General features: G+C 44.0%; 1 protein-coding gene across 2 annotated transcripts; it reads left to right on the top strand.

Moving 5' to 3' along the window:
• Nucleotides 1-4,398: 4,398 nt before the first annotated feature.
• CRISPLD2 (cysteine rich secretory protein LCCL domain containing 2) lies at nucleotides 4,399-33,452 on the top strand. 2 transcript variants are annotated; one of them, XM_035336830.1, is made up of 16 exons: nucleotides 4,399-4,756; nucleotides 6,582-6,694; nucleotides 8,831-9,157; nucleotides 14,159-14,277; nucleotides 15,984-16,116; nucleotides 16,223-16,338; nucleotides 17,964-18,064; nucleotides 19,464-19,622; nucleotides 20,337-20,397; nucleotides 20,998-21,064; nucleotides 22,060-22,190; nucleotides 22,337-22,380; nucleotides 22,818-22,890; nucleotides 23,491-23,566; nucleotides 27,938-28,071; nucleotides 30,153-33,452. In XM_035336830.1, the coding sequence occupies exons 3-16, from the start codon at nucleotides 8,915-8,917 to the stop codon at nucleotides 30,205-30,207; spliced, it is 1,512 nt and encodes a 503-aa protein (XP_035192721.1). In that variant the 5' UTR covers nucleotides 4,399-4,756; nucleotides 6,582-6,694; nucleotides 8,831-8,914; the 3' UTR covers nucleotides 30,208-33,452. The 2 variants fall into 2 exon arrangements, with proteins under 2 accessions (XP_035192721.1, XP_035192720.1); XM_035336829.1 differs by lacking the exon at nucleotides 6,582-6,694 and having other exon boundaries at nucleotides 4,400-4,756.
• Nucleotides 33,453-54,349: the final 20,897 nt, after the last annotated feature.

Consider the following 54,349-nt stretch of genomic DNA (forward strand, 5'->3'; position numbering starts at 1 on the left):
CAAAAATCAAACCACATGTCTGAGAGCCTTGTCCAAATGCTTCTTGAACTCTGGCAAGCTCAGTGCTCCGACCACTGCCCTGGGGAGCCTGTCCCAGTGCCCGACCACCCTCTGGGTGCAGAACCTTTCCCTAACCCTCAGCCTGACCCTCCCCTGTCCCAGCTCCACGCCATTCCCTTGGATCCTGTCGCTGTCTCCAAAGAGCAGAGCTCAGCGCCTGCCCCTCCGCTCCCTGTGAGGGAGCTGCAGGCCGCCATGAGGCCTCCCCTCGGCCTGCTCTGCTCGGGGCTGAACAAACCAAAGCACCTCAGCCACTCCTCATATACCTTCCCCTCCAGACCCTTCACCATCTTTGTAGCCCTCCTTTGGAGGCTCCCTAATAGTTTTATGTCCTTTTTATGTCGTGGCACCCAAATCTGCACACAGTGCTCGGGGTGAGGCTGCACTTGACAGAGCAGAGGAGGGTCATGCCTCAGGCACCACAGGGCTCGGTGGTTCCACTGCTGGCTCACTTTCATCTCGTCATTAACCAGAGCCCCTAAATCCCTTTCCGCAGTGCTTCTCTCCAGCCTCCTGTCCCCCATCTGCATGTACAGCCAGGGTTGGCCTGTCTCAGGTGCAGAATCCAGCCTTGCTCATGTTAAACTTCATAGAGGATCTCAGGATCTCCGCAGTTTTACACCAGCTGCACTTCAGAAAACCTAGCAGGCTGTTCATGGCCGTGTTGCTGCCCTCAGGCACCATGAGGGGACATGGGTGGCGGGGGACCATGGCAGTGGCCCAAGAGGCTGGGCTGCAGCGGGGCTGCTGCAGTAGAGGGCAGTGGTGGCACACAGCGGCAGGGCTTTTCTGTCACAAACACACTATTCATCTAACCAGCGTGGCTGTGACACGCGATGGATGTTCCCGAGGTGTTAAGGGGTTCATCCAACTGTGTATTTTATTCCCCGTTATTGCTGAAGACCCAAGCAATTTGGGAAGAATTTCTGTAGCAGACAGAATTTGGCTTTGCCACTGCACGCGACTGTGATTCACCTTCTCCACGTGGGGGTAAAATCTCCCAAGCTGACAGAGCTGGGTTAATATTTCTGAGCTGTTTCAGCCTGCAGTTCTCTGCTGGTCACTTCTAAAAAAAAATAAAATAAGAAAAACAGAAAAATCCTTTACACTGTTTCAGTGTTGCTCATTGCAGATGAGACCGGGAAATGTGGCCAGCTGCGATAACAAGGTGTGAGCCTTTGTAGTTTTCAGTTGTTCTTGATTCATTTGTGCTCAGTGGGGTCAGCAGTGCCTCCCAAATTCAGCAGTTAATTTTCTGAAATTTCTGCTGCTTGTGTGCTCATTTCCTTGTCTTAGTGACCTAAATTTTTGCTTGGGCATTGATGAAACAGCCCAGGCTTTGTGAAGGTTTGTGTGAAGTTGTTGTCTTGCACATCACCATCAGATTAAAAGTTTTGGGAAATGTTTGTTATTACAAAAAGGAGGAAAAGCTGCTGCAGATGAACCCAGGAGATTTCAGCCCAGGCTGCCCCAAACCAGGAGAGAAGCAAGTGAGATCAAATTGGCCATGGTGCCAAATAGTAGTAGTGTTTGGGGGTAAATCCATACCTGCATGGCTTTCACTGCAGTGGCTCCCTCTGTGCTGGAGCAGCCTCCCTGTGCCCAGCAGCATCCTCAGCCTGCGGGAGGCAGGACGGGTGACCCACGAGGCAGGGGGAGCTCACAGCTCCTGCTTTTCTCATGGTACGTAGCTATGGCTGAGTTTTTCTCAGTTTTCTCTCATCACTGGTTTCCTTCATCCACATTATTCTACTTATGCTCCTCAGATCTGGAGAAGAATGATAAATGTGAGTTAGTACCACGGTTTTGGGTCTCTTGCCCAGATCTTCACTTTGCCCCTGCTCATCAATGGTGCCGTTATTACTGAGCTCATATTTGAATAAGAAATAAAGGGAAATTTAGTTTAGGTTGAAAATCAAGACATGCTGTCTGCATGTTCAATTAGGGATGACTAGTGAAATCTGTGTTTCTTCCTATGCATTGGCTATTACATTAAAAGCTTTCTCTCCTAATATGTACTTACATATGCAGCCTGCTTTATGTGGCTTTTACCACATATGAAATCGAGACATTATAATCAGGGCAGTAATAACGCTGAATGATTAAAAGTAACCTGATTGTTTTGGCTTCAGTCGCATTTATGACCTGAAACTGCTGACTTGAAACAAAACAAGATGAATAAGAAGCCTCATTCTAGGCTTTGCTCATCCCTGAACAAAACCGTGCACAGTGAAATGTGCTGGAATATATTAAAAATAAAATAAAATAAAAATCAAATCTTTGTAAGGCAGCGGAGTTGATGGAGGATTTAGACAGCTCTGACCAACCAACGAGGAATAATTTCCCATAGGAACGTTTGTGGAGATTACAAAATGCCAAGTTTCTCAGAGAGCTGGAAATAATTTGTATGCTGGTACGTGAGATGTTAAATGAGCTAATCCAAGTTTCTGGTAACTGGAGTGAAAATCACCTTTGGGGACCCATGAGTCAGTGCTGCAGAGCTGCCCTGGGGACAGCCTTCATCTTGGATGGAAGAGCGAGAGAAGAATCGGAAGGATGCAGTGATTTCAAGGTACAGCAGTGCAGAGCCTTGTTCAGCCCAGTTTCGTGCTGTCTTTAAATTGCCCACGTTTGTGGCAGCATCTCAGCCCTTTTGGAAGCGAGCTGCCCAAATTGCACCAAATCGCTGGAGGTGAAGTAGAAGGGCCTGTTATAAATGAAGCAGCACATACTGTCGGTTCACACACACGGTTTGCATTGAAGTAAATAGAAACTCTGTAAATAAATCTGTGCCCAGAAAGGGGATGGTACCAGTGCCAGTAGGGACTGGGACTGAGTGGGTGGACTGGGACTAACTGGGGGGGCTGCAGCCACCGTGTCCCAGCTACAACGCAGACCAGAAATGGTGCTGAACATCCCCCAGGTGATGAGAATCTGCTACATCTGCAAAAGTTATCTCAGGAAAAAGGTGCAAGACATTAAATTAGCAGAGATATCACGGGCCTGACTTCAGAGGGTTCATTGCCTTCACCCTCTGGAGTTGTTCTGTGAGCTGTCAATATTTCTGTTTTGCCTGTGAACAAGTCTGGTAAACATTGTCCTGCTTTTTGAGTGCTGCTGGAGTTGAAGCAAGCCACTTAGTGGCAGAATATCTTGCAAGCATCCTTCTTGTAAACAGTAAATAAAATAGTTTGCTGTTTGGCTTCAAGAAATAAATATTTACTGTTTAGAAGAATGGAAGAACTTTTCTTCCCAAGAACCTTGAAGAGAGGACAGGATGGGATATTAGGAAAAATTAAAGCTATTTTACTTGGGTGTGCTAAATCCAGGAGATGGGGGAAGCATTGGTTATTGGGTTTGCTGTGGTTTTGGGGGCTAAACTGTGAGCTTCCCAGGATCAGCCACCACCGGGTAGGAATTGTCTCCATTCTGGCCCATTGCTGGTGTCCCCTGATGTGCAGCCCCACGGGGATGCTGGTGCCCGTGGGTGGTGATGCCCAGACCTGCTCAGCTCACAGCAGCATCCTGCTGCTGCAGCAGAGGTGCTGTAAGACACTCATGTAGTTACTCATGGTACTGCTTTGTGTTTTCCTGTTTGTTTAATTTAAAAAAAAAAAGGGGGGGGGGGGGGGGGATCTTTCAGCTTGTCTTTTGCTCAATCATTTCCTTTTGCAGTGAATCAAACTGTGTTTCAACAGTGCATGTGGGATTGCAACCGCAGGCAAGGATCTTGCTGCGAAAGCTGGGCTGGGGCTCTTTGGGTGCCGGCCATCCTGCAGGAGAGGTGAGCCTTGCCCGGATGCTTCGCTCACTTTTTATTTTCCTCGTTCTCTGTGAGTGCCGGCAGCAGCGTGTGTGTGCAGGGAAGGTCGGTGCTGGGCGAGCTCTGGGAACGAACCGCAGAGGGAAATAAATCTCCCTTTCCCAGCAAACGCCCAGCTGTGGGACGGAGGGGTGCTGCTGCCAGCTCGGGGACCCTGCTCCTGGCATGGGACATCCCCGAGGCCACCCATGGGCTTTTCCCATGGAGGGCTGGGAAAGGCTGATCCGGGAGACAGCTGGCCCTTGTCCCTTGCAGAAAACCCCTTTTTTGGTTTTCTGCCCTAAAACACATCGTCGGTCCTCACCAAGCCATTGTGGTCTCCCCATCGCAGCAGGGGGGATGTGCCCACAGCTCAGCCTGAAAACTGCCTGCAGGGAGAGCAAAGAAAACCCTTTTTATATCCCGGTCTGCTCGCACTCCTTCTCCCGTCTCCTCCTCCTCCTTTACTCCCCCTCCCCGCGTGTTGTGTTACAGCCTTTGGGAGGATGGTCCTAATTTTCCTAGCCCCAATGACTCTTCAAACCGCTGAGAGATCTGAAGCGACACCCCCTCAGCTCCTTGCTCCTGCCTCCTTTTTTACCATTTTTTTTTCTTTTTCTTTTTTTTTTTTTTTTTTTTCTACCAGGCCGATTGCCAAACAGGATGATCCAGAGTTGTCCTCTTTGCCTGGAGAGCATAAATACCACTGGGGAGCTCTGCGAGACCGCAGTTGGTACTAGCTGCTGAGCTGAGACCTTGCATTCCCTGCACCTCCTCGGGCTTATTTCATCCTTTTCCCCCTCCTCATTTAAATAGTTCAGATCTATAATTTATTTTCCACAAGCAGGCTTGGAGGAGCTACAACTTCGTGGGGACTTGGAAGTGCTCGGCAAGGTGAGTGTAAGCTTTGGTCCCAGCTTCTGGAATGTGGTTTGGGCGTGTGTGTATGGGAGAAATGGCTCTGTCAAGTAGGCACAATTTTCGTAACTTCTCCAAATTGCTCCTTGCATGGTATAAAACAGCACAATGACCTCTGAGCTGCACTTAGGTGTGCTTTGCAGGGTAACGCAAGGTTAATATGCATTAATCTTGAATGAATGGGAAGAGGTTGCAAGTAGAGGAACGGATTGCCACAGATAATTAGGTAGATAATAGATAATTTATATTTGAAATAATATTTTAAAATTATCTAAGGGATGCTGTAGCAGCCTCTATGAGTTGGCAAGCCATAGGCATATCTAGTCTGCTCCAGGAAGCCTGTGTTTGTGCAACTCTGCTCCAAAGTCCTGTCTAGAAGGAATTTCACGGTGTTGTCACATGTTGTGTCTGTTACCAGTGGGTTTTCTGTGTGGTTTTGCATAGAAACTCACCCACTTGAGTTCTGTGGGAAGGACTGTAATGACAGATCCAGATGTTTTTGCCCGTGGCCTTGAAGATGCGGGATTTGTGGTGTGCTCTGTGCAGGCTGTGTTATGTCCTGTGTTAAGGAACTTGTCATCCCACTTCTCTTTTGAAGCCGGAGCAATATTTTAAAGCATGAAATGTGTGGATCTCCGTTAAGTGGATGGCCAGGGATGCAATGCATGGAGCACACTGTGGCTTTGTTGCTGGACTGCTTTGCACAGGTTAAAAGCCGATCCCAGGCGAACTCCCTGCTGCTTTGCTATTTCAGATGCTCTGCTGGCATCCCGTGTAAACTCTTGCATTTCCCTGCAGCGTCAGCTTGCCCCTAGCATAATTCCACAGGTGCTGGGGTGTTTTGGCTGCAGACATTACCCATAATGAGGAGTAGAGACCCACTTGTGCGCTTCCCTAGGGAGGCAGCTAAAGATCAACAGCCACACGGTGCTAAGGGAAGCGAGGACGTAAGGAAAGACAGAAGGCAGCGCTGCATGCCAGCCTCCCAGCACTGCCAGCCCTTCTGCTTTCTGTGACATGCAGGCACCGTCCCCAAGCTGGGGAAATAACTTTCTAAAAATAATCTTTTCCAAAGTCTGGTGCTGCTTTTTAACTTCCTCAGACCCCAGAAGAAGGCCTCCCCTTTGTCCCCAGCCCGGCCGTGCCTTGCAGCGTATTCGGGAGTCGCTTTCTGCCGACTCACTGGTTTCTGATTGCTCCCAGATGTTTACCTGGCACCAGCATCAGGGGCCTGATGCGTTTAAAGGGAGGACGTGCTAATGCTTCTCTCGAACCTTTGAAAACAACAACAGACTTGCTCAGCTGACTGTCAGCTGATAATTCTCCTCGAATAATGTCAAATCCCATCTCAAATATGCTTTCAATCTTCCCTAATGAGGAGTTTCGAGTGCAGCCCCCGAGGTTGTGCCCCAGCTCTGCAGGGCACTTGAGCTGGCTGAGCTCTAACACATGGCCCAGTGTTTTGCTGCACCTGGGCATGAGGATATTAGGGGAGGCAAGCAGATGGACATCTGAAATCAATGAGAGCTTTTTGAAATGTGAGCATCTATCTGCTGCTTCCAATTAATCTCTGGGAGGGGAGCTCTTTGCTCCCTGTCCCGCTCCCATCACATCACCCTTCCTTTGGATGCTCGCTGCTGAGCGCTCTCCACCTGGACCCAAAGCAGGGGAAGGGGCTTGAACACCTAAAGTGGAAGAAACGCTAAAACTACCTAATTTTAGAGAGGTGCAAAACACCCCTGCGCTCTCAAGGGAGATAGAGGGAGGACCATCCCAGGGCATAATGCACCATCTGTTGCAGGGCTCTGGCTGGCGGTCGAAGCCAGACGCGTTGGCTTGGTCGCGGAGCCGTGAGTGGGGCAGATCCTCCGGGCTTTCCCGATGGCCCAGCTGATTTTTCAAGCTGCACTTTCTGTAAGTTCAGTGTTTGCCTTAGATGGGTGGTGGATACGGGCTCCTATTTAGCGGAGGGCACCCGGCCAAATGAAAGGGTACAACTGCAGCCTATGTTGGCCGTCTGTTTCTGCCCGCTCTACCTACAGGGCAGGCTGCAGTTAAAATTGCTCACGCTAAATGGCCGCATTGTGAAGGGCTGTGGCAGCGCATCTATTTTTAAACTCTTAGGGAAGTGCCTCAAAGTAGGAATTGTTGCCTGAATTTGGGTCAGACAGTCTACAAAAGCAACAGCTCGTTTTGCCTCCCCTGCCTCTCTTTAGCCGGGTTAGAAAGTTGGGCTCCTGCTCTGGGGGAGGCAAATGCCAGCAAACAGGGCTGGGAAGAGGATGAGGTTACAGCAGTGTTTGTCCCCAGGCCACCAAGAGCCCTGTCTTTCAGGTGTGCCCAGGGCTGGGGACAAGGCACATGTCTCTTGCGCTGCAGAGCAGGGAATAATGAGAAGCTGTTACCTAAACTTAACAAATTATATCCCCGCATTGTTCTGCCGAGGCAAGGCTTAATGCTCTGCCTGGAGGGAGACAGACAGCAGCTGGTTTTCATTCTGCCTTATTACAGTAAGAAGCCCTGAACGGGGACTTTTGCTTTTTTGTGTAGACACCCTACACTTTTTTTCCGGGTTTCCTGGTGGGAATTCTGGGGGCTCCCCACCTCTGCAAAGCACTGCTGTGCTTGCTGCTCCCCTCTGCAGATGCTGTTGGTTCTGGGGAACGGGGATTTGGGACTTTATATTCGAGAAGCTTTTCCAGCTGGGAGCTGGAAGGCTCTTCCCTGCCTTGGCCAGCTTCCGACTCGTCCTGTCTTGCTGTGTCTAGCCCCCGTGTCGCGGGGCTGAATCTTCTCGATTAGCTTGTGCTGATCTGCGGCTTGTTTCCTGTGTAGGTACGCTTTCGGCATCATTTTTTTTAACAGCATTGTCAAAACTAAATCCTAACCTCATGTTGATGGCAGAGATGGGGAAGCTTTATTCCAAACTATAGCCTTAAGGAGAGAGGTTTTGTGCTCGCACTGTCTGCATGGATGTTTATTGCCTCTTATGGGTTGACTCTGTTCTGGTGGCTCTTGGATCCCGCCTAAAGAGGACTAGATGCTGCAGAGCCCTGCAGCAGCCCGTATTCCCTTCCCTGAACAGCTCACGATCCAAATAAAGCCAGCCGAGACACACAAGGCTCGTTGGACCGAGAGGTCGGGTTGGGGGGGGGGGGGGGGGAGGAAGGGAGGAATTGCTAGGAAATAGCAGGTGGAGCAGGAGCAGCACGGAGCAAATGCCTCGCAGGGAGGGGACGGGGATTAAGTGAAGCCATGCAAATGACCAAAACGAGATGATCTCTGAGCGGGTCAGCCCTTGGAGCTGGTGCCCAGCGAGCATGCCTGGGAACACCTAATCTTCTGGCTGGGGGAGGCCGGGTGCTCCGGCTCCTCTCCTCGCCTGCCATAATTCATCTGCCTGGCCGCGCTCCCGCCCGCCGTAAGGCGGTGGGACAGCGTCAGCGAGAACACCCCAGTGCGTCATTCGCCTGCAGGAATTTTGATTGTTCGACGTTACGATGACATTTCACATAAACCTTCACCGAGTCTGGCAGCTGCTCGGCTGGATGTCTATTGGCAGAGCGGGGCCTCCGAAATAGCTCCCGCTCATGCCTGACCTCGGAGATCTGGCTTGCTGGGAATTTTACTTTCCCTTTTATTCATATCCGTTCTCTACTTTAACAACCCTCTGGGGGAAAGTAGCTTCAAATGGCTCCCTCTCCCATTTTTAAGGGACACGGGTGGGATTATTCGGAGCTGCTGGGCATTGCTGGGTGACACCTGCACCCCAGGCACCCTCGGTGCAGAAGGCACCCATCACCATGCCCAGCTAATTCTCACTCCCAGCCCAGTGCCAGTGGAGCTCCCTGGTGTAATAAGCTGAGTCCCCATCATCTGAGGTTGATGCTCAGGTCTTCCCATCCTTGCAGGGAACAATAACAGCTTAGGCTTTAAGAAACATTCATTTTCAAGCAAAAATCTGGGTTGTGTGACTTCCTTGGTGGGGATCGTACTTGCCAAGAGCTTCTCTGGCACTGCTCTCACTGCCTGTTTCTTCCCCAAACCCAGATCTGTGCTGAGCCATAGGAGCCCCCGAAAGGAAACCCTACTGTTGTCTTCATCGTTCCTTCTGCCAGCTGTAGAGGAGGAGCCATGAATCCTGCCCTGCCCTGGATCCTGCCTCTTGGATGTGTACTGCTCATGGCCACCGCTGCCCAATGCTTCGTCTTGACCAACTCGAGTCACCTGGAGAGAATCTTGAGTAAATATCAGGATGGGGAGGCTCACTCCAGATCCAAGAGAGCCATTTTATTTTCGGACAGACAGGAGATATTGATGCTCCACAATAAATTAAGAGGTCAAGTGTATCCATCAGCCTCTAATATGGAATATATGGTGAGTACAGCTTCTGATACCTAGCTTAATTTTTACTTAAAAAAAATATAAATTTTTCCTTATGGAGCAAGAGGTGGAGCAAATTTCCTCTAAAGTAAGTTTTTCTCAAGAGGTTTCCTGGAGCAGTTTAATACCAGAGTGAACGATGCTTCAGATCATTGGACTGTTTTGGTTGGAAAGGGCCACTAATGGGTCATCTAGTCCATCCGCTGCATAGCTTCAGGACTGGTTCCATTATTCATAAACGAGAGTCTGGCCCAGCCCTGGACACATCTCCAGTGATGGCAATTCCACAGCCTGCCTCAGCAGGTTCTTCCATTACTTTAATGTCATAAAAGCATCAAATTTTCCCTAGTGTTTAACCCATGTTTTCCCTGTCACAGCTTTCATACCCTTCTGGTAGTGTTCTGGGATGGCACAGTCTGCTCAGAGAAACCTCTGATGGTTGCCATCAGCTACCACCCAGCGCAGCAGAGAGCACCTGCCCTTTTGTTATATGCTGATCGCCAGAGATTATCGGTGTGATGTCCGTGACAGTGCTGGGAACCTGCTCAGCTCCTTAGACGAGCTGGGCTCAAGGAATGTGGCTCTGTCTGCAGAGAAGTTCAGTCCCTGGAAATTGCTGGAAAGGCTCTGGGGAGTTCAGAGGTGGATGGGTCAGTGCTATTGGCTTTCTGCAGCTCAGGAAACCAAAATAAAAGTTTGGTCAATGTATTCCCCCACTTCAGAGGGAGAACTTAAAAGTATTGGTATGAAATATACCTTTACCATCAACAATTCAGATGAATAGCTTTTCTTCACCTGATGCCAGAGACCCTACTTGGAGCTATTTTTGACAAGCCTTCAAAATATTGTGGGGCCAGAAAATGATGTAGGCAAATAATTTTTTTGTGTCTTTTCCCAGTGTGCAAATATAGTTATGACTGAAACTAGCCTGACTTCAACTGTGTGCTCTTGCTGACAGATTCGATGACTAATGATTTGTTAAGACCACGTTTAAAAGGGTGGAAGGAATAGTACACTGAATGTAATAGAAAATTGTTTGCCAGCTGTGCTGAAATGAATACTGCAAATGGAAAATTCTGCCTTTTGTGATTGCAGGGGAAAGGAAAAGGGAAGGGAGAGCATAGGACAGTAAGGAAGGACAATTGTTCTTCAGTTGCATCCTCCTAGCACTCACACTGCTGGTGCTGCATCGCATTTCTGTCAGAAAGCACATGCCTTTCTAAGAACCAGTGCTTTGTATCTCTCTTTCTCAGCAGGCTCTCATTCTCCTGCGGGCAGCCTGTAGGATGCTGCCAGGGAAGAGATGATTTGATTAATTTCCAGAGAGTAAACACAAAGCATGAGAAAGCCAAATGTGTTTTGGTTGGCTCTGAGGATCTGAGAGGGCTGCAGTTGTGGACTGTCCACTGGCCGACTGCTATTTACGCTTGCAGCGTGGTTGCGCTTTTATGTTTGTCTTTGCTCAGTGTGCTTTTCTAGTGGTTTTATGGGCGATTGAGGGCAAATGAAAGGGCCTTATATGCTGCGAAGAAAGAAGCTGAGTATAAGATGGTGCTACTTGGAAAGGCTATAATCAGTCTTTCATGTATTCGTGTTTACCCAATATTACTTGGAAATGCAGTGTGTATTCTGAACGTGAATTTCACTTTAATCCTTTGTTCTGCATAGGACATTTCTCATTTGGACTTGCTTAAGAGGATGGTCTGTCTTCAGTACTGTACATAAACTTTTCTCTTTTCCTTTGGTGCCAAGTGGGGAGCGTCACAGGCGACGTGTGGCACTAATTTGCGGATAAGGAGGTAGAACATGTGTTCTTGGCCACCAGCCTCCAAACCCTGCCTTGTGAATGTCCTCTCTCCCAGCTCCATATCTGATGCACTTAAGTGATCTAGAGCAGAAAAGGCAGCTAATATATACCAGGAAAAAGAGACATTTATCTACTACAGCATGAACTTTAGTCAGTAAAGGCTATTAATAAGAAAGCAATAGCACAGTGAGTACCATGACTTATCTGGAGATCAAAAGAATTGCTGAGTATGCATGTAGGATAAAGGTAAAGTGGAGTGAAGAAGTGAAGAAAGAAACAGTTTTGCTGCTGGGTTTGTATAATTAATTGAAAGTTTGCACATATATTGACTATTAATGGAAAATGAATTACAGACTCTGACACAGACCAGGCATGAGCAGTGTTTATCTTCCTGATGAAGTTGCTCATATACAGAATCTCCTTAACCCTATAGCAGCTTTATGACTGGCACTTTCATTGTGCATGTAGAGTATATAACAGCAGTCATGGCAGTGGGCAAGAGCCAAGACCAAAACAAACTCCTCCTTAATGAGCACAGAGTAAAAAAGAACATAAAAGTTTCTAAGGCATCTTGACCTTTTTAAGATGGCTTAGTCAGATGGCTTTCAGCAGTGACGAAAGGCAGAAATCCTTCCTCTTGCGGAGGCTCAAAGACAGATGGATGAAACAAAGTTGTTCTCAGTAAGGACTGCGGGAAGGAAAATAGTTTATTTTCATGTATAATGTATCCATCCTTCCTCTGAACCGTAGGGCGGTAACTTTTCTTGTTGGGATGGGATACTATTTCTGTGTGGATTAGCCAAGCACTTCCAAGCTTCTGCCAGCTCTTGCCAGTCCTGGACTCTCATGCCACTTGTAAGAGTAAACTGCCAGTGCTGCAAGAAGTCTAAGCTGGGGAGAAAAATGAGAGAGGTGAATTAAGATAGCATACCTGTAGTGTGTACACCTACAAGCTAGTTAGGCTGAGTATATAACTCCTTGTGGGATATAGTCTTATTAAATCTGAACCTACAATTTACATTGTACGATACATATGCGATGCGTATATTTTTCATGTACGGAGTGTACTGTATTTTGAAATCCTCCAGATTTGCAGGAATAAAAAAGGACAGTCCATGTACTAAATTACTTGGAATCCTATATACCCAAAGGCTTTTAAAAACCTCTGCTTGAGAATTCCCTCCTATGGGCTAGATGGGTGTTTTCAAAACAAGGTAGCTGCCTGTCCTTACAGCACTATGATAACAGAAAACATCAATGTGAAGGGGGGAAATTAGCCTGGTGCGTGGAATACTTTCATGCCATGTGCTTTTCGTCCTCCAAACAGTGAGAAGCAACTTTGCCAGATTGTTAGAGTGGATTTAAGAAACTGAGCATAGGCACACAATGCCCCTCTGGCTTCAGTAGTCTTCCTAGGTACTGCTTTGAATATTGGCATAAAGAATTCTTGCAAGCGTAGCTGGGAAAGTCTGATTTTTTTGTTTGTTTGTTTGTTTTATATATATGTTTATTGCTCTGAAATTGTTCCAGGCTCCCGACCACATTCATGTCTGAGGAGAAATAGGCAAATAACTGCTCTAATTTAAATGGGACGGCTTTGTAATCCGATGCCTGCAGAAATGAGCTTCTCTACTCATCAAGCACAAAGCCATGCAAAGATGTAGCTCATTCCCAATTGCCCGTTGAGTGTCTTTTGTCCGAGTTCATTTATTTTATCCATAGGCATCAAAGGAAGATGTAACACACATGTTCACATCAATTTCCATTTAATGGCTCGTAATGTCTCTGCATTAAATTAGGAGATTTGGAACGTCTCTGCCTTCTGGGCTGCGAGGAATAATGCTCTGCTAGAAAGTCAGAAGTACGAGCAGTGCGCGGCGTCTTGGGAGAGTTTCTGTGGCTTATGTGTTGGATGGGTATGAGCGCTTAATAGTTTTCAAATGTCTGGGAGCCTAAATGCCTCCCAGGTGGGCTCTGACAGGCCCTTTGGTGTGTCTGAGATCAGAAGTCGCTTTTCTTATGGAGAAGTTAGGACTGAGGAAGATCAGCTGGTTATGATGTCCAAAGACATTTCTCTCTGGAATGTGAATGGGCTGGAAACACATTGCAAGGCCTCACTTCTCTTTTGGTTTTATTTGAAGAGATGTGCAATAATATTTTAATCCCAGTGAATTCTGCTTAGGACCGTTCTGAATAGACCAGCTATTAGCAATCACACAATGAATTCAGGGCATTATCTACTGGATCCAGCAAGTCTGGCCTTTAAAACAAATACACTCCTGGGCAGTGAAGCCAATGAAGGCTGTTTTCCTATTTGCCATTGTATCGTATCTGAGCTCTCTTTTGGCTTGTAACTGAGTGATATCTCAGTGAGGTCTGATGTCTTCCCCTCAATGGCAGTGCTAATTTGTCACTTCTAGCCTGATGCCTGTTTTAACGAGAGTGTTATTGGCTTAACAGCTCTGGGACTTGGCCACCTCTGGGAGTTTGACCGCATCCATTGGTGGACGCAGCAGTTACTCAGGAAGGAGAAGGGAAGGAAGGAGGAAGAGCCTCAGACCCACACTGGCACAGCAGCTACATAATCATCCCTTGCTCGGGGGATTGGTTCAAAAAACTTCGTCTGTGTCCACAGTGGAGGGCAGGTGTACATCCACAGCTGGGTCCCAGCTGATCGGAAAGTCAGGAAATGTCCTGATATTAAGGACAATGGATGGAAAATCATATGTTGGGGCACTTACTGCATATTATGTCTTGCAGATCTCAAATACAGCTGTCGTGAATAAGCACTGGGATCTCGATTTTTTTTATTTTATTTTTTGTTGACTGGATTAGAAAAACACCTGTCAAGAATGTCTTACTGTATTTTAGGGTGGAGAGTCCAGCTGGGTTCTTGAGGTCTTGCCAGGTCTGTTTTCTCTTGACCTATCCAGACCTTCTCTTAAGAAACATGGCATCAAGGACGAAAAGTGCCTTGCATTTCCATGGCAGGGGGACATCTTGAGAAGCTTGCTCTTAGGTCACAGCACATCATTAAAATGTGCCAACCTCAGAAGGACAGGCCAGACCCCAGGAGTGAGCTGTAACGTAGTCTCTTTCTTTACTAATTGCTGTTGATTGGCTCTCTTGATCTAACAAACTTAAGAGGAGAAACTGACCTGTTGTTTTTCTTTCCCCGCCTGCTGCAGACCTGGGATGAAGAGCTGGAAAGATCAGCCCACTCTTGGGCTCAGAAGTGCGAGTGGGAGCATGGGCCGAGTGACCTCATCCGATCAATTGGACAGAACCTGGCAGTTCACTGGGGCAGGTAGGAGCTGGGAAGCTTCTTACTAATTGCAAAGAACAATTTATGGGCCCTCCCAGCCAGTGTGAAAGGTCTGCCTTGCTACTGATGTAATTCTTTTGGTTTTCTCTTACTGTATTTCCATAAATATTTACTCAACTCCTAATTTCTCTTTACTGAAACCACTCTGCAGATTAAAAAAAAAAAAATCATCTTCCTGTGGAAGATTTTTAACTGAGACTTGTTAATCCAGCTAGGAGAGATGAAGTTAATGCTTCCAAATGGATTTGCCTCTCCATCTGATGGTGAAATTTGTTTATTGTTATGCCCCTGTAATCAAGTCTGTTGTAGGCTAAGACTGCTTTATAAAGCAAATGTTTTGTATGTGCTCAGCTTCCTTAATGGGTCAAAATGTTATGCTTGTAAATCAGGTAGAACCTGGTTGAAAGCAATGGAAATTTGCTTGTGTGAAATTGGCCTGATATAGAAATTGGGCCCGTTTTTGTTGGCAGAATTAAATAATGATTGGAAAGTCGAGTGGTTAATCCATTGGAAACAAAGTCAAAAGATCAGGCTGTTCTTGGCTCTCCTACAAGTGCTCAAGATGGCTATGGGTTACTGATGGAGGTAGATCCAATCTTGCTCCCATTGCAATCACTGAGAGGAAAAAGAAATCAGATTAATCTCAGTTTTTTCAGGAACGGGCCATAACTTGATTGCCTCAATTTCCTCTTCTCTGAAATAGGACTCGGAAAGTATTCACTTAATGACATCAGGAGATTAGTGTTTTTAAAATACTTCTAATGAATGATTTTTAATGAAGAGTTGGCTGAAAGAACAAACTACAGTTGGTAATGATGTCATTTGTATTTCTGGCTGCCTGCTTCATGTGAGCTGTTGAAAGCAATAAAAAGTAGTGGGTTTGAAGCGCTCTTCTGCTTTTATACAGAGTTTGCAGAGCTCTGTTTGCTCACTGTGTATGTAACGTGCAAAATGCAAATGAATTCCTCCAGATAATTTTAACACCATTCACGTTCCCTCAAACAGCACAAGTAGCTCAGTGCTGCAAGGTCTCGTGCACAGTTTGCACAAAGTACGTGCAGCGTGTGCCCGGGGAATTGCTGCAGTGACAGCGGGGTAGGCGTGCAGCGCTCCAAGTGCTCTGCACTAACCCTTGGTGTGATGTGAGTGTGAAAAGCTCACTCGCTTTCAAAGGTCTTACAGTAGGATCTCCTAATGGACTTCCAGATTTAGCAAATTGCCTGGTGGTAAAATAGGTACACGATGGCTTTTGGTTTAAGTTGGTTGGCAAACCTTAGCCTCTGTTTACTTTCAAAATACAACTTGCTGCCAAACTAGACGTTTTTTGCAGTTGGGTGGAAAAGCCAGGAGGACATTTCAGGTCAGCAACATTTGAAGAATATGTTAAACCTATAAATAATACATAAAGTCAGACTGGGATGTGAATTTTGGGGAAGAAATCATCTTTAACATTTTCAGTGAGATTTTTTTCCCCTGATTTTCAGGTCACGATACTGTTGGTTTTGTTTTTTAAGCAACACCTTCTCAATGAGTGCAATTTGCCTTAATACATTTTTTATATAAAATTAGCAACCGTGTTAAAAAAAATCTGACTTTGCAATGCAATATGCTGGGGGGCTACAGGTGCTGTTTGAAAACTTGTAACAGAGGTTGGTGATCTGAGCTGTGCCTGGCCTTTGTTCCTTCAGGTATCGCTCGCCAGCTTTCCATGTCCAGTCTTGGTACGACGAAGTCAAGGACTACACGTACCCGTATCCTCACGAGTGCAACCCGTGGTGCCCAGATAAATGCACTGGCTCCATGTGCACACATTACACCCAGGTAAGAGATGGATTTGTATTTATCCTCTCTGCAGCCCCTCCATGTCCCATTGTCACTGTAATGTGCCCACAGCTTGCATGTTTTCAATTTGTGTATTGCCTTGCAGATCGTCTGGGCCACAACAAACAGGATCGGCTGTGCCGTGAACGTCTGCAAGAGGATGAATGTCTGGGGAGAGATCTGGGAGAACGCTGTCTACCTGGTCTGCAACTACTCGCCCAAGTAAGACGGATGGGCTGGGCTCCCTCCAGCTTTCCTAAAACCCTGCTCTGGCAGGTTGCTTAACTAGCCCAGGATCTGGGGAAGAGATTTCAGGCAGTCTAGACTGGTGGTTGTGGCTTTAAATTTTCTCTTTAGACTGCAGCACAGGGCTGGTTCAAGCCTTCTGAGCATTGCCTGGAAAACTGAATGAGGGGCTGGGGCCAGGACGGAGCTTTGATGTTGCTGCCATGGGAAGGAGGAGCAGGAGATGGCAAGGACGGAGCTGGAGAAAGCTGCCAAGCGAGGCTTGCTCTCTCTGCAGCTGGGAGAGGACAGGGCTGGTGATTAACGCTGCTGGCCTCCTTTCCAGCAGTAGCCTCTGTACCCCAGCCCTACTGCTGGCACAGGAGTAGGAGGCTTGCTTACGATTAAAACAGCAAAAGAATGAAATAGGGTAATCACTACACGCAAATGGAATGGCTTAGAGAGCATCTGTTTGTAGGGCAGAACAGCACCAAGAAAAAAGGTGTGTGGGTACAAAGCTGGCAGCCAAACCCAGAGCTTTGCAAGGAGCCTGTAGCACGATCTGGGCAGCAGCATCCTGTGGGTGGGTTGTCTAAGCCCCTCTCCCTGTAGAAGTTACTGAGCATGTGATGCTCCTAGGAATCTTGGTGGGATTTAATAACCTGCTCCATGCATAGGATTGTGCCATCCCCCATGGAGTGCCCCTTGCAGGCTGGGCTCCTCTGTGCATCATCCGTTCAGGGCTGCTGGATGGAAAAATACTCTATTTCTGCCATTTCTGCTTAATGTCTTTTCTCTGGCATCTGTGTGCATTGTCCTCATCTAGCCTCATAGGTGGAGACAGCTGAAAGAGCAATAACTAAAGGGTTCAGAGCCGTGGACTGAACTGCAGCTCCTTGAACCTCCTCAGCCCCTAAGAGTTGCAATAGAGTGGGGCCAAAGAGGGCTTTTTGCTTCTGGGTAGTTTCTCGAGAAACTGTGGTAACTCATTGATTTACTTCTGTGTACTAAATCACAGTATTTGAAGTAGAGTTTAATATAAAGATGATATTGCACACAAATCATTAAGTAAACCCCTAAAATCATCATCTTGGAGGTGAAATCAGAAGGAACATTTTTGTTAGGAGGCTTTCCTGGTCTAGCTGGTTAGTCTTTGCTTCATTGCTCTGGATGGGGGTGAAGTTTCTGCAGCTTCAGAGGCAAAATTGCTGGCACGGCTGGGTGAGAAGGAAGCACAAAGTGCTGCTCTGCTTCCCAGATGATCTGGAATTGGGCAGGGGGAGGCATGGATTTCTGCAGTTTGCTGTTTGGAAATGGTTCCAGATGGAAAATAGAGCAGCTTTTAAATGGCAAGAGCCGTGCTGCTGTCTGGCTTGTGCAGCTGCATGGAGGGGTTGCAGAAAATGCTGGGAGACCAGTGGCTTTGATGCCCAAGAAAGCTGAAGTCAAGTGTGGGATGGAAAGAAAGGAGACAGGCTGTCTTTTCCACATTTTCCTTTGCAAGTAGAGCAGAAACACTTGTTTTCCCCACACCCATAGTGCTGGTGGTTGAAAGATCTGGGGCCAGGGCTTGGATGGGTATTTGGGTGTCTGATGGGCATACATTTCTCCCATCCTTGCAGGGGCAACTGGATCGGCGAAGCCCCGTACAAGAGTGGCCGCCCCTGCTCTGAGTGCCCCCCCAGCTATGGAGGAAGCTGCCAGAACAACCTCTGCTACAAAGGTGTGTGGGGTTTGGGGACGGGATGCTCTGCTCCCAGCACCCTCCTGCCTGGGGGAGAAGCTGGAGCCAGCTTTCACCTGGAAACTTTTAATTGGAAGCAGTCACAGCTTTCAGTTACCCACCCTTACTATTTAGGCATCGCAGCGTAATGGTAAATCACTGGCTGTGGCTGACACAGAAAGGCTCTGAGCTGTTTAAAGTTCCCAGCTCGCATTCAGTGTGAAAATGTGAGTGAGCACTGGGATGGAGGGAAGTGGCTCGGCGTTTGCGTGGGTTTGGCTAGGGACCTGGGGCGGGATTTCGGTGGCTGGCCCTGTCCTCGCGGGGTTTGTTTGGGAAGGGAATGTTCTCCAGCGCTTACCGGAGGCGACGTGGGTGGGCAGAGCTTGGCCGCCCACCCCGCTCCTTCAGGGGCCAGGGACGCAGTGCTTTCCTCTCTCTTTTATTTTTTTTTTTCCTCCCCACCTTGGTTTTCACGGCTGCCAAACGAACACAGCGATTCGTGTCTCTTGGAGGAGAGGAGGAGCTCTCTTGGAATAGTTTGATGGACAGAAAGTGAAAAATATTTTTATTGCTGTGAAATGTCCAATGAAGCAGCGCTGCTCCCATAGCATGCAGGATTTTCTTGGGTCATGCATAGAGGGCCTTTTTTTTTTTTTTTTCCCATGTGTTTTCCCTCATGAAGAAATGGGATTTCAGAAACAGGCAAGCTCTCTGGAGGCTTGCCCAGAGCAGAAGCTTATGTTGCTGCATTTATCACTTTTTGCCTGGGGCTGGGGGGAGCCCCTGGGGAGCAGGTAGGAGCTGGAGAGCTCCTTTTCTCCCTGCTTTTTTTTTTTTTCCTCAAAGCCCCCACAGAGCCACTATCCATTGCCCTCCTCCCCTTTGCTAAGGATGAAAGCAGAGTCAGGTTTTGTGGAAGACCAGCTGAGCAGAATTAATTTTGCTGGCATTGTTTCCCAAATCCCTCTGCCTGGCTGCATCAGCGGCTTGTTCTGCAGGGGCAGGGGGGCACTGCAGGAGCTTTACCAAAGGACCAGTTGAAGCCGTGCTGATGGGGAGAGGTTTGAAGAGCAGAAAAGTGTTAGCCACTTTCCCAAATGCTAGGAGCCCTCTTTTTGGAAGATGTTCAACACTCTTGTTCATTAATTAGTGGAGATCATTTCAAACCTTTATTGCAAGATGTTATAAATGCCGCTTCATGCGGAGCTTGCTGGGGTCTCCTCTCCTGGTGCTGTACCTGCAATGGTCCTGCTCTGTATTTAACTTCTGTTTTTAAGTTTCCCACTATTTAAAAGCAGATCCTTGTTGAACCAAATCTTCTCCCTCCAAAAAGAAATCTGATTTCCTTGTTGATGTGAACACTCTGTAATTATTTTTAATCCTCCTTTCTAACAAGATTACCGTTACGAGGACACCTTCATCACTGAGACAGACGAGACTAACGAAGTGGAGACTCCACAAATTTCAGAGCAGAAACCTGTGTGGTTCCACCCTCCAGAGAACAAGCCCAGCAAACCTGTCAAGCCCAAGAAAACCTCCCCAGAGACCTATATGAGTAAGGCAGCCCCTTTCTTTTTTTTCTACCAAAAGCAGGGAGCAAAGCTTTTAAAATCCCCTTGTGCCTTCTGCACGTCGATCTGCAATACCTATCTGTTCTTTCAAGTCTGCCCTTTAAGACATCTGAAGGAAGTACTAATGAACTGAAGGCCCCCAGGTCAGTAGTCGATTTAGGAAATATTGGTTTGGTTTCCCATTTGAAAGTCTCTAAATTCAGCAGTTACCCTCTTTGCATCTTTTCTGGGGATTTTGATTGGTTTCCTTTTTATGTCTTGCTTGGGAAGCTTTCTGAAGTTGTTTGTGGAGTTGGTAGTGTTTCCTCGGTTGTTTTTTAATCGCTGTTAATTAAAAGAGAGTTATTCTGAAAACAAGGCGAGGCAAGCAAATGCATCCTTTTCAAGTTTATCTACTAACATCTTGCGAGTCTGTAATTAAATGGAGAATGAGAGCTCTGGCTGCAGACCTCGGGCTGTAAATCAAAGCCTTTGGCTGTCAAATGTTTCTTCCCTGTTAATATTTCCAAAGACACCTGTCTTGGGCGAACAGTTCAAGAGGCAACAGCTCCAGGCTGCTTGGTCTGCAATAAGATTTTATCTTACTGCACTAAAGACCTCCAGGAAAGATGTATAGTTGCTGCCCAAGAGTAGGCAGTGGCTGTCTCTTTCGTCTTACAGCATAGCTTTATTTTCACTTTTTTTTTTTCTTCTTCCAGCACAAGTCATTACCTGTGAGACCAAGATGAGAGACAAATGCAGAGGCTCGACATGCAACAGGTAGTGTTTTATTGATACCTCTTGGATCAGTGCAGGAAAAAGTGGTCTCAAAATTGGCAGGTTCTTGCAAACAAGGTGTAGTCTAGACTATATAAATTTTTGCAACTATCTAGGCAGGTCTCTTCGCAAAAAGCCTTCATTTCTCTTAGTTCAAAGCCTTCACCCAAGCCTAGCAGTAAGGTGACTCAGATTTTTTTTATGCAGCTATCATGACCCACAGTTCCAGGTGTCCAGAATCATTTAATATACCTTGGCAGAGTCACTTCTGAGCCTTTCTTGTGCATTCCACCACTGTCCAAGCCAGACCAATAATTCATGGCTTGTCCCCTCCCAGGCAGTCAAGAACTTCTGGTTAAGGCTTCTGCAAAGAACGGGACAGTTTATCACTTGGAGAAAAAACAAATCCACAGAATCTAAATATTGGTCGGGTTTTTATGGAGGGTGGAGAAACTGTCTTAAAAAGTAGCTATTTTGCAATCTTGTTTTTAAATTGGAAGAGTTACGTGAAATGAATGGAATGACTATTAAATGAAATAGAGTCAAAGTCTGTTTTTCTTGAATTGTTTTTTCGCCACTCTCAAAGATATGTATCTTTACTAGGTATTTGTGCCCAGCTGGCTGCTTGTACAGTAAGGGAAAGATCTTTGGAACATTTTATTATGAGAGTGTAAGTACCTTTTAATAGCTCATAGATGCAATTTGTGGGGAGTTAGTGGTAATAACAGAAATGGGAAATGCCAACAATTCTAGTGTAATTTGGCTTTCCATATTCTCCAGTTGGGGTGCTGTAAATGGGTGCTAATAAAGATTATCTGTATTTTCCTCATCTTAGTGATGAAAACAGAAGCAGTCTGGAAAGGCAAAAGGACTCCAGACTTGATTTTGTCATAAATGCCCTTAATGTGCAATAAAACCCATGGAAAGTGAGGGATAGGGATCAATAGACAGTTCTTACAAAGTGTTCCTCTTTAGTGTGGGCAACTGTCATGCTGAACAGAAACTTCATACTACAAACACTGTAAAAATGTTGTAACTAAATATTTTGGGAAGATTTGTTGGATCTTGAACTAGCACAATAATTTACAAACAAAGCATGGCACTGTTTCCCCATCAAAACTCCCTTTGGAGTGAAGGAAGGTTGAAGATGAAAGGGTATTTGTGTAAAGCATGTTTGCTTCCCCATTCTTGCTCCTTGTGTGTGACTACATCGCCCACGATACATTTTTTGCCCTGCAAATTCTGTGATTGCAGACAGCCTCCTCCTCCAAGTGGTTTCAGCAGAAATATTTTGGGTTTGAATATTCTGTTGAGAACTGGAAATATTTCATACTGATTGTTAATTTCCAAAGCTGCTTTTTATTTTTATCTTTTTTTTTTTTTTCCTAAATTATATCTAAGTGTATGGTTATGCTACTTAAAAAAAAAAAAAGTTCGTCATTCAACCAAGCAGTGCTTAAAATAATAGTAATAATAACAAAAGAGTAAGGTTATGTAGGGAGAGTAAGATTTAACAACTAGATTCCAAAGGGGTGTATTCAGTTTATTTTCCATTTGGCATTTTGGTGGTGGTTCATTTCTTCATTGCTTTTTTGCACAGCGGTTGTTCAGTGCTGTTCCGTGAATGAGATTTATTTCACATACTGTTTGTTGTGCTCTTCTCAGTCATCAAGCATATGTCGTGCTGCAATTCATTACGGCATCCTGGACAATAAAGGAGGACTGGTGGATATCACGAGGAAGGGGAGGACACCAGCTTTTGTGAAGTCTACCAGGAATGGTGTGGAGTCTTTCAGGTACTACCTCTGTGAAAAAAAATGTTTATATTTGCTTTAAATACATGCAGATGTTCAGTCATCTTTGTTACTCGTATACAGACATAGTGATTCAAGTAATTTTGGTACGGTTATTTTTTTAATATATATTTTTTCTTGTTTTGCAGGAAAAGTAAACCTTCAAATGCATTCATGGTTTCCAAAGTCACAAGTAAGTTTTAAGTTTGTAAAGTTGAGAAGAAACCGTTGTTGCTAGAGTTTTATGAGATGCTAGAAAACATCATTCCAGTGCTCTTTTTCATTTTATGTGATCATGTCCAATGGCCCTGTACCACACTGGTCTTGGAAAGTACAGAGCTACATGGCTGTATCAAAAATTCACTGTTTTGTGGGTCAGCTGCTTTTTCTCTTCTGAAAGCTTTGACCTTTTGAAGACTACCTTGTAGTAAGGCAGCAGGACTTCTGTGGGAGAGCTGCTCAGCCCCTTCCTGGGTGCATGCTGCTGGTAAAGGAGTGAGTGGCTTTCATCCTGGTGCCCTCACCTGGATGTGGGTCTCGCCAGGGGTGCTGCATGCCTGTGACTTGTATTTTCTGCAGCTGCCTGGCTGTATTGCCTAGTAATTTCCTTCTCTGTATTTATTTCCGCAGCACAGACACTGGATTGCTACACCACAGTAGCAGAGCTGTGCCAGTTCAAGAAACCCGCGACCCATTGCCCAAGGTAACTGCGTGCCTCAAGCAAATTTGTGCTCAGCTTAAATCTGCACTGCTGGGGGCAGGGACAGGTGGAGGAGGAGGGATGTTGAGAGCCTCAAATCTGAGAGCTTTTGGGAACGGTGTGCTTCCTCCTGCCACTGTGCTATTCCCCCAAATGTGTTTTCAGCATGGGCAGGCACAGGGGCACTGTGGTGGAAAACATGTTGAGTTTTTGGGCTGCTACAGTAATACAAAAGTCAGGCTATGCGATCGTGTGTCAGTGAGCCCATGTCTGGAGTGCTGAAAGCTGCCTGTTGCAGGTGTCAGTCACAGTAGAGTAGAGGGGCACAAATTCATGTAAATCATAATGTGCACAGCATTCTGCAAAAATATAAATGCTTCCCTCTGAAAAAGTCATAAAAGACTAATCACTCTTTTACTGGTCTAAACCCCTGTGTTTCCAGCTCTGTAGTAACTACCAAAAGTCATCTGAGGGGAACAAGTAATTAGATTCGCCGTTGCCACCTGCAGACCAGATGCAGGCACTTGAAATCTCCGAAGAATGCAGCTTGCTTTCCTGTTGAACCCTGGTATAGAGAATAAATCTGATTAAATTGTTTTCTAGGATTTATTGTCCAGCCCACTGTAAAGACGAGCCATCATACTGGGCACCGGTGTTTGGCACAAACGTCTATGCAGATGTGAGTATGCTCCTTTCCCTGATGACCCCGTGTAACACAATGTCTGAATTGCAGAGCGGGGTTTACTCTGATTTAGGCAGGGATTGAAACTCCCCGTGACCGCTGCAGTGTGGGGTTTGGGTAGACGGGGATGAAGGAATAAGCGGCACCAACAAAATGCAGCAGTGATGGACAACGGGCTGGGGTTGATGGGCTTGGGGAGCCCCTCCAGTTTCTGGTGCTGATTTCATCTGGACTTTGGTGGGTCCCTTAATTTCCCTGTTTCTTAGGGGCAATGGATGCGAGACAGCAGTAATGCTTGCTCGCCTTGGTAAAGCACCGCCTTGGTTTGGAGATCTACAGATGAACACCAAAGGGCTTATATTATATACGCTGCATATACAACCACACGATGTTTTTGGCAGAAAGAGCCTGTCTTCTCCCTCCCCTCTCCTCTTTCTGGGAGCTGAACAGTGTTTCTGAGCAATTGGGACACAGCATGGAGCAGTGGAAAGAAAACATGCGAGTTGGTTTTATCGGTTTGTTTTTCTAAACTCTGCTCATGGGGATGAGCAGAGACTTGATGCTAAAACTAGGCAGAGAGTCATTTTCTTGAAATCTCTTAATATTAGGCCTCTAAAAACTGGGTTTCAACGTTTTTCCATTTGCGGGTGCCTCTTTTTTTCCTGTTGGAGATTGTTTTTGGAAATGCCAGCTCTCCCGGGCTGGTGTCTAGCCTGTAGGAACGTGCTTTGGGGCTGACGCTGGGTCCCAGTGAGTGCCTGCACCCCCAGCTCGGGGTCCGCGTGGAGCTTTGCAGACTCCTGATAAAAACATCCTGGGGAAATCATACAACAGTTTGGGGAAAGCCATTGAGAAAAGTGATTTTTAAGTAATTATTTTTTATTTTACTTGGGACCGTTATTTAATATTTATTTATTTTTAAATAGAGACACAAACAAGTTAGCCTAGACAAGCTCATATGCAAATCCATTGCACAGCTGCTGCCCCGTGGTATCTGCCTCTGTGCGTGCTCTGACCTGCAGGAAATGGGAAATAGTTTTCCTTTTGTTTTACTGAAGACAAAACTACCTCAGATTACTCCTGAATGGGGTTTGCAATTACAAGGTTTTAGGTGAGGACCAGCATCCTGGGCTGGCACTGCTTCCCTGTTTGTACTGACGCAAAAGGATTAGTGTCCTTTAATGAAGGACAAGCTCCATTTCCTCCCCTCCCCTCTGGTTATTGTGTTTCATAAATTGGGGCATAGAACATGATTTGGGAGAGGAAAAAAAAGGAAAAAGTTTTTGGCCACCTCTTAGAGGGCTTGGTTAACCTTTTTCTGGGCTACTGTGCTAAGGTGTGCTGCAGGTCTAATAGGGAAAACACTTTGGATTTTAGCAGAATGAGTGGTTTGCTAGCAAAATAGATAAAAGCAGGGGAAAAAAAAGGAGTTTAAGGAGGGTGTGAAACATGTTGCAAAGGAGAAGGCACTGATGCTGATGAATGCTCAGGCTGGAAAGCTGACCATATAAACAGGCGTGATATGCAGGGAGAATTTGAGCAATGCCCTTTTCCACTGGGCAAGAACTGTGCGGGCTGCCCTCTGGGAGGGGATGCTGTGAATTAACCTGAGCCTGTGGCTGGGAAATAAATAAAGCAGAAAATGAGCTGGATGAGACAAGTGCGAGTCTTCTGGGAGGGTTGCACGGCTACACATCTGGAGTTTAGGGTCTTCATGCCCCTGGGGGAATTGTGCCCCAACCGTGTCATCTTCAATAAGTGATCTAAAAGAAAATGGCCTCTTAGCAAACTTGCCAAAACATTGATTTGCTAAATGCTCTGACAGCTAAGGAGTCCATAGTCCAAGAAGTGGTGACAAAAATGCTTGGCTACTCTAGGGAAGTATATTTAGAATAGGTGAGGAATGGGTGGACTGATGTGTCCAAGAAGCTAGGGTACTCGGGAGCAGTGGCAGAATGACACCACCACAGAAACCCAGCCGAGGCACAGCAGTCAGAACTGCAAAGGGTTCGTGGAACAGGGATATAGAGGAGCCTTGAAATCTGGAATAAATGAACAAAATGCACTCAAACATGCCATGGGAAAAGTTCATGCCCAAATCCCAGGTCTATCCACTGAATGGCATCCTCCCAGGGCTGAAATTAGTGGCGACAAGCAGCCTGCTGGGGAACAGAAAATCTTGCTCATGTTCCCATGTTGTGGCTTTATGGGTCGGTAGGGATCTCTGGATTATAATCCTCAGTAATGTCACTGAAGATGGTGGGAGTGTCCCTGGAATACGCAGAGGTACCAGCGGTAGTGGGACACCCAGAGTTCCTTCTCTGGGGTCAATTACTTTTGACCTCGCATGGTCAACCTCACGGTGAGGTTTCTGAACTGGAAAAATGAGAGGAAAAAAATGTCTCTGAACACATGACTGTGGTGAGGAGGTAGCTCAGCTCTTGCTGATGTGAACAGAGACAGATCTGGGGGATGCTGGAGCTGTGTGAACACTTAGGGATCTTTATCAAGGCTGTAGTAAAGCTTTTACATCTTGCAAGTCGCTGTCACTTGCCTGGCTCTTAGTGTGCAACACTGCAAGGGAAACACTTCCTCCTCCTATGGAGCTGGGAGAGGAAACAGCTCTCTGCTCTTGAGATAAGGTCTTTTATCCACAACTGCGCTGCAATTAGTTGGAGGAGGACAGATGCCTTAACGAAGGAGACCCTTATCATCAGAGTAAACCAGGCTGGGTGGCTCAGCCCTCACGAGATAGGAACTTAATGATTAAACCAGTCACACTAGTGAAGAAATTATGGGTGATTAAATGGGCGTTGTCATTTTATTGGGGTATGCCTCAGAGTCCACTTCATCAGGAAATGCTCTCAGAGCATCTCAAGAGACCTGTATGGTGCTGAGGCAGACGTGAAGGGGCTACGCCATGGAAAGCCATTGCGTTGTCTGGGCAGCTGCTCTGCTTTGGAGTTCAAGACGGATGGCCTTCATTCTTGAAATGTCTCATCTTCCAAAAGCTCTGTGAGCAATTCATCAAAGCAAAGCTTGGACTGCGATAGAAGAAGGCAGTAATCCAACGAAGTGATAGGGGGAGGACTTGGGTAAGACAATAAAAAGCCTTCTGGTCAAAGCTTTCAGTAAGCAGCAGAACAGCAAGTCCTGGAAAAAACAGGAATGCCTTGAGAAGAACATCGTTTAGGATGTCTCCCAGTGGAGAGTGTTGCAAATTGATTCAGGACAGTTTCATTTTATGTGCCAATTTTAGATTTACAGATTTCCCACTGCATAGTAGGGCAAATGCGCAGCGTATCTTCCAAACAGAGCGTTCCCTTGCCCTTATATAGAAGCAAAATACCAAATTGGCTCTCAAAACCCAGGGAGCTGCCAAGAGATAGGCGATCCAAAGTGATAAATATATAGGGGACAAGGCAAACCTGCCATATATGGCTGTGAGAAGGAAACAGCACGATCTGTATTGTACGTACACGATGGGAATGTTTGCCCTTGGCACTGGTTTTGTAGTAGTTTGGGTTTTAGCCATCAGGGAGTTTATGGGGCTGGGATTTTCACCTGCTGCAGTTCCCTGCGCAAAGCTGATTTCTGTTTGTTGTTGTTCCAGGTTGCTGTATGTAAATCCTTTAGAGGGTTGATGGCCAAGTTTATACTATGCTTAAGCCTCCTCTGCTTTTGCTCTGTTTCCTGGATGCCTCGAGAGCTTAGTCATCATTTGTCAGTGTTTTGTGTTCCTCTGGCTCTTCTGACTCTGCACATCAAGGAGAACAGGGAAACAGTGATGTGCAATGGAGAAGCTTTCGTTTTTTTTGGAAGTGTTAATCTCTCTCTGTACTCAGTGTAGTCTTACAGGGTAATGGGCTATCCCACTGCCCTAAAGAGACACCACTCTGGGGGTGCAGTCCTCCTGTTCTGTGTTTTGTTTTGTTTTCCTAGACAGGAGCATGTGAACTCTCCCAGATAGGTGGTGGCCATTTAGCTTAAATCAGGAAAAGCACCTGCTTTGCAAGCAGCTGGGTGAATAAGCTTTGCCACAGTGGCTGGTCTCTAGCAAAAAGTTTGCACCACCATGGTTTCTCTGTTCAGTGGAACAGCTGCTCGTCTGTTGTGGCAGTGCTGGGTTTTACAGCCATTTCACCTCTGCATTTGATTCCTGGGCTTATGGCACCCCCAAATCTGGTCCATGACCATCCCCAGTCTGTCCATAAGAATGACAGAATTGTTTCATAGCTCCTTGGCTCCACTCTCTTTTATTCTGTTTGTTGATTTTTTTTTTTTTTTTCTTGATTCTGATGGAGACAGTAAATCTCCAGATGTAAAATACAGATGTGTGGTAAGTCAAAATAAATCAATATTTTTCAGAGCTCCAGTATCTGCAAAAGTGCGGTGCATGCAGGAGTCATTCCAGATGAAGAAGGTGGTTTTGTGGACGTGATGCCTGTAGAAAAGAAGAAAATTTATGTTGGCTCCTTAAAGAATGGAGTCCAGTCTGAGAGGTGGGATATTTTTCTTATACTTTCTTCTTCTTCTTGATTTTAAGTTCAGTTGTGTGTCAAAGTCAGCAGTTATCAGCTAGAAAGGTTGGTGAGTTGGAAATATGACTTAACAGTGTCAGTGTGAATTTCAAGATGCAAACAAATAGAGCGTGTTGTCCTGCTCTTTCCTTCCACAAGTCAGTAGCTGCTTTCAGATCAGTGTGAAAGGTATGAAATACCATTAAGATATTTTTTTTAAGAGCTGAATCCATATTAAAACACTTTGCTGTATGCGTATATCATTAAAAATCCACTATTAGTACAGCAATTATTATTGGATAATGTTTCAGAATTAAATTTTGAAGAAGAAAATTCCCAAACTTGCTTGTCTGAAAGATAAACATGGGTATTTCTTCAGCTTTCAGTCTGGTTTGAGGTTTAATGAGATTTCCATTGAATTCTGGTGTGTAGGATGTGTTTGTACTCATTAATTATTTTTCTCTATTCTTATTGAAAGACACATGAGCAAATCAACCTCTAGAGAGAAGAGCAAACAGTTTTTTAAGATGGGTTTTCCACCCTTGTACTTTTGCATGGCTTCTTTTGGTCTAACCTTGCTGGTTTTGGTGGACAATTGCAAATCGGTGTTTCCAAAACCCTGCACCCGCACATGATCACAGCGATCAAGTTGCAGCTCATTCAGTCCTTTCTAATTTGCTACTTCTGGTTCAGTTTGTGATGTATTTTTTCACGTATCGGTGTGATGGTACTGAGTTCTCAAACTTATCTTTGGAAAAAATAACATTCATCACTATTGTGATGGGTTTTTATTATTGCTGACATGGTTGTGTGCTCTGTGAGGTTCCTTTGTTATAATAAGAAATCCAACTGAGCTTGGTATTTTTATTCTAATAATGAATATTCCAAAACACTGCTGCAGAGGAAAATAATAATAATAATAAAAAGACAGGAAAGCTATAGACATTAAATATGAGATTCTTTGCTACAGGTCTACCAGAATCAGCTTTTTGTAGCTGTGTGATTTTGTAATTTGGCAGATCTGCTTTCAGCTTGGATTAATGTCACAGAATCTCCTGTTCATACCAGTTTTCTTCTACCTCTGTCTTCCTTTAATTTATCTTTTATACTGACAGAGAATTTTTTGCTTGCATGACAAACTCTAGCCAAGCTAAGAATAAACTCCCCCACTAGCAGTGACATGTAATGTGAGCACCAGGTGCTGATTTAGGAGGTGAGGGAAACCGAAGACGTTATAGCAGCAGGGATGAGTATGAAGGTTTGGAAAGTGTTATTTACACTCTGCAAGAAGGAGCACCTCTGTGCCATGAGACGGTGGAATAGCTTTTCAAAAATCAAGGCGAAAACCTGAACCTTTAGGACATTGGAAATAAGCTTTGATAAAGGTACATGCACAAACAGGTACAGGATAAGGTTGCCTTTAAAATTTACTGAGACTTCACCGTTGTTGGAACATGTGCTTTACAGGAGAAGATGATATTTTTGCCTTTCTCTTGGGGATTTGCAGCACAGCGGGGCTGGGAAGAGGGCTCTTGCCCTGTGCTCAGTCAGAGCCGTTGGGAGCACCTCTGAAGGTGGAAAATGAACACACCTATTGATTGTCACTTAACGTGTGCTGGTCTGCCTGCTCCCATTGCCAGCACCTGGAGATGGGCCAGATGGGCCCTGGGAACCTGCCAGCCTATTTGACAATGGTTTTTAGGGAAACATGTTCTCCTTATGCACAAATCTCTTTAAAAGGAAGCACGGTGTTCCCCAGATAAAAGCTAGCATTGCAAGAGGGGCTTTTGTTTCCCAGCTCCTTTCGTTGACATTAGCATGTAGATTTGGATCAAAAGCATTGAAACAAAAATGAACTCATGAGTTTTTCCTCTTCTTTTTCATCCTTTGTCTTTCTCCTGTCCTGCAGCAGCTCCCAGTAAGGCTACATCAGCACAGACCCAGAATGCGGAATTGGTGCACCCCAAAGAAATTCGGAGCTTCCTGTAGCTCTTTTGCACCATGAGTCCTGCAGTGCCTGCATCTGGTTCATTGCATTTTTTTTGTTTGTTTGTTTCCTCCAGGTTGACTAATCCTTCAGATGGAAATGCTTTCCGAATTTTTGCTGTGAAGCAGTAAATTCCCAAGGAAGGTGCAAGTTTCTTTGGGAGAGCGCTCTGCTGATCTCCAGAGACAGGAAGGCTCCTCTGATGGCATCAGCTCTGAACATACCCTCCTTGTCAATCTCTTTCAGGGAATTAGAAAAGAAAAGAAAAAAAAAGAAAAGGAAAAAAAAAAAGACCAAAAAAAAAAAAAAAAGACAACAGGTTCTGACTCAGCTGTTTGCATCTCATCGCACCTGTTCAGCGTTGTATCTTTTCGTTTTGTGTTTTTGTTTCTCTAGGGGCATTCAGCAATGATAAACCATTCTAACTTTCAATTTACAAGAGAGGTGTGCTGCACAGAACTGTGGTGGCTCAATGTACAGCAGCTGTAGGGATCTTGGCCTGGCCCTGGATGGCTTTTTTGGGATGTGAAGCATCTTCTCCGGTGGACGTGGTGATATACAGACTAAGAACTGAGCGATGGTCCAGACACTGGGCCCTTTGAAATGAGAGACTGCTTTAAAAGACACATCGTTTGGGGAGAGTTTGGGCTGTGATAGGGTGTGCTAGTGTATGTTTGATTTGTGTGCAAAAGAAGAGAATATTTGGTATTTTTGTAACGAGGTGAGATGCAGCAGCGCTGCTGTGTTAGACTGCTGGGGCAATGCACTAAGCTGAGTTGTACTGTGGGGGAGAGGATGTTTCTGCCGACTGGATATCGAGGCTTTCTGGGGATTGGAATAGGGCACAAGTTGGTGGCAGAGACCCACGCTGCAGAAAATGAAGCCACCAGATCACCAAAACAGCAGGTTTAGTGTTTGCTGGTCAAACATTCACAGGTACTTTGCAAGTGTCGTAACCCATGAGAAGTCAGTGAACTGGGGCTCCTGTGCTGGCACATCTCATACTATATTACATGCCATTTAAAATAAAACTTCAGTTAAATGCAGCGTATTGTTTTATACAGCAGTGCTGGTTGTTTTATCTGTAGTAGTTAAGTAGTGATAAAGTTAATCTTATTTTTGCTAGGAATCATTGCATCCATAGGAAGCATGTTCACTTTACCTTCATGAAGATCTTTGTTGTGTGCACAGTTCTGATACTTAAAAAGATACAGCATAAATTGGGATAGACTATTATTTTTTCCAATTGTTTTTTGACAGCAATGGATCCCAACTTTTAGTGTAAATGCTGTACCCTTGAGCATTTGATATCCAGGATGCTGTTTGGCAAAACCTATAGATGTTGTAGTGATGCTATTTAATGTTTTGTTATTTATGTCTCAACATGCATCCAAATGCATTTCAAAGCCAAGAGAATAGCCTGGTCTGAGCTGCTCTTTAAGGCAGGAGACTATTCTCTACTTCATATTGGAAATTTACTTTTAGGCTTGGTCTAAACACAAGTCTGATTGTCTTTTAATGCACACACATCCAGTAACTTCATTGATCAGGAGAAGGCAACACAAACTTTAGTTCTTCAGTTCCTGTAAAATATAATCCCGCAGCTCAATAACTTGATTGTAATATTCTATAACAAATGGGGAAATATTTCACTCTATTTGGCAGATGTCTCATAGCCACTCGTATGCTCAGGCTGTGTTCAGTTTAATCTAGAGAGTTATAAAAACCATGTCTTCAAGCTGTTTTAAAACACAGACCAAAAATGTTAATATGATTAAGCACTTCTTTAATTCTGCAAATGCCATGAAATCAGCAAGGAAATTACACTTACCACTCAGCTTGTCTCACCATTGGGGTTTCCTTCTCTGTGAAACCTGAATTTGGAAGGAGACCTGCTGTAAAATATGAAGTTGGAATTGCAATCGTCTCCAAAAGTGCTGCACAGCCAACCAACCTTCGGAGGGGGATGTAGAGAAATGACTTTGTGTCATCTTTGTTTATATGGTATTGTCTTCCAAGGTGTACAGTAGTTGCTTTAGATATAAAAACTTTTTTTCTTACTAGGTAAATCGATGTTAAAAACAGCCAGGACATATCTTAGGAAAGCTGCTGGTTGGAAGCATCTGAGATCTTGGCAGTGAGATAAGGCTTCCCTGTTTCTGCCCACTGTGAATAATTATGCTGTACACAGTCTGGCTGAAGCCCATTAAATGCTGCAGCATCACTCTACGACCATCATGGGCCAAATGGTAGCCTCTGTGCTATTTATTGAATAGGAAAGTGTAAGAGATGCCATCAGGTGTCCAGGGGCCTCCTTCCCACTGATTCCATGCGGATTGCAAGAGCACATAACATGCCTCAAAGCTAATGTAGGATCCCACCTCTAATATGCTGTCTGTGACAATTATGGATGCTGTAAAAATGGTGGAAAGAAATGTGAGGGCTCTTGGAGAAAAGTCTAGGGGATTACTGTAGAGCACATAAAAATCCAAACAGCTCGGGATGTATCTGCCTGATGGAAAAGGAATTGTCCTTCCACCAGAAATATCCTAAAGTGCTTAATTCAAGTTACAATTGTATGTTTTTATCTTCAGCCAACTGGTTTGGATTTTTAGAAACTGATCATAATTTAAGTCTGTCTGTTTATTTTTATATTTGTTGTACAAAAGAGAAATTGTGACTTTACTACACAAATATTATTTGAGGTCCTGGGTGCTATTAATTTACACATACCTCCACCAGAACTAGGGGTGATCAGGTCCTCCAAGACAGTAAACATATATCAATGACTTGCAATTGCGTGTGCTAGCTATTCATACATAGGTGGGACAGCACCAGTTTTTAGCCCAGTATTTCCTGATTTTACTTCTGATACCAAAGCATTTCTTAGCCTAATATATTTCAATGCAGCTTAAAGGTGCAGCATGTCTTTACATCTCCAGATGTGTTCCTCCTTAGACCCTAGCTCAGCAGATAGTAAGCACGTGCCGTCTTGAAGCACCTGGGCGCATCCCTGCTGAATCCAGGTTAAACCCCTGGCAAAGCCGATGCTGAGCGGTTGTTCTAGCTTCCCCAGCTGCCAGTGCACGTTTGGGTCTTCTGGCTCCATTCATTTTGTCATTTTTAAGCCATCAGCAGCCATTCAGCCAACAGCTGGTTGAAGAACCTCCAGTCGTGTACTTGGTCAGTTGTGCAGCCTAAATATTTAGGGCCAGTTCATAGAGTTGCTTTTTTTTCTATGAAAAATGATGTATTTTACTACTTCCTATGTGTAAATGTTTCTTGTAAATTTTTGTGTGCCTTTGCATGTTTTTCAAGGGGCTGTGTGTTTGTTTATAAACTATATATATTTTTTTCTAAATACAGAATTGTAAAATACCTTTTTTTTTTCCTCCATTTTCTTTTGATTTCTGAATTATTTGTGAAATAAAACCTTCCCAGAATGAATGCCATCCTTGTCATCAATGCTCAGCTACAGATGGGGTTGTATTTAGAAGACTGAGCCTGAGCTATTTGGGATTGCTCCTGGGGACCAGAGTATCCCCTGGAGAGCCCAAGATAGATCGAAATGTTCAGAGTCTATTCTGCAAACAAATAAATAGAACTGCCCTGTACCCCGACATTAAAAGTCAACTTTTATCCTATTTGGAATAAGGTGTATTCTTTCCTTACATCCTGGGAGTAAGAGAAAATTCATGTCTGTCTTTAACTCCCTGAATTAGATTAAAGTGTTGGAAAAAAGTGTTTAATGAAATAATGCTGCGAAATACAACTGAGATGAACTCCTTTCTGTCTGACTAGGCTGATGTTAAATGCACCCTTGTTTTGGAAAAGTATATGGATTTTTTTTTTTTTTTAATTTCCCCTTGAAATCTTCTCTGAGCTCATACTTACCAACAGCACCACAAATCAAACCAAGTTGTTTCGTACTAATTCTATCTTGGTTAATGGAGCAAGATGACAGGGAGGTTTATAGCTCAGGCTCCAGGCAATGAGCACCAGATGGCTTTTGACCAAAAATGAGGGCTGAGCCAAGGGAGGGAATCCTGACTGACAAGAAGGCCTTGAAAAAAAATATGTATTTTCAATGACATGTAAAGCAAGATCATCATAAAATACAGAGATGTTTGCATTAGTCCAGGGCTGGCCTGATACTCTTATGGTGAACAGTATTTACCTGTAAAACCCGAAGCAAGGATTGACAAGGTAATGCTCATTGCAAGGCAAGGACTTCTGCTGAAGGAGTCTCACAGCTACTGCATGCTCTGCAATTACAAACTGCCTATCCAAACCAGTTTCTGCTTGCTTTCTCCACTGTCACTGCCGCAAAAGCCTTCATTGCGGAAGGGGAAGACTTTCATGAGCAGAGCTTAATAGTAAGCAGAGAAGGGTATTACAACTCATGGTAACATTGGGATCGCCTAGAGCATCCCATTGATTGTGACAGCTCTTTGGTTTCCTATTTGTAGTGCTACAAAAAGCCCCAAAATTCTATTGCATAATTTAGGTCTTTGTTGGCCTCTGGAGGAAAACCGCACATTGATCAAAATTTAAGGTTGATATTCTGGTCATCCGTGCCAGCTCCTGGCTCTCTGATGCTTTTTTGGTTCAGCTGACTGTCGTCTCCTATTTGAGCATGAGTGTGCTTTCTCCTATGCTTATCAGCAACAACAAGAAAAAGTGGTGTGACTGCTATGTGTGAGCAACACTGTGGACAGCTATGCTTTCTTTCCAAATGCTAGATGCACAAAACAGGTAAGTGAGCATTAAAGTGAACATTAGGAATTAAAAGGGGTAGGAGGCTTTTTTTTTTTTTTTTTTTTAAGCTGCCTCAAAGTTTAGTTGAAGCTGCAGTTGGACATAGATGGTGCGGAAGCTCATGATGAAACTGGAGCATGTATTCCTTGGGGCTCTATCTGTGCTTGCCATTCTGGGAGACCCTTCTTGTTTCCTGTCCCTCTGCTGGCCCCTCAGCGTGTGCTGAGCTCCTCAGAGGCTACGTATAACGTGAGCATACCTTGGGTTGTGTGTTCTTCCAAAAACCCACATTCATTTATAGGATGGACCCAGGCAATGTTTTCAAAGCCATTTTGCAAACGACAGGGTTGGTTTGCATTTATACTAACGACCTACTTTAAGGCACTTAGAAGTCATTTATGCCACTTTAGGGTGTGGACTGAGCAGTGTAAAGAAGCCTCAGTGCAAATAGAAAACCACCCTTATATCTTGTTGACAGTGGTTAAAATAGGGTTAGGGAGTTAAATCAACAGACAAGGTTTCCCTTATGCAGCACTCCTCTGCAGTGTTTGCTCCTCGCTGGCTGTACCATGTGAGCAGGCCAGTGCTATATGCAGTTTCCCTCCTCATCTTCTGCGTAGCCAAGCACTTTGTAGTGCTGTTAAGTGTCAAACTGAATATAGAGCTATTTATAGAGGGCTAAAAGTCAGGAGGCTCAGGTGGAATATTATAGCTAAAAACTGAAGGAGATGGGAGCCCAAGCTTGTAAAATAAATGCTGTGCTTAAGAATGCCTTACACAGGAGTGTTGCTTCTCACAGGCTTGAAACTCCTCTGGTTTAGGGGCTGTGGTGACCGTGACACCAGGAGAGGACCTGCCAACACACACAGCACTGAGAAATGCTTGGCAAATCCTCAGGTTTTTATTTCAGAAGCTGCTTCTTCAAGGCTTATTCCTGCACATCCATCTTTTGCACTTGTGCAACAAAAATCTATAACAATGCCAGTGGACCATTTTTTTATTTGTTTTGTTTTGTTTTTTAAAGCTGCCATTCTGAACAATTTTGAAAGTGAAACCCTTGTGAGCTGGGAGTGCCAGGGCAGGCTCTGCCAGGAATTCCCCAGGAGCCGTCCCCAAGCCTGCCGTGCCTCTGTGCTGAGCAGGGTAAATCGCTGTTCCTCAGCAACTTGGGAAAACACACACTGCAGGACGGTGTGAACTGAGAGACTCAGGCTGAGGAATGAGATTATTCTATAAAAGGAAAAAAAAAAACTGGAGGAAATAAAGAGATGTTGAGCACTGGGAAGATAACAAAGCTGTGGGCAGGTGTTTGATGTCATTGTTGCCAGAAACAAATCATAAAAGCAGCCTCATTTCCTTTTCTACCAGCTTAGCAGCCTTGTGAGCAGGACAGAGGGGTTAATATCTAACACAGACACAGGTTGACAGGACAAAGTTTTTTGATACCATCTCATTCAAGAAAATGCTGGACAGCAACTCATACGACTGAGATAGCCCCTGCTAAATCATCTTTGAGTGGGGGATGTTCTAAGCAAGGTCTTGATTGCCCTCCCAGCTGTGATTTCTATCATTTTCAAGTTTAAAGGAAACATGAAATCATATGGAAAAGGGTATAAATTGCTTGGACCAGGATGGCACACAGCTGTAGATACAGATAGAGACCTCCTATAGAAGTGGTCTAGGTAAGGGTGTGCAGCATCAAGCCAATATGCATTGAATTGATAAAATCAGTCATTGCTCTCCTAACTGTTATTCAGATATTTATTTATTTATTTATTATTTATTTATTTATTTTCCCTGTAGGTCTCTTGACAGAAAAATGAAGCATGTAGTATCCTGAGGTGATGGACCCATGGACCTCCTGCCACATCTGAGTTAAAGTGCTGGAAAAAAAAAAAAAAAAAAAAAAATCTGATCTGAAATGCTAGCAAGGGGTGATTTAGGGCATCCCTGTAGCGATGTCACTGATTGGACTAATAAAATTGTGTGTTGATTTTTGGACAACTTGAACCGCTGAAATGCAGTGGAGGCATCCTGTACCAGTGCCAGGCCTGTAGAGCTGTCTGAGGACAGGCTTTTGGTGGGAAGAAGGAGACCATGGAAGTTTTCTCATCTGCAGAGTCATGAAACAATCTCAAATGTCTGAGGGCAGCTGGCCAGCTCAGCAGGCTGCATTTGCCTTTCCAAATACATGAGTGAAGTCAAGCGGTCTTAAACCATTACAGCAAACAGATGTACAGAGCTAAGTATCCTACTCCTGGTCAGTTTTTAATTTTGTTCTTCTTATTATTATTATGGGGAACAGCTTCCGTATCAGAAAATGATGATGATGATTATTATTTTTAAAAAAAAATCCAAAGTCCTAAATTGGAGTTTGTTTGGATGCCAACCATGTAAGTGTTTAAGTTTTGATAAGGTCAAAACTCTCTCGTATAGATGAAGATAAAGACTTTAAAAGTGAAATCTAGTTGATATTGTGGACAGCTCAGGATGCAGTTCCAGAAAACTCTTGTGCTCCTATTTATTTTTTCAGGAGAATTGCTGGAGAGGCCATCAACCCCTGGTCTCTTGGCAGCTGGGGGGGTGCCACATGCACAGCACAGCCTGACTGCGAGCACTCAGTATGGGAGGGATCCCTAGCCCCCTTGGGAGTCCCGCGCTGACGGAGAAGAAACTCATGTGAGGTCTCTGCTCTCCTCTTATATAATCCGTGACTTCAGATAACATTAATGCCAAGTCCCCAAAAAAGGGATTGTGTGTGCTGTCTTGCAGCCTGTTCCCGTAATCTGAACACAGCGTTCAACTGTGACAGTTTTGCCAGTAAAAGAGAGGTTTTTCCTTTGCCTTGAGATCCAGATTTAAAATTAGCTGCGTCTCAGCAGAGCCATCGGTGGAGATGCCTGCCAGCCTCAGTGCTCAACATTAGAGGTTCAGGGCCTTAAAAGAGCCCTGCAGCCCAGTTTGAACAGTAACCAGAAAAGTTTGTTCAGGGAGGGCTCCCTGCCTGTTAACAGCAGGAGCCTCCATTAGCTCCTATATCGAGAAAACTGGTCAAACTTTAAATATATAAATACTTCCTAAAGTAAATATTAGTGAGTCACAGGCACTAAATATTAATAATTCTTACATTGGGGACAGAATTATTAGCAGGACCTGTAAGGTAGGTCTTTTTTACGTGCCATATTACAGAATTGGGTATGTGTTCTTCTCTCTTTTTTTTGTTTTGCATGTGCCAACATTTCATGCCTGAGATTCAGGCTTGGTGCTGCTCCGAGGCCTTGTGTCAGAGAATCGGGTTGGTGTCTGAGTCCCAAAGGGCTCTGTACTTGCAAACTGCAGATAGATTAAGTTTCTTATTGCCAGGCTGACCTCTGGGGAGAAAAAAATAAAATAATAACCACATTTAAGCAAAGTTTATGCAACCACTCAATCTCCCAAAGCACTTTTGTTGCATTAAAGAGGAAAATAGAGTGTGAGCAACCTCTCTTCATTCTTCTGTGAAGCAGTTTTAAGAGAAAAGTGTTTCTAGTCAATCAAAATGCAAATTAATAATAATCAGAGTTTTATAACTGAAATTTCAGTTATTTCAGTCACTTTCATGTCTGAAAGAGTAACTTCTTAAATGTTGTCACTGAAAAACAATAATTGATTTTTTTTTTTTTTTAATTATTATTACTATTTATTTTCCCATGTTGTATAGCTGGTGTTTGCTGGCTCACGGTGAAGACTAAGGTGTTGTCTGTGTATACAGGGAGCAACTTTATTTGCTGAAAAAAATAAAAATGAAAATAAAGAGATTCCAGGGCAGAACTGTGAAGGATAAAGAAACTTGGAGTAATGGAGCAGGAGTGGTGAAGATCACAGGGCTATGACGTGGACTCAACCTGGAGTCTAAGGCCTCATTTTTGTCAAACTGAGGGCAGTTTTGCAATGGACATTGAATGCAAGCCAGTCCCCAAAAACCAGAGGGGTGAGTGGAAGTCAGGATGTGAGGTGGTGCTGCTGCTTTGAACCACCACAAACACATTTTCCTCTTCCTCCCCAGAAGTAAAGCATTTTATTCGGCCAGCTGTGAAAGACTCAGTCTCACTGTCAGGGCCTAGTTTCATGGTGCCATGCCCTGGCTCCACACCCATCCCAAAGAGGCAGACCTAGCGTGGCGGCTTGGAGCCTGCTGCCGCTTAGGTGGTCCAAAAACCCACCTGGTTTCTTATTATTCAGCTCCTTTGAGCCAAAACCCAGCTTTGTGAGGACTCTGCAGACACTCTGAACTTTTCACTCTGAACAGTTGATTCAGTAATTAGCACACCCATTAGCTCAATGTCTGCAGTTCTCTGTTGTAGCTTCCTGGTCCCGTGTGGCAGCGCAGGTGGAGGCACCTTTCTGGGAATGGGGAATGGTGATTCCTCTTCAGATTTTGCTTTTTGAGTCCGGATTTGTTCCAATGTGAAGGGCACACTGTGGCTCTGGGGTAAATACGTGTTACTGAGCTGAGAGCTGTACTGTCACAGAGAGGCCAGCAGTGACACATTGAGTCTATTTTCACTCAGCTATCACACTATCACACGTTTAGGAGATAGCTCTGTTTTCCAAACCTGCTGCAGACAGTTCCTACTGAAAGGACTCACAGGTATGTTTCTGATGCTTGAAACTGTGTAAAAATAGTACATTTCATTTTTTCCCTGAAAGCATGTGGAAGAGTGTCTCCATCAGCTCTGCCTCCCAGCAGGAGAACCATTTTCTGTGAGATACCAGACAGCAGGACTCTCTGCTTCACCTAAATGCAATGTGAAGGAAATTTCTCCTGAGGCAAGGAGAGCCACAAGCAGCCCAGCTCTTCCTGAGCGAACGTTTGGGCTGCTGGAAATAAACGGGCGGCTTTCCAGCTCAGCGGGTGGGCAGACAACAAGGCCGTTGTTTCTACCCCTTCATATTGAGGGCTTCCCACTGGGCCTTCCTCAGAGAAAATGAAGTGGAACAGCTCGTTCAGCTGGTCAAATAGCACCGAGACACACACAAACTGGAAGATTGCCATGGATTACAGGCCTGGACAAAAACCCAACTTCTGCCTTTACACCAATGGCAGTTATCATTAGTTTTGAGCTTGATTGCTGACAAGTAGACAGATGGTCCCCTGTCACTACCCCCTTTGCAGATCTAGTTTGAACATCTGTTGAGGCAACATTGTTGGGGTACAGTGAGCCTTTATGGCTTGTCTAGCTGCATCCTACCATTGGGAACATCCTAGTTTTGGGAGAAAGGTACAGGAGTTTCTCCCACAGCTGGGGGAGTGCAAATCAGAGGGAAATACTGTTCCCACCAACACCTTTTACCTACTAGCCCTCTGGGCACTGCAATTTCAGCGGATGTGAATTTCTCATCAAAGTCTCACAGAGCAAAGCTGACAACCGCTTTGCGGCAAGGTCTCTCATCCCTTCTCATTACAGAAGACTGCACTGGTAGGCAGACGGTGTTCTCCACCTTTAATTAAAAGCAGAAAAGAAACCCTCAGGACGTGCACATGCTTCCTCCTTTTGCATCCCTCCCTACCTTTTGCCCCTTCCCAAGGACAGCAGAGAGGGGAAAGCAGAGTAGTTCTACCAATTTTTAGGCACAAGCTTTGCTCTGGGAGGGCACCAGAACATTAATGGTTGGGGAATTTTATTCATGGAAAGCAGGGTGGCAAGAAAACTATTAGAAGAGGAAGTGAAGATGAATCACTAATTTCTTTTTTGAATCTGTCTACTGAAAATTACTGTAGATTTCTGCATCTGTTTTGACTGGAACAGGAACCCAGCATTGCAAAACATGCAAAGACACATATCCCTTTCCTAATTAAAGGGTCATGAGTGGTCCTCACAATTTGTTGCAGGATATTGCATGGCAAAGAAGAGACAATCAGGTGCCACAGGAAGACCCCAGAATTGAACCGCAGCTGCGGATGTCCTAGTCTGGAAATTGCACTGCCTCTGATTCACGTATATGTGATGCACTGTTTTGTAACATCTGCTTACTAAATTGCAATTATACTGATGCCCATTTCCGTATTTATTTTACTACATTCTGCTTTAGGCCCATTGTTAAAATGACTTCAGTGTGTTGGTGAGCTGATGTGGAGCAATGTTGTGGCATTGAGTCGTTCTGTGTCTGAATGAAGTGTTTTACACAGACAGTCCCCTCTGGGCATAGTAGTGCCTCTTCCTGAACACAATCAGTCTTTTTAAGTTCTATTAGTTGGAAACATGGTTGCCAACCCTCACAGAAGTTAGTCAGAGGGCTATGGGCTGCTGTCATGCCTTATGCTGTAACACCATTACACAGTGAAGCATGGGGGTTTGGTGTCCTAACTCCTGCCATAAAACAGGTTATGGGGCTGGAAAGGCATTTACCAGTCCAAATCAACTATTGCTACATCACCATAAAGGCAAGACCTGCTCATGTACTTGTGCACCCAGAGGAACTAATCTTAAATATGAGTTCGAGTCAAAAAAAAAAAAAGTCAAAAAAAAATGTCCTGAAGGAAAAAAATAAAAGGTAGCTACATCTTAAATCTTACTGGCTTTTACTCATGCTGGATCCCTGTACACAGTCTGACTCATAGCTTCGGGAAAGAGAGAAATAGATGTTGTGTGCTCAGAAAGCCAACTGCTAGCAACTACTCCCAAACCACCATGATGGACTCTCAAGTTCCTTGTGTGGATGATTTCCAACTACAATTTCCCAGTTGAGAATAGTCATCAAAGGACACAGATAAATATTTCCATATTGCATATTTCACATCAGAAATTTTATACTCTTCCTTACCCATATGTTGCCCTCTTTGGTACAATGTCCATTAGTATCACTCCGAGTTTTACTTTTAGAAAGTAAGATGAGATAGCCTGGAGCATTTCCAAAAAAATATTTTAACTGAGGACATTCTTTTGAACATAGAGCAGGTAAATATAACTGTGTTTTCCTTTGTGAGTTGTCTGCACTGAGAAAACTGGGTTTTTGGTCAATGGATAGCAAGGCAAACAGTAGCCACTGTGTGTAGTCTTATACATGGAGAAGTACAAGTCAGTAAAGAGCTTTGGTGCCTTCTTTAGCAATTATTATCTAAGGGGTGACCTTTTTTCTTATCAAATATTTTTTGATAGGAAAGTTGAACCTCTGACTTCTGAAATCCATGACATTTTAAGTAAGGAGGTTTATTATTATTATTATTATTATTTTTCCCCTATAAAATGGTAGTTCTCTCATGGAAAGATGAGAGCAGACTCAGTCTAGATACTAAAGAAATTCACATGTTGCTTGAAAGACTTTTTCAGTGCTTTGGGAAGCTTGTGGGTGGTTGCTTTTGAGTTGCTTTTATGCTTTATTGAAAACCTTTCCAACCTGAATGTAGATGAATCTTCCTCACTTCTGACATTGTGTGGTACCGTTTCAGATATTAGGAGAGAGAGATCTTGCATTCTGCTCTACAACTACTATATTGGGGTACTTCTGATTGAGATAGAGGCATGTCTTTACTAGACACAATTTCTCTGCACTGTGATAAATCTTTTGGTCTGTTTTGATGTCTTAGGAAATCTGTATAACTGGTCCCAGGTATCTGGGAAATACAATTTGCAATCCTGGTTTAACTTCTTTGCCAAATGAATTCGAATCTTAAAGGAAAGTTTCAATTAAAAAGCAATATTTTTCCCTAATGAAAGAAAACATACTCTGCTTTGGAACTGCAGCACTTGAATACATGGCTCAGACTGTGTTCTTGCCCATAACCTATCTGGGTGGCTGAAACTGTAAATGGCTTATTCAGGGTTTAAATAGGACACTCAGTTTGTCAAGGCACAGTAAACCGTCTTCAGCAGTATGTGTAAAACTGGCACAACCTCGCTGCAGTTGGTGGACCTACTGCACATTTTGGCTGCAGGTGTTTACAGCCTAAAAGCTGACACGCTGTTGCTGCTAACAGACTAAGATATATAATGTCATACATGCTAAACCCAAACCCAGATTCTGAGGCAGTTAGACTAAAAGCAATCTCATCACTGTCCAAAGGCCAGAGCATGACCTAGTGGGGCTCGTAAGACTTGGCCATGAATTATGCTATTGCTGACGGTGTTTTCCTGTTTCGGTTGGAAAGCCTGCATGGATTCAGGCAGAGCTGCCCTCTCCCAGGGAATCACATGGGCTTGGAAACAGAAATAAACTTCACATGGCATTTCTTGACTGACTGCTTGCTCCTCTGAGGTATATGGTGTATCAAGAGACCAGTGTCAGCAAATGCATCGCTCTTCACTTACTATAGTGTTATTTCTAGAAGTTTGCTTGATTAACAAAGAACAGAAACCTGATAAAAGGGGTGGATGAAGCACGGGGTAGATTCAGCTGTTGTACAGATGTGAACTCATAGAAATCCATTTGGTTCTGGCTCTTTTTGAAACAAATCACCTCCTTAGTTTCTTCGCCATGCAGTCTCTTAAGCGTTGTCACAGCTTCTCCACCCCACCAGAAGGAACAAATAGCCTCCACATGCTTACACTGTTGGAAACCCATCTGCAAGAGATGGCTTTTAGGCTTTGTACTTGAGTATGTTTTTCGTAGTTGGGCTCGGGGCTGGAGGGAAGCCATAGTGAGCACACAAGCTGCAGCCATTCCAATAGCAAATGCTGGTCTGTGTTTGGGTGACAAATCAATTTTCCTGTGCTCTTGCCAAGGTCTATGACATCTTCTCTATTTTTTTTATAGTTTATTTTTTATTTTTTATGATGTTACTAGTCTCCCAGGAATGTTTCTGGAGCCTCAGTGTAACTTATTGCCCTGCAGGTATAGGGCAGCATCCAGCTTGTCCTGTTATAGCAGGGGGCAGTTCACTGCTTTGTGTTGAGCAGCCTGGGGTAAAATTAATTAACTGTCTCCATAAAAGTGAACTGAGTAGTCCCGATCTAGTCCCTCTCCTGCATGAAAAAAGAAAAAAAAAAAAAAAAGAAAAAAAAAAAAACACACACACAAAAAAACATGCAATTTATGCTATTAAGTCTTTTACATAGCCAGCATCCTACTTCTTTGTGGTATAAGTAGTACAAGCAAAGCAATCATCCTCAGTATGATTTTTTTAAATGTTAATTTTAATGTATGCATGTAAATTTAAAAGGAAATATTATTTAATAAAAACAATTTAGTGGTGACATTGACTTTGTTGTTACTAATCTATTTTCTAGAGCTGAATTTCTGTGAAGAGACTGTCAGACAGGTTCAAGGATTTCCTGTGTACATCTGTCCATTGGATAAACTCAACTTTTCTCATGGCCTTCAAGTTTCTTCACTTTTCTTGACGTGCCCGACTGGAATTGCAGGTAGATACCTGGAGACACTTTTTGTCTTTCCTGATTTAAAACTGATATCCGGCTCATGAGTATGAAACTAAGATACACTGCTGCCACACAGTTGTCCTTTCCCCATTTTATCTATTGCAATACTTCTTGGAATGCACTCTATTTTCTCTTCTGTTCTGCTCCCTACATGGTGATACACTGGAAGATATTAAATAACAAAACAGCAAAGGGGATATGTTTTACATTATTTTGTTTATAAGAACACTTCTGACTGGTAAATAGCTACACCCTTCATAAGTGTTTTCAGTTCTGTCTTTGAAATATGAAACAGTAATGCTTTCAACAAGCAGCTCTTAGCTGTCTAGTACTTTTCTTGTTTTAGGATACCCAAATTGTTTGAAAATCAAAATCTTTCCAGAAAACATGAAAGTTTGGACATGGTATTTTTTGTTTGTCTGTTTGTTTGTTTTTTTTCTCCTTGTCTTTATTAAGCAAGCCATGCAAAATTCAAGCTGTGACTAGAAAGGAATGATTGTTCATGATGCTGAATGGTTTATTCTGCGTCGAGTGCCTTTCATATGGGAATTGATGCATGATCTGTAAAAAGACACAGCAACCTTATGAGGCCGCTTGTGTGAGAGAATTCACCTACTTTCTCTCTTATTAAACTCAGCAAAAAAGTGTCTTGTATAATACACAAATAGCCTGAGATGTGTAGGGAAGAGCGTTACCTTCAGACACACTGCAGTGGTCTGGAGTAAGACATTCCCATGATGATAATTTCTCAGAAGCAGATGACCAGACTGGTCATGATATTTCAATGGTTCTGCCCTGTTTGCTCCCAACAGCACAAAGAGATCATAAAAATATTCGTATTTACTAGCTCATGCTTTCCTTGGGAGAATTTCTGAGTGCATTCTTGATACTTGGTCCCTTTTCCCAAGTGTGTCACAGAGGTGGGATTCTCCTTGACTTCACCATGAGAGAGCTTGAAAAATGAGGTCAGAAAGTGAGGTATCTCAAAATCAACTTATTCTAAGTTTCCTTTATATCCAGGTGACTTCGTTGTGAAAGGCTTTTTGGTCTTGTTGCAGTCAGGATGATTTTCTCTAAATGTGCTGTACTCTACTGGCTACTTCCAGAGTGGGTTATTTCAACACTAATCTCAAGTCACTTTGAGAGCACCAGGAGTAGGTGCTAATCTCAAGTTGTTGGCTGATTACACAAAGCAAAAATTTGTAGATTGAGTCTGAATAAATGCTTCAATTAAGGTCATAGTGAACAAGATTCTAAGGTTAAAGCACTTTATGGAAAAGCAGGCTCTTAGGAATGAGTTGTCTTAAGAGTAAAGATTTGATTAGAGAATGAGAAACAGGGCTGGGGAGACAGAAACCTGACTTCAGCAATAAAATGCACACGATTGCCTTTTTTTCTTGCAAATTGATGTGCAAAGGTACAGTTGTACAACATGGCCAACACTTCAGCAGGCCAATGCCAATGATTTGGGCTTTTCCTGACTCTGGGCAACAGGAGAGATTTGCATTGCTTTAAACTGACCTGAAAGGACAGTTATGCTCTTGCTAGCAAGCAGCACAGAGAGGTTGCAGCATGAGGACTGGAGGCAATGCTGGGACCCGCTGTGGCTGGAGCAGCTGGTGGAGGTGGACTGGCCATGCTGAACTGATGGAGTGCTTGGCTCCCCCAACTCAGAGTAAGCTTTTGGACTCTACAAGTTAATAAGAGCTGAATTTAAGGATATCTGCAAGCAGAATGTAATCTGGAAGAGCAACCAGGGCAGTTAGCCTTGGACACACTGTTAGAGTTAGCTGAGATTGGCTCTTGGAGGGATGAAATACAGAGGCAGCCAAACACCCAAATGACCCCAGCTCTGAGCTTCACTGCCTTTGCAACAGTGGATTTGTTGTTTCCTTGGAAAACCAGGCTAAACTCCCAGCAGCAGATTGTTTTCAACCTCTCAACAGCTGAGGTAGAAAAGAAAGGCTTTATCCCGAACTGTTATCACTGGAAGTGCCTAGTGGTGTTTGAATTCTTGTCCTTCCTTCATCTTATCTTCCTCTAGGAGGAGGCCAGTCCCAGGAGCAGGGCCTGTGTGTTTGCATCTCACTGCTGAAGTGTTAATGAGATGTTCTCTGGTTTGCTTGTGAGGACACAGGATGCAGCCAGGTGGGCTCAGGGCCAAAGGGAGGGATGTGGAGAGGATGTGTCAGAGAGGACCGTGGCTCTGTGCCTGGTGGGAGCCCTCCATGTCTGCATGGTGATCCCAAGGGCAGCACTGCTGGAAAAGGCAACTTCACTCCCACTCAGCCTGTGCTGTGGATTTGCTTTGAGCATCGCTGTATGGTCCTTGGCAGAATTTTTGCTTAGAAGTACAAGGCAGTGATCCAGGCAAGGCTCAACAAATGGGGAATTTCCATTGCAAACAAACATGTGCTTCATGGCTGTGTGGTGATCCTTCCTGTGTCTCCCTGTGTGGAGAAGAGGTAAGAGAAGTTGGGCTCAGTCTTGGGGATGCTTGAGGGAAGACATCTCGTGTATGTGCACAGCCCCCTGCCCTCTCCCAGTGCTGTATCCTTCCAGATTAGCATCACGGCTGGGCCACTTGCTCATCCTTCTCCCATCATCAGAATGCCAGCACAGAGAAGTAGCCAGTACTGTGGGAGATGATATGAGCAACTATCAGGAACAATTCACCGATATTTGACATTACTATTATCCCAGCAGCTGTCCGTGTAATTAAAGAAGGGCTTGTATAGGGCTGCTATCAGCCCTATAGCAGTGGAGGGGGATTGTCCCATCCTCTGCCACCCAGCCTTTGTGCGAGTAAACCAGTTTGGCTCCCAGGCTGCATAACCGAGGGAGCAGCACAGCCCAAAGAAAGTGTCTTTGAGGGCAATGTCTGCAAATGGTGCGCTGTGGTGGGACAGATGAGTCTATTCTTGTTTGCATTTCAACAGTTGGCTTTGGCAGCCTCAGAGCCAGTGCAGCCCATGAGCATCAAAGGGTTCCTGTTTGGGTATGAGCAGACCAGACTTTCCCGAAGGAAAAAGTGGGACCACATTATTCAAAGTAGTTGTGTGTAATTGAATAAAGAAGCTTGGCGCCTTGCAGAGGAGGTACAGCCACCGTGTCGTGTCTTGCCGTTTCACATAGAAGCTGCAGAAGACTTCAGACATGGGAAGACCTCCCAGAATAAATATTCATCAAATACAAATGTGAAGTGAGACTTGGAAGTCTGGTGAGAAATAATTATATTGTGTTAGCTGTGTTATTACACGAGGCAACCAATGTACGTACACACTGCAACCAACCCCTGCTCCTCCAAAAAGCTGCCTGACCAAGGGACATAAGGAAGGCAGAGTATTTCTGGCTCTATCTCATGCAGTGTTAGTGTAGAGTTTACCACTTGTCCACTTCTGCAAACAAATTACTTGGTCCAGTGAATCTGTGAACCTGCAAACCTGACTTCTTTTTATCTTCTTAGAGGTTTTTAAAGGTGTTTGAATACCAGTGTCTGTCCCGTGTCAACATTAGAGACAGTCACTTAAAAACAAAACCAAAACAGCTTGAAAGATCAAGCAGGGTTGGTGGCTATGCAAAGAGAAATGTATCGCTGGGTTGCAATGATTGTATTTCTGGTCATGATTTTAGGGGCTGCAAGGCCAGGAGGAGAAGCTACACACACAACAAATGTGTGCTTCGGGAAGTTCAGGCAAGTCCTTGTCTACCTGCAGCATTTTGTCTTTCAAACAGCAACACTTCAGGGCCTGCTGAGATGCCATTTATAGAGCAGTACAAGACCAAATGCATCCTCTAAGATACTTGATCTAATGAATGCTTGGCTTCTCTAAAAGCCTTGGGATGCAGAAAGGAAAATAACTTTCTGCTAGTTGGAAGGGTAAAAGTAATAGTGATAACACAAAATATTTCCTGTGTTCTTCGTGCAGAGGAAGTGCACAGACTGTATAAGTCGAGAAGCCATTTAGCCATGTCTGGATGTTCTGTTCTAAAGCATGACTGTGATCGCACCGATTCATTTGGTGGGGTTGCAAAATAAAATATACAGAGTCAGCAAACATTTGCAAATATTTTACTCAGTTTATTTGTTGAAGATTTGAAGGACTACATTGAAACCAAATGTAATACAAGTTGAGGAGATTTAGACAGAATTTAGACACTTTTTCCTATATCACTGGCAAGCACTGAGTAATAGTCCCACTGGCCTCAGTAGAAAAGTCCTGGTCAGAGCACAGCATTTTTAAGGTTCAAATCAGCTTGTGTTTGTGGAAGTTTTTTTGCTGTTTTGCAAAGTTTATTTTCTCAAATGAGACAGAAACATCCAGAAATATCATGACTTTTACAGAAAACAAGTTGGAGTAGGCCAAATAAAATGACAGTCTCCATTTGGCAGGGAGAGGAGGTGATGCAATTAGCTGATTTTTATTTTATTTTATTTTATTTTTAAACGGGTAGAAAGGTATGAATTTGATACATAGCCTTTTTCTGGCCAGAAATGTCATGGCAAACCGAGCAGAAAAGATAAACAGCTAAATATTTTGGCAAAAATGACCTATGTCTGTGTCTATAGTCAGATAATCTTCAATTATAAAACTTGAGATGGAAAAAAAAAAAAAAAGACTAAAATAAATCTCCTTAATTTATTTATTTTCTCTCTACTACCACTTTCAAGCCTCCTTCACATCTCTCCCATTTGCTGAATTTTTCTCTGGTAGAAATCTGGTCTGGTCTTTTGCAAAACCAGAGCACGTGGGATAGTTTCAAAAATCACAGACAAATAGTTTTTGCTTTGTTCTTTTTCCTGAAAATACTTGAAAACAAAAACTGGTTGTGAGAGACCAGAGAAGGAACATAGCTCCTTTCATAGCTTCTTTCCTTAGATGAGACCTTTCCTTTTTTTTTTTTTTTTTTTTTTTTTCCAACAGGACCACCTGAATTGTTGTCCTAAAGCTGTCAGCTCTTAATTGAAGTCAGGAAAGCCTAGGCTAGGGGAGGAAAGAGGAGGCTAAGCCAGTAAAGCCAGTTTTAATTGGTGTTAATTGCAGCCACCAGTGATTAGAGATGGCTGTGAGAGGAGCACCAGGAGAGATAAAGGGCCTTAACGGAGGCTATGGGCCCCTCCAGGTCCTGTCATCCCCTCTGAAAAGGGGGATTTGGTATCACCAAGTGCCATCATTACGGCTCTCCCTCTCAGTAACCGAATCTAATAGCTGTCCTGCTTCTAGTACTGCTGTATAGATTTAAATGTGTCTTTAGGAAAATTTTTCACAGCCTTGGTTGACAAATCACTGTGTGTGGATGACTCTGCAATGCTGATATCTGTCCAAAACTGCATTTTCATTTACGTGAGTATGTTCATTCTTGCTGCAAGACCTCTTTTTGGAGGTATATCAACAAGCTTGTTCTGGTTTTGACCTCACAGAAGGCAGACAGGGTAGCAGTCATCTCTTTCATCAGCCTTACACCATTTGCTGGATTTAGTAACAGTTGTGTTTTGTTCTTTTTCTCTTTTTCATTGGTGAGTTGCTGAAGTCATGTTTGCAAAATATTTGCATTATGTGTTGCAAAGCGTGAAATGTAGCTCAGAGTGAAGCCCAAGCTGGCTGTGGTTTGTAGCTTCAGAGGTCTTTGAGATATTGTCCCTTGAGTGACATCTGCAAATGGAAACCAGAGTTGCCTGAGGTCATGTCGCCAGAGGTGACCCTTATGCCAAGAGGTAGCTTCTTCCTTTTATTTATTTTTTGAGGTTCTCTTTGGGCCTATTTCTGGTAGCATTGCATTGAAGTCCTCTCCAAGTTGAGGTGCTGTGCAGCGCTGGATGCCACAGCAGGCTCTGGCCCATATCATTTGTTCTTTTATGTCCCATATCTTATGTCCCATATCTTATGTCCCATATCTTATGTCCCATATCTATCTTATCATTTCTTGATGAAATCATAGTCTGCACAAGACCTTATCATTTCCTCATACAATAATAACCAAATCTTCTCAATTGTATTACATCCCTCTATCAGTGCAACTGACGTCCTGTTTGCCTCCCGTGCTGCAGCTGCATGTGGAGTCGAAAGCTTTAGGAGGATTTTCTACAGTCTCCCAGATCTCTGGCACAATTTGCTTGCTGCAACTCGTGTCAATTGTTACAGCACTTCCCATCCAGACTGGGGGATAGAGTGCTTCAGGAACCGTTGCCCAATACTGTTATGTGTCATGGATCCAAACAATCGAGGTTTGATTACCATTTAGGAAAGCAAAGCCTTTGCTGTGCTGGGAGCCTGGTATGTCCCCTGAGGTTTGCCTGGCACTGCAGGAGCACAGGTGTTGCAAGAATTTTTCTCCTGCAAACTGCAGATAGAGCAGGGGACAAAGACAGTGGTTTTTGATGAAATTTGCACCGCTGCACAGGAAGTTTTGCAGGTTGCTGAGGCTTCAGGGGAGTTGTGGCTCTTTCCTTGGTGGCGTAGTTTGTCTCTACTCAGTTAACAAGGGTGCAAATATGACCCTAATGCCACCACGCTCCTCAAGTATGCTAGCAGGGTGTGCCACAGGTCAGGGCATGAAGGCAGTGTCCACTTGCCTCTCACTTGCCTCTTCTGCTGATTTGGTGTGCTGCAGGGCTGTAACACTGCCTTGTGGCATTTGTTGCAGCAAACAGCTACCAGATCTGTAATATTTTTCTTTTCTTTTTTTTTCTTTTTTTCTTTTTTTATTTTTTTTTTTGTATAAATAACTCCTTCCAGATTGCATTGCACAATTGCAGCTGAGTTGCAAGCCCTGAGACTCCTTTGTGCATTAGCAGGACACAAGATTTTGCTTTTGACATTTCAGCTACAGATTAATTAGTGCTGTCTCCTCCCACTTCTGATCCACTTCTCTTTTAATTTTCTGAAAAACAAATGTCTCAAAATCCTACAGAGGATCAAAACCACAATGTAATCAGAATCTGACCATAAAAGTATCACTCGGGCTTCACGCTGCTTGATGTGCTCAGACTGTGCATTCTGCTTAATGCAAACCAGCCTGGCGTGCTGATGACAGAGAACTCAAAACGTAGCTCGTTGCTCATTCGAGTCAATTGCTACTGCTCCCAGGGGACAGGTATCGTAGTTATTATGGGCTCACAACAAAAATGGCATTGAAAGCAAACAGTGTCCTCCTGGCAAAACAGACCGCGCTCTACTTGTGGTTAGTGTGTCTTTGCATCTGTGCCAAACTCAAATGTTTACAGCATTTCTGTGGGACGGGTGACTAAGCTAACATGTTGTTAATATATATATTTACTGCTGCGTTCAGGATGTTTGACGTAAAGTTGGGGGGTAGACGGGGGCAGAGGGAAAGGAAGGGAGGTTAGAGGGATTTCTAACAAAGCATCAGTTCCGTGCGGTGTCTAAGCCTAAAGATGTGTTCAAAGTTCTCATCCTGAGAAATTCCAGCAATGGGATTTTGGCTGGAGAAGGCAGCAAAATGCCATTGGGACCTAGATGCTCGCCAAGATCCACGGCATCCTGTCCTGAGCAGGTATACCCGTGTTATCTTGGTCACACACCTGTCTTTGCCTTTACAAATTGTGCTGGAGTATCTCTGGTGAGCCTGTCCCCACGTATCCTTGGGACTGGCCATGTTTTGTCCTACCCAGCTTCAGTATTGTTCATTGCAAAGCCGATTGCTTCATGTGCTCCTTGCTGTGGTCTTGGAGAGCTGCTGTTTCCTATTTTCTTGATAAGAATGTTTATGTCCTAAGCTGTGAACACACATTTCTTATGTCCTATTGCTGCTTTTCTAGCTCAGACAAATTCTTCTTCATGCTCTGTTTTCCAAAGCATTTTTTTTTTTTTTTCTGGCCATTCTCTTCTCACTTCTTCCAAGTTATTCACACCATCTTTCCCACCCCTGAAATGTTGAGTTTGATGAAAACTGGGTGCATTTGAAAGCCAGCAGCAATGACCAGGAGGGAGTAACCCTTGTCTTATAGCAGCAGCACTGTTACTGCAGCCCTGCATGGGATGTTGGCTTTATCTCAAGCAGCTTTGTCCCAGAGACTCTTGAAGTCTGCATCTCCATCTCACTCCTGAGTTCACTCACCTGTTCCTTATTCGCACTTTGTTTCTCCTTTCTAAGTACAATCCTTTCCTCTCACCTTTGTAGAATCTGATCTTCTTCATCTTGTCCCATTTCACCAGTTTTCCAAGAAAATTTGGAATGTAATCCTGGCTGGTAAAGGTCTTGTAAACCTTCCTACTGTGATACAACCTCAGACTTTGCAAGTTCACGTCTGTTTCTTTATCCAAGTCACAAGTGCTGCTACTAACTAGACCAGGTTCCTGGGCCCAGGGACCTGACCTCACACTGATAAAACCAAGCAGGATGTTTTAATTAGGTTCACATTCACGTTGCAGTGGTTTTGTTGCCACCATTTCCCCATGTTAGCTTATCCAAATGTCATGCAGAGCGAGTTGCAATGAGGTTCCCAGGGAAATAAATCTTCAGAACTTTGTTTCTGCTCTGCACTCGCTGGTGTCCTGCTGTGAACATTATCTAGCTCTTAGCTAAGGAATGTTGGATTTTTTTTTCACCTTGCTTGATAAAACAGTGGTCTTAACCCAGACCTTTTCTTTGCAATGTTGATTCTATGCTTCTCAGTGTGCCTTTTCTTAGAGCAATAGCGCTGTTTTTATGTTATTCAAACCAGGGCTATTGTCTACTCTGGGCCTCACATAGCAAACGAACCCTTTTGCTTTTGTTACAGGACAGAAAGATGAAAAACTTTACCAAAACAGGAAGCAATGACAAGATGTAGGTTTATTGGATTATTAGCCCTAGGGCATGAAGTTTTCATATTGTATTTTTAAGGTAGTAGCATCCAAAGGTCACTGAAAGTGTCAGACCACAGATATACGTTAGACTGATGTCCTGAAGCTCAAGTGCTGGATCACTCAGTTTATCGATAGTCATAAGTTAGGTTATTGGCATGAAGGGAATTAATTATCTGGTCCACAGAAGTAGCAATTTAAGGTAAAATATAGAAAATATTTCACTTGTGCTTGTATTCCCTTCTAACTTGGGAATACACTCCCAGAAATACTTGACATATATGAATTTTGGGCTAGGAATGTCTTGAATAAACCACAAAACCAATGGATTCTCAATTTCTATTTCCATTTCCTAATTACATTTTATTATATAATTGTGATTAAATTTGATAACAATGGAACACAATGTACCAAACATTCAGGGAAAAAAATGTGATTGGAAAGAAAACAACCTTCAACCTTTAGTAGAATTTGGACTTTTTTTCTTTTAAATAAAACCATCTGTATTTATATTTTAAAAGATTGTCTAGGCCAAATGTTGACAAACTGTACTATTTCCTAATCTGTAACCTGGATGGTAACCTCTTCATGTAGCCAGGCATGTCCTTAACCTTCATATACAAAGTACAGTGTGAGAAGCCAGAGGAAAATATTATTTGCCAAAAGTATTTAAAAAGGAAAAGAGGAAAAGAAAAACAAAGGTACGTGTGCTACCTGGAGCCTTAGAAAAAAATCAGTCATATCCTCGTTGCAATCAGGTAGTCTGAGCTAAAATACAAAGCAGCTAGACTCATGTACTAATAAGCTGTTCTCAGAAACCTGAAATATTTCTTTTTTTTCTCCTTGATTTCAAGCACAAACTGAAGGTTGAAGCTTGTGCTTTCCTTAAGCCTGCACTGTGCTTGGATCTCTGGCTTGGCTCGTTCCCACATCCTGATTTAATTGTTATCTTAAGATATGTTTATGCACATTGAAGAACAGAAAAATAACATCAGTTAGTCAATTCACGTTAATTAATGGTAATGAAAATAAGGGTGAAGAGGGGAGGAAAAAAAAAAGGAAAGAAAACATGGTCTCTCATTCAGTCTGGAGTTTTGAATTCAAGCTGAGCTTATAACCCAAATCACTTCTTGTCTGTTGCTCACAACTGAAGAAACTGGGTTGCCCACACAGCAGGTTTAAATCAACTGAGAGGCAATAATTTAAATATAAAAAATAAATCCATAACTCGATTGAGGAGCTTATTTCTGTGGGATATTTTGAAGCTGAACTCTCTTAAGAAGTGCAGGCCCATTAAACATTTTGGCTGGGACCTTTGATTTCAGAAATTTCTAAAGCTGTGGGTTTCTAAG

Source organism: Oxyura jamaicensis, chromosome 11 (assembly GCF_011077185.1).
Source record: "Oxyura jamaicensis isolate SHBP4307 breed ruddy duck chromosome 11, BPBGC_Ojam_1.0, whole genome shotgun sequence".
Taxonomy (NCBI): Eukaryota; Metazoa; Chordata; class Aves; order Anseriformes; family Anatidae; genus Oxyura; species Oxyura jamaicensis.

Coding starts and splice junctions, on each gene's coding strand:
- CRISPLD2 (XM_035336830.1), top strand. CDS start 8,915: ATGAATCCTGCCCTGCCCTGGATCCTGCCTCTTGGATGTGTACTGCTC. Junction 9,158..14,158: donor CCTCTAATATGGAATATATG/GTGAGTACAGCT, acceptor CGCCTGCTGCAG/ACCTGGGATGAAGAGCTGGA. Junction 20,398..20,997: donor AGAGGCTCGACATGCAACAG/GTAGTGTTTTAT, acceptor TATCTTTACTAG/GTATTTGTGCCCAGCTGGCT.